Source organism: Tenrec ecaudatus, chromosome X, assembly GCF_050624435.1.
Source record: "Tenrec ecaudatus isolate mTenEca1 chromosome X, mTenEca1.hap1, whole genome shotgun sequence".
NCBI classification, from domain to species: Eukaryota; Metazoa; Chordata; class Mammalia; order Afrosoricida; family Tenrecidae; genus Tenrec; species Tenrec ecaudatus.
The window spans coordinates 87,105,758-87,166,705 of NC_134548.1; the positions used below are offsets into that span (position 1 = coordinate 87,105,758).

Consider the following 60,948-nt stretch of genomic DNA (forward strand, 5'->3'; position numbering starts at 1 on the left):
ATGTTCATGAGAGATAAATGGTCTATAGATTTTTTACTGGTATGCTTACCTGTTTTTGTTATCAAAGTGATCCTTGCTTCATAGAATAAGTTTGAGGGTATTCTACATTTTTCCTGTGTTCTGGACCAGTTTGAGGGTTGGTGTCCATTTTTCTTTGAATGTCTGGCGCAATTAGTCAATTAAGTCATCTGAGACAGGACTTGCTTCTCTTAGGAGCAAATGACTTGATCAATTATTTCTTTTGTGATCAATTTGTTGATATTTTATGGCCCAGTCTGTGCTTAAGTAGTGTGGTGGTTACATAATCTGGCGTTAGCATATTTAGAATTCTTATATGACATTGAGATTTTTGCCTTTCATAAAAGTGACAAGTCTATTATTCAAGTTTCAGTTCAGTTAATTTACTCATGAAAAACAAGTCTGAGTCCATATATTAGGAGCCCTGGTGGTGTTGTGATTACCACTTAGGGTAACCTGCAACCAGCAAGGTCAGCAACTGGAATCACCAGCCATTCCAAAAGAAAGAGACTAGGCTTTCTACTCCCATAAAGAGTTACCATCTCAGAAACCCAGGGGGGCAGTTCTACTCTGTCCTACAGGGTCACCATGCATTGGCATTGACTCAATGGCAGTGAAAGTTTTATACTCTAAGAAAAATGTATGGATTACATATAAATAAAGCAAACAATCAAGTTTCCTTCAATAGATTCAGGCAAGTTAATCGTTCCTTTTTGTTATCTATTAGACTGTTGATAACAGTACCATTACATCAAATTATAAATTTAATTCATTGCCATTGAGTCAATTCAACTCATACAGCGCAAGGTAGAACTATCTCTGTGGGTTTCCTAGGCTATCAATCTTTATAGGAGCAGCACACCTCATCTTTCTCCGATGGAGCACCTGGCGATTTCAAACTGCTGACCTCGAGAATAGCTGAAGAACTCAGAACCCACTCTATCCCCACCAGCTTTCCTCAAATCTGATTACAGTTACCCATACAAGGTAGGCTTACTGGAAACCATGCAATGGAGGCTTCTAATCGAATCAAACTCACTGTCCTCAAGTGTATTCTGACTCATCACCTGCATTCCTAACAGGGAAGAAAAACACTTTTACAATCATCACAAATCCTTCCAAACCTCCTGGGAAAAGTGCTATCACTTTATCCCATCTTTTCTCATATGTTGAACATTTTATAATTTAGTGAGCATTTCCATATAGTTTTATCTATCCAACAGATTTCAATCACTTGGTATGACTCTTTCTAATCACATGTTCTTGAATAGTTACAATTAGGGGTAAAATTTTATTTTCTGACTCCAAGTTCATTGTTTCTTTATGATGCTGTTTAAGAAATATATAAGGACCCTGGTGGTATAGATGTTACATGTTGGGCTGTTAAAGGGAAGGTCAGCAGTTCAAAGCCACCAGCCTCTCCATGGGAGGAAGGCTGGGGTTTCTATTCTCATAAGGAGTTAAAGTCTCAGAAACTCACAGGGGTAGTTCTATCCTGTCCTATACAGGGCCACCATGAGTCAGCATCAACTTGATGGCAATGAGTTTGCCTTAAAAAATGTCATACACATACATAGGTTATGCTTTAAATTGTAGTCATAATGGGCATTTTAGTCATTCTGTCTCTGCAAGGAATGACCTACCTGCACCTCTTAAATATTTTTACTTGGCTTACTTTGGCCAGTCCAGCAATATATTAATATTTTCTCAGCGTGACATTTGTAATTTAATCCTTGCACCCAAATGTTATAGGTTACAAAATAATGAAATGAAAAAAAATCTTTAGCATGAGCTACCAAACTATCACTATTACCTGCATTTTGCCAAGGTTCATTCACATGGAAGAGGCCAATGCCAACTCCTAAAAGTTGGAGGAAACCGCACAGATCTTGTGACGGCATTTCCATTGAGAAAACAATTTAATCCCTCTCAGATTCAAGTCCGACCTCTATTTTCATGAATAAAGGTGCAACTATCAATTTTGTAATATTAGGAACAATAATATGACCCTCTTCACGTGTTAAATCAGATTAGTAACCGTTTATGAACAAAGGAACTTAGTTTGGAAAGCAGCATGTTAAGTACCTTACTTCCATTCAGAAAAACTGCAGTTCAACAATTTACCTTCGTGTTGCACTTAAAACCTACACTTTTGCCTCACCAACCCCCCTCCCCACCCCTGCGCCTGAGGCAAAAGTCTCCCCATGAGCCCTAATTCTAGGGCGGCAGCGGCTACCTAAACACTGCTGTCGACAAAACTGCAACAGTGCCAGTGGCTGCATCCCACAACAGGACCAAATACGTCAGCACCAGGCGCCTCCAAAGCCCCGGTCCGTGCCCCTCACCCGTCCCCTGGCCCTAACAGCACCTTTTTTGAAGGGAACAGATAGTCTCCACATTCGACATGTTCCCACAACTTCTCTGGTTGTCTGGGGAGGCGACAGCCAGGGGCAGTGGCACTCGGAGTTCCACACAGGTCCCAGACAGAGGACCAGTGCCGCGCGTTCGTTTGAAAGCACTCTTCCACCTCGACCACTCCCCGCGCCCGCCCTGCGTGGGGACCTTTTGGCGTCTCCGGGGCGGGGCTTAGAGGGGCTTGGGGCGGGGCTTGGGGCGGAGCCAAAATGGCCGCTTGAGGAGAGGTAGTTGCGCTGGAGTCGCTGGGGGGCGGTCGTGGGCTGAAGGCAAAAGATTACGCCCCTCCCCCCCCCCCCCCGCGACATTCTCAGGCACCTTGTGGAACCTCAGCCGCTCAGCAGAGTTCGTCATCCAGCTAGCTGTTCTAGTTCTTTCTTTTGTCGCCCTCTGAACTCTTAAGCTTCCGTCCACCTCTTCCTCAGATGTTTGCACTACTATCTTTGACCGCTCATCTCTGTTCTCAGAGTTTAAATCTTATCGGCAGGAGGAGAAAGGTATAGGGCTTGTGAAGTATTTTGTTATTACTAACACATAAAATTAAAATCTAAGAGGCTCTGGTAATTTTGAATTGGGAGACTCACTTGAGGTTTTGACAATAATCACGACCTTTAACATTTGGGGCTAAACTAAAACTTGAAGAGGTAAAGTTGCTTCGAAATATATATACTTATTGTATTATTATAATTTGTGCGAGATCTGGTTTAAGAAACAAAAAATGTAAAATCTTAACTATAACGGTGGGGAGGGAGGTTATCGAAAGAGTAAAGAGTTGGCATTTTGTAAGTGACTTAAGTTTTCCGGGTACACTAGATGTCGATCCTTAATGGAAGCAAATTAGTTTTTGTGCTGGTATAGCTTTTCAAAACTTGAAAATTCCAGTGAGTTGCTAAGATATATTTCTTTGGAAAACAATGAGCTATCATAATTGTATTTTCTTACTGAGGTATTCCTGAAGTTTGGGTTTACACTGGCTTCATCTTCAAATTTTCAATGTGGAGGGGTGGGGATAATGAGTATGTAATTAAATAAGCAATCTTTAGGACTGTTTCTTATTTAACAAAAAATCGTTCTAAAAGTTCTGGTTTTAACCTTTTTTGAGTTGTTGATTGGTAGGTTTCAGACTTTATAAGCCTTAATTGTTTGAATACAGGGACCCTGGTGGTTTAGCGGTTAAAGCGCTCGGCGTCAACCTCAAAGGAGGGGTGGCTGGAGTTAACAGGAGATAGATGTGGCTGGCAGGCAGCTTCCATAACGATTTACAATCCTGGCCACCCTTGTGAGGTAGTTTTACACTGTCTTAGAGAGCCGCTAAGGGACTCCTGGTGGCGTAGTGGTTATGCTTTGAACTGCTAACCACCAAGGGCTTAAAAAGTAGAAAGCCCAGGTTTTCTACGCTGGTAAAGAGTTACAGCTGAAAATAATAACCTGCAACTTATCAAGGATTTATGAGGAAGGATGGGTGGGGGAAGGAGGGGGAAGAAATGGGGAGCTGAGATCAAGGGCTCAAGTAGGAAGAAAATGCTTTGAAAATGATGATGGCAGCATATGTGCAAATGTGCTCGACACAATGGATGAATGTGTGGATTGTGATAAGAGATGTAAGAGCCCCCAATAAAATGATTTAATTTAAAAAAGAGTTACAGGCACTGAACAGAGGGTCCTATAGGGTCTCTGAGTCAGAATTGACAGAATTGGCAGTGAGTTTGGTTGCTATGATTTGGAATCAGCTCTGGTGCAATGGGTGGGTAATGCTTGAATAAGAGGTTCTGAGGAGGTGCAATCTGGGAAACAGGCCCATAGATGTCATTGTAAAAAAATTTTTCCTTGCTTTATATATGTTTGAGATTAAATATTTATAGAGATAGATAAAATTTAACAAAATTTAGCAGATTTCATTGTGATGTTCATGGTTTTATCACTTAACATACGGGATACACAGCTATATTTCACTATTTAAAACCTTTTTGTTTTGTGTATAATTGTAAAAATATTTAAGATGGCCTCAGTAATAATTTTCCTAAATGCTTAATATTTGCTAGTAAGCTCTTAAAATAAATCCATATATAAACCTGCACTGAAACTTAAAATTTTGTTTTATATAAATATTAAGTCCTTAGAGTTATGCTTACCTAACCTATAAGCTTTTTTTGCAGTATTTTAAAGTGTTTTGAATATTGTAGAACATCTTATTAGAGGGATCCCTAATACCTTTCAGTAGTTTAATACTATAATCTAAAAATATGAACTCCAGTTGGGGAGTTCATCATTGATGATTTTGATGATACCATCGAGTTGCTGATGGCAAATCCGTAACTTATATCCCTGATTTACAAACCACTTAAAAGATTAAGAAATTGTTTTTACTTCTATGAGTTTTGAACCATTTTTTATTCTGAAAATTGCTCATATTTTTTCATGCATCTTATTTCTGAAAGATAAATTTAGAAATATTTTCTTGATTTTAGGCCCAGTACTCAACAATAAAGTATATGTATATTCAGTTATACCTGCTGCTTTTAAATACAAAAATTGTAATCTATTAACATCATATACTTCCGTAATTACAGAAAACACAGAAAGTAAATATTTAATAAGACTTTCATTGCTTTTTTAAAATATTGAATATCTACAAAATAATATTTATAAAATATGTGTACAGAGTAAAGAAAAGCAATACAGCAAACACCTCTGACCTGTGACTCAGTTTAAGGTTAAAAAAAAAAGATAATTTCCTCTATGGTCCTTTGTATACCCCTTCTCGATTAGATTTCTTTCCAGCATGGTTTAGAAACAACCATTGTCTTAATGTGTGTATCTTTCTGTGTTCTGTAAATAATCTTGTGTTAGTATTTACATCTATAAACCATATCTACTTTTGTTTTTCATGTTTTTTAACTTGTTATGAATGAAATTATACTTATCTTCAGTGACTGGATTTTGTAATTCATCATACTGTACTTCATCTATGCTATTGCCTGTGGCCATGCTTTATTTATTTTCATTGCTGTATTCTACTGTACAAATATATCATAATTTTTCATCTTTTCTCCTGACAACTTGGTTTACTTTCATGTTCATATAGCCACCAAGAATATATTAGTGTTATATTAACACATTTATTGTCATCAATTTATTTTATATCTGTATATATGTCAAGATGAAATCTGAACATGCTCATTATATCACAGTAATGATTAGCATTAGCCATTTTAATATCAAATGCAATCATTAAAAATATAGTGTGATTTTCTTTGCTTGGGCATAATAATTTATTCAGTGTTTATTATACTTATATAATATATATATCATATTGGGGTTTTTTTTCTTGGCTTTGTTTTTACCTCAGATTTAAAAGTATCTTCTACCCTGTTTCATCCAATTAGGCAATTAACTTTTTCTCTTTTCATTCTTATAACATCACTATAATGATACAAATGATAGGTGTAGGATCTACCTAATTAACTAGTTAACTCTAAATATGAAGCTTTAATTGGCACAACAGCAGTTGCATATTAATAAACTCAACTAGAGTAAATTTCACCTATGAATACCTAGAAGTATTTGCTTGAAAGTATCTGTAAAATTTTGACTGGAGTAATTGAGATGTAAGGAATCAATACATCATCTAAAGTTAACTTAGGAACTGTCAACTATGTTAAAATTTGACATGAGCAAAGGTAACATGGTACATTTTCATAATTACTCCAGTATTTCAAGTTAATTGTACGTTTTCAAAATTTGTACAATCCAGTATGTTATAAAGCATAAACATTTTAGTTATAAAAGTAAAATACTTGACGTTTATAATCTAAATTGGTTCATTTAAGAATTTTCATTTTGATTGCTTTGTAATAACATTTTTCTGATCTTTTAGCAATTTTTTCAAGGTTATTAGAAAATTAATTGGTAGATTATAGTTCAATTTTCATTGAAGTAGTGAAAAGGGTTTACATTGGAAATACTGTTGGAACAGTACTATATCATATTTCTCAAACTTTGGTGGATTTTTTAAAAACTACTGCTGGCTGGGCCTCATCTCTAGAATCTGATAAGTTTGATGTGTAATAGAAGTGAACATTTTAATGTTGTAGAGGACTATAAACTTTATTGCACAAAATAGCTTAGTGTTTATTTAATACTTTTATATTTTTAGGTAACCTAGGAAGGCAAAATCATCCTCTTTTTACCAGTGAAAAACCAAAGCTCAATAGGCTATGATTTTCTCACGCAAGATATGAGCAATTGAAATGAGCTATAGGAGTTATCAATCTAGGTCTCCTTGATTATTAATCTAGCATTTTTGAAAATATAAGGCTGGTTGACCACAATTAAGTACACCTCTGCTGTTTGTTTGAAGTAATCACAATTAAGAACACTTCTGCTGTTTGTTTTCAATAGCTTAGGTGCCCATTTAGTATAAATGAAATGAGGAACTAAGAGATGCCAAAGAGTTTTCTGTTGACAATAGGATGCATTCCTTCCCTAGTCAGGCAAAGATCACTTTGTTCCTTGCGTTGTTCTCTTAGTTTAGATTTTATTTGTAAAGTAGTGTAGCTTTGACTGTTTCAAATAGCACAATAAAGGGATTAGCGCTGCAGAAGAGAGAGCACATTTTTAACTACAGCAAATAGAGATAGAATGGGGAATAAAACTGTATTTAAAGAGGAATGAGTTTGAGCAGCTACCATAAGTGTCCTAAACATTTATCCTATTTATAATTAGGAAATGAAAAAGGAGCAAAAGGGACAAATTCAGAGGCTAAATCTAGGACTTAGAAAAAAGTGAAAATTTTGCACATTTATTATTTATATACGGGATAATTCTGATATCCATCCTTGTTTTAAAAAGGAAATAGTAATTAAAACAACAGTTATCTAGAACCTTTTGGTTTTAACAACACTTGAGTCTTTAAAGTTACCTTTACTGGGAAATCTCTTCAAAACTTGATATGTTTTCTTTCCATCAGCTGAATTGATTGATTGTTAAAGGTGGCATGATGGGAAAAATTAATGCACTCACCAGTATTATAGTTTTCCACTTTGAGAGAATTCCAGATTAGTTTTGGTAGTTGTTTGATTCAGAGAGTCTTAAGACAAGAATAAGTGTAGAGAAAAACATGTGTAATATTTTTGTTTCTTATCTCTGTTATTTCACTCTCTAGGCACTGTTTGAAGAAAACTGTTAAAGGCACGAGAAAACAAAACCAAACCCAGAAATAACAACCTTTTATCAAAAGGGAAGCTGAAGGCAAGTTAAAATTTATTTATAAACTTATATTTTTAGTTTTAATTCTAATTAGAAAGCCGATATAGTTCCAAGAAGCATTCTATAGCTATGCCTATGCACTGTCCAGCATTATTGCACATATTCTCTACATTCTTGCTTGCTTCAATAGGTGACCGCTCCATGCTCAAGCCAAACTTGTTATTTGTGTCAGTGGACCCGAACCCCGTCACCAGCAATTGTACTCTCTTCATTCCCATCTACTGTTCACATTCTGTTGTACCATTCCGACTTGCAACATGTTATGATTTCTGTCATCAAAATGGAGGAAGATAAAAAAGCCCTCTCATGGCTCTGATTTCCCATTTTAGTTATCACCCTACTATCTAATTTTTGTTTGCTTGCTTTTGTTTTTATTAAAAGCTTTATTGGGACATAATCTAAACGTCATACAATTCCAATAGTTCATTGTATTAGGAAGAGTTGTACAGTCATTACCACGATCAGTTTGAAAAGATTTTCTTCTTTCTTATACTCCTTGTTATTAGCTCCCCATTTCCCCCCAAGGCTCCTGTTATACCTCCAATGAGCAATTAATTCAGTTACTGTCTCTGTAGATTCAGCCATCCTGGATTTCATATAGTAAAAAAAAGTGTTGAAAAGGCTAACAATAACAAAATAAAACTGATACAACCTTAGCTGAAAAGTAAACAGAAAATATTAAAAACTAAAATAACTCTAAAATGGATCAAAAGGGAGATCAAATCATAAGGCGTTAAATATTACCCTAACTACATCTTCCATAATCCACTTTCCAGTGCACTCTATATGATAATAAGGTTATTCATATTCCCTGGTCTATGTTCAGAGGGATTCACCTGAGGCTCAATCCATTTGAATTCTCCCATAACATCATCATCATAATTATTATTAAACTGATAAAACTTGTCATTGGGTCAAAAGAGGGATCAAATCTGATGTTACATTTAACCTGGCTATATCTACCTTAATCACCTCCACAATACTCTGTCAGATAATAAGGCTATTCACATCCCTAGGACTCTGGTCAGAAGAACATCACTGGAAGCTTAATCTATGTGTGAATCCTGCAAATGGATTTTGGGTTTCCACTGTCAGCCATAGCCCACTGAAAATAAGGTGCTCAAAATTTAAACTCTAATACCTTTATCTACTTTGGATTGGGTTATATTATTTACAGCCCTTGATCACACAGGCTGATATGCTTCTTCCACGTGAACTTAGTTGAAATCTCACTAAGTTAGCTGCTTGTTTGAAAACAAGCATCTATGATCCCGGATGCTATTTTTTCTGATAGTCGGGCATGATGCGGTTTCTTCACCACATTTTGTGGCAGCAGTGATCTTGTCATGAGGACATGTATCAGCAAGGACCAAACCAAAGAACTATTTATTTTTACATTGGAGCTACAATTAAGTGTGAGCCCAAAATCCACTCATATATCTGGTTTATATTTATCTTTTATTCACCCTAGAGGAATCAATTAAATTTATTTTAGAGAACATTATTCCTCAGCCCCCTGGAACACTATTGTTGCTATTGACAGTATCAATATGGATGCTCATATCCAGTTTACACTTGTATTTTTCAACTGTGTTTTAAATTCTTTTCCACTGGCCAAATTATTGATGCTGTGTCAAGCATCTTTGCACATACGCTGCCATCATAGTTTTCAAAGCATTCTCTTTCCACTTGAGCCTCTAATATCAGATCCCCCTTTCTTCACCCTCCCTCCCCCCCCCACCATCCCCCACGAATCCTTGATAAGTTACAAATTACTATTTCCATATCTTACATTGACCTCCGTCACCCCTCACCCACTTTTCCATTATCCGTTCCCCTGGAAGAGGGTTATATGTTGATCCTGTGATCAATTCCCCCTTTTTCCCCCCACACCCCCCTTATCCTCCTGGTATCACTACTGTCCTTGTTGGCCCTGTGGAGTTTATCTATCCTGGATTCCCTGTGTTGCAGGTTCTTATCTGTAGCACTGTGCATGCTCTGATCTAATCTGATCTGTAAGGTAGAATTGAGGTCATGATCGTGGGGTGAAGGAAGCACCAAAGAACTAGAGGAAAGTTGTATGTTTCATTGGTGCTATACTGCACCCTGACTGGCTCATCTCTGCCATGTGACCCCCCTCTGTGAGGGGATTTCTAATTTCCTACAGATTGGCACTGGGTCTCTACTCCATGCCCCCCCACCATTCACATTGGGAATGATTTTGTTCTGGGTCTTAGATGCCTGATACCTGATCCCATCAACACCTCATGATCACACAGGCTGGTGTGCTTCTACCATGTGAGGTTTGTTGCTTCTTAGCTAGATGGCCTCTTGTTTACCTTCAAGTCTTTAAGCCCCCAGACACTATATACTTTGACAGCCAGGCACCATCAGCTTTCTTCACCACATTTGGTTTTGCACCCATTTTGTCTTCAAGAGATCATGTCAGGAAGGTGAGCCTCACAGAATGCCGGATAATTAGAACAAAGTGTTCTTGTGTTGAGGGAGTACTTCAGTCAAGGCTCAATGTGAGGGCGATCTGGCTGCGACATCTATCACCCCATTGATCGCCAGGGTTGGTTCGGCTGTTCTGGCTGGCTAAGTGCCCCCTTCCTCCCTCAACGCTCCATGTGCATCCCTCCCAAAGCTGCGTGCTCGGTTGAAGAGGACGACCCTCTCCGATAGAAGGAGAACTGTCCTTCCATCAAGGGTGTATGAGTAGCTGCACTACCCTGCTAGAACCTCAAGACAAGTCTGTTTTTGTCTGTGAGTTTCAGGTGCAGTAGTATTGTTAGATGTGGATTAATTGCTGTCATTTCATAGTATTTGTGTTTGGCACTTCTTCGTGTGTGTGTGTGTGTGTGTGTGTGTGTATGTGATAGGGGACGCTATTTGTGACTTTGTTCCCCATCTAGAGTTGTGTTGTTTTAGATGATGTTTAATGTATTGGTTTCTGTGTGCTGTTGCATACTGTGATTGTCTTGGATTTGTGTGTTCCTATTGTTGATTTTCTTATCCTAGAGATCTGGTGAATTAACTTTTATTTTTAAGAGAGCTATTAAAATATTAGAGTCCCTGGGTGGTTCAGATTTTTAATTGCTTGACTTCTAGCAGAAAAGTTGGCAGTGTGAACTCAAACAGAGACCCCTCAGAATAGAGGTCTGGGAATCTGGTTTCAAAAGGTTGTGACCTTAAAAGCCATATAGAGCAGTTCCACACTACGCATGTGAGGTTTCCAAGAGTCAGAATGGACTCAACAGCAATTATAAACAAGAAAATTAACATACTATAAAAGATTACTAACCTCATGAAGACCTGAAGCATACAGAAGGAAAACACTGCCTGGTGTCATGCCATCATTAGAATTGTTTGAGGATTGAACTAATGTGATCCACAGAATTTTCATTGGCTGATTTTTGTCCGTAGATTTTCAAACCTCCTTTCCTAGTCCTTCTGGAAGTTTTGCTAATACCTGTTCAACCCCACAGTACCCTTCAAGTATTCACTGGCAGAAGAATGGTGGCTGCACAAAAGCTATGTGGGCTTGGCTTTGAACTTGAGTTTCCTTCTAGAACAGTGGTTCTCAACCTGTGGGTCACGAACCCTTTGGGGGTCGAACAAGCCTTTCACAGGGGTTGACCGATTGATAACAGTAGCAAAACTACAGTTATGAAGTAGCACCAAAAATAATTTTATGTTTGGGGGTGACCACAACATGAGAAACTGGGTTAAAGGGTCATGGCATTAGGAAGGTTGAGAACCACTCGCCTAGAAGGTGAGGATTCTAGCACTGAATCACAAATACCCACATACCAAGACTACTGTTTTGTAACTCTGTATTCCATTTTCCTGGCCACAGAACTTACACGCGTAGTTCCTAGTAGAGGTTTTATTTTCATTATTTTCTTAACGCCTCTTCACGCTAAACTGGATTCTAATGCCAGCTTTCTGTCAAAATCATTACTACATTTTTTGGGTACTTTATCTGGGACCAAGCTAGAGCTGAATCTAGTGTACTTTGCTTATTTCTCAAGTCCTTTATATATTAGTATATATACTCCATGATTTTAAAATATTGTTTTCAATAGAGCTACACTGTTATCCATATTTATTACATCTAGATCAGTGTTACTAAATGTGAACAATAGACATTTTAGAGAGAATAATTTTGTTGTTGAGGGCTGTCCTGTGTATTGTAGGATGTTTCGCAACATCTTTGGCTCTCTATTCCTTAGATATTTGTACCAAAGCTCTCCAAGTTGTAACAACCAAATATGTTTTCAAACCTTGCTAGTTGTTCTCTGGAGGAAACACATCATCTGAAAGAAAATTACTGCTTTCTATAGAAAGTATTTTCTAAACAGTGTCTAATTTTAAACAGAAATAACAGTGAAATCAATAAAAGCATCCTTAAGGCTACTCTTTTTCAGGATTACCAATAACAAAGCAATGAATAACATCCCTTGTTTCTTAAAAACTTTACCAAAGTTAGCAAATTAGGACCCAGAAAGGGGATTTTAAATTAACTATAAAATGTTTTACTTTGGAAGCAGTGGAAAGAGCTGGGAATTTAGAATCATTCATAATTGTATTTAATAATTGAATACCTTAAACAAACTCTTTAATCACTTTGGGTCACCTACTTCACTTGCAAAATCAAGGATAATAATATCTATTTCATAGGTTTATTATAAGAACTAAATTAAATGAACATGTAATAATAAAATACCTAGAGTAAAGATGCTAAGAAATGATAGCTAAGTAAAGGCCTCTGCAGCCAAAAGCCTTCAACAGAAACATGGCATCATCAGGAATGGTATGTAAAGCAAAACAAAATGTGAAACAAAATCAAACAGGGTACATTAGTATTTGGAAAAAGTGAGGCATTTCTTTCATTATTTATCAAGATAGAATTAATGGCCAGAGACAAGCGAGAAAAAGACTGTTTAAACAAGGGTCGTAAGGACTTGGATCAGAATAGACTGTTTAATATTCTTCTTTGTGGAAAGAAAGGATAAAAGTTAATTTAATCAAAATTTATGAAATTATAAGCTTTGGTGTAGAGTAAATAAAATATGGATTTGTTCCTACAATTGTGAACAACTAAGAGAAGATGATTTTTACTTCTGTGTCACAGCATATTTATTGCTTGAAATACATAATTTTCTTTTTAAATACGTTTGATAGTATATTATCCAAATATTTTCATTTTTGTGGTTTTCATAAAACACTACTTTGTGAGATTAAAATATAGAAAAATAAAGCATAATATATTAACTGTGGGAATTTGCAAACATTGCCATTATGGCATCACTGCTCTTATAGTTTCTGGCTTATAGTGATCTTGTAATGCAAAGTAGAACTAGCCCTGTGGGTTTCTAAGACTGTAAATCTTTATGGGAGTATAAAGCTTTATCTTTCCCTCAAGACGGACCTGGTGAGGTCAAACGGATAACCTTCAGTTAGCCCAGTGTGTAACCCACTACACATATTTTTAAAATAATAAAAGTTGAAAATTTAATGAACCAACCTCATGAACTTGATGTTCTTTCTCTCTCCTAGAGACAATTACTTTGTGAATTTCTGTGTATCCTTTTTTACACATAAGTATTTATTCATAAATGCTATGAATTATTTGCCTATTTTTTGCTCAGCAAACATCTTCTAAAACAGAATATGGAGCTAGATAGACTACTGAATGTGGTAGAAAATGCCTTTTATTTGCACCCAATTTGCAGAAGGCTATGGAGAACAGTGGGAGCCCCGAATCCATTTTCTGATTAAGCCTCTGACAGATCCCCTTTAGCCACAGGCAAGGGACTTGAACAGCCTTGCTATTAGATAGACATTATTATAAACTTTATTATGGTGAATCCAAACATGGTATAATATGATACTTGTTCAATTGACCTCCCCCTTGATCCAACCTGAATTTGCTGTAAGCTCAAGTATTTCACTTTTGCCATGACAGAAATATCTTCTCTGGCTTTTAAAATATTGATAGTGGTCTTTTCTTTCTTACTCTATATTTGTATTTTGTCTTTATATTATTAATATTATTATTATAATTTTCTCCATGCCATTTTGTTTGGGTTTTGGTTTCTCAGTTTTTGAAGCACAGAAGAGTGGATGCATATAGTCAATAACTAATGCAATGGTTTACTGGGGATGTGGACGATGGTTGGAGGTTGTGAAGGGTGAGGGGATTTGGGGAGCAAACAGTAAATGAGGGAGAGGGGAAGGAGCATCACAACTAATTGTGATTATGTACATACAACTCCTTTTAAAATCTTTTTAATTATGAAAGTGTACTATATATGACTACCATATCAAGAAAAATACTAAAAATAAAAAGAAGAAAGAAACCAAACTTGACCAGTGGTTACCATGGGTGAAGGAGAGCAAGTCTTTGCTTAGGGGTCATTGAGTTTATGTTAATGGTGGTGGAATAATTTGGAAAAGGATATCAGTAATAGTTGTACAACATGAAATATATAGTCAATGTCACTGAATTATACATGTAGAAGTTGTATAATTAGACATTATTTTGTGTATGTTTTGCCACAATTAGAAAAAATAATTACATGAATAGCAATGAGTATGCGGAGGAAGAAAATGCTCTAGAGTTGACTGTGGTTGTAATTGTACAACTCTTCCTGATAAGTTTGAATTATTGGATTGTACGACATATGGATGAAGTGCTAATAAAACTGTTAAGTGGCTTTTATTGTACTATTATTCAGTCAGAAGGATGGATTATCTATAGTGCAAGATTAGTATATCAGACACAACAAGTCCACAAATTGTAATAGCTAATTTTATTTGTATGGACAAATTCTGGAAAATTTGTTATATACTTTCATCCTTCTGACCTTCACAATTTTAAAGACCATTTTTAGTCAGTTGAAGTATACTGCAAGTTGACATTTCTACATATGTAAATCTTTTCTAAGACTAATACTGGGTAAGACAAGATGATATGAAGAAAATATACAGGTATGCAGTACTTAACATCTACGATATATTCTGTAAAATAGGAAATTATTTTATTTGGGCATTGTGAAATGCTGTACTAAAATCTTATGGGAGTCCACTTCTGGTCATCTTCACCACTGCTTCCATTGCAGCAGCTGTTACTGTAGCTACTGGCAGTGGCCAAAGGTATAGTTGTTGGCAGTGGCACAAGCTGAGAGGACAGTGGCATGGAGAGATCAAGAAAAAGCTAATGAGAAAGTAGACCTGCTGTTCTACCTGCCTGAACAGCACGAGCAACTTGGACCCATTGTAGCCCCTGCTACTTTACTTACCTGTCCTGACAAAGCCCAAGTGCCTATGCCCAAAGCCATCCCTTTGCCTCACCTGCCTGTATTCTAATTGTGGGCCAGTGCTGCAAGATTCTAGATTTAGGATCTTTAAATCCATTAGGTGAAAATAATAAACAAATATAGAGCTACTTTTTCCTTTAAAAAAACAACGGTCATTACACTCAACTAAATGGATGCTTAGTAACACCTGCTTGTACTTATGTATTGTTTGATCCACCGTAAAACTAGAATCAAATAGATATTTAACTAGATGGATTCTGGGAAGAATGAAATGAATTCATTGGGAAAAGGAGAACTATGGAAAGCCAAGCTCATGGGTTTCCTTGACCCAAGTATAGCAGCTTTACTCAAATGGTATTTATCGGATTTCATAATAAATTTCCATTTATGTGATTAGTTTGACCAGAGCATAGCTGAAATTTTGTATTCACCCAAGAAAGGTTTACATTTTTATTTCACAAATGATTCCGGACTTTGTTTATCTCAGTTTCCTGGAAACAAAGCAGTGAGTGTCTATGGTAACTGAATTCTATTAACCAGTGTCTAAGTCCCCTCATAAGTTGAAGTGTAACCACACTATGAAATGACCCTCAACTGCATGATAATAACCTACTTCCTCTTGTTTCAGATTTAATCATTTGGAAAATAATATTTTAATACTTCAGACCCATCTCTTACTGAATTTCAATAACTGAAGGTAAGATACAAAGTTGGAGAGTCACAAATTTCTCAATTGAGGGGGAATAAAAGGTGTTATTTGACTTTGTTAAGACCATACACAAAGTTGTTGTGAATTAAAACTTTCATTTTTTATTTGAACCTTCAGCCTGGTTTGTGAGCAAGGTAGAAAGGAACACTTTGAAACTTTCCTTTGGTAATTACATTAATAAATAAAATATAATTTTAATAACCAGTTTGACTTTGAAGAAGAGATAGTAACATGATTATGAACCTACATATATTTGGCAAGAATATTATCTATTATTGTGTAACTTTTTCTTATTTTTAATCTAGTAGTACTTCTCTAATTCAGGTCCTCTATCCTGTTTTTGATTATTAGTTTTTCTTCATTTTTTCTTTTACAAATTTCCACAGTCATCAAAATTACAACACTTCTGAATACTTTTAATATCATTCTTGACCTAGAAAACTCAACCTATTTTCTGTATTTTAGAGTCAGCATAGAGTCTATTGGAAATTTTAAAATTCAATATAATTAAGCTAATACTAAATTAATAGACTTTTATTATACAGAGAGTTATGCCAGAAGTTGCATGAGTTAATTAATCCTCTGACATCATACATTTTGTGATATTTACTAGAAGTGTATCAATTCTGACAAGTGTAATCTAGAAAGTTGGTGTCAAACATTCAGAGTGGTCCCCAAACTGAGTTATGCCCTAGAATAACTTTGGTAAGTATATAAAATGTTAATTTGCATATATATCTACCATACCTCTTCAATTAGTTTATAAACTTTTATTAAGACTGTGCCATTTTCCCCTTAGGTTTTTATCCCTGAAACCAATAGAATTTCTTTAAAATAATTGAAAAGTTTTAAATGCTATTGAGGTTTTATTTTTACTTCTCAAAATTAGGTATATTTTTTTCATTTAGAGAGTTGACTTCATAACTCATTATTTCTGTGATTTGGAAAAATATGAAAATAATTGAAGAATAAGAGATTTAAATCAAATTTATTTTATAAAAGAAGATAAAATCTTAGTTTACTTTTAACAACTAAAGTATAACTATTAAAAATCCCCTTTCTTTCTAAGTGAATATTTTTAAAGTTGAAAATCTCCTCTAATACAGATAGTGTCATTATGTATTTTTCCTTAAGTGAGCATACCTAAAGTTAAAAATGACGTCTTCCAAGACCAGATGAGTGAGACTGAGAAAGTTTATCCATAAGGAGCAGAAATCATTAAAACCCTATTATACTACCTATAATTAGGTCATCAACTTTTTAAAGTTTGTGCATTATGTATTATAAAAACAATTATGTCACAATGAGACCTGTTACTAAAGAATTTAATGGTCAGAAAGATAATGAGACGATGTAAAAATTGTAGATAAAATTTAGATTGTTATTCCCTTTAATAAATATTTAATTAATTATTAGAATTCAAATGGATGGATGATCAACTATGACATAGCTCTAAGAGAAACATACAGCAAGATCCAATTCAGGCATTTGACCCAAAAGAAATGTCATTTTGGATTAAGTTCAACAGGAAGACTATTTTGGTAGTTTGAATAATTTATTTTAGAAAATTGATAATATTGATTTTTGTTTAAGTTGTATGTGATTTAAACCGCAGTTTTAGTGTAAACAAAAATAATTTTGGATTTGGTCTAAACTAGAACCAAAGTTTCAATAAATTGTGACTTTTATTTTTAAAATACAACAGAATTCAGCTCAGGTTCTTGGTGGAAAAAAAGGTTACTAAAAGGAAAATTTCGATGGTAGATGATATGAGAGAAGAATGACATGCATGCCTTTAGTCTGTTTAGGAAAGATACAGATCAGTAGCTCAGATTTTCTGGATCTTAGAAGACTCAAGGTACAAATTATTTCACTGTAAACTTTACATATGGAGACAAAATTGAAACTAATATTTAAGATAGTTTCAGATATAGCCTCAGAATACTCAAACTCACTGCCATCAAGTCAATACCCTCTGTGGGTTTCTGAGACTGTAACTACCGGAGTAGAAACCCAGTCTTTTCTCCCGCAGAGCTGCTTATGGTTTCACCTGCCGACTTTGTGGATTGCTGCCCAGTGCTTAGCCTCTACACCACCAGGGCTCCTACTTGGCTGACCTTAAGTCAGTGTAGAAGAAAATGAGAGAAAATCAAAGCTGTTATGGATGTTAATAAGTTTATTCCAAATTCTTTTACTTTTAAGAGGAAACTGAAGGGAACACAATGGCGTCGGATTTATTATAGAAGAAACTATTTGAATAGTGGGTAGTGCAAATGATAAATTCAGACAGAACATATATTTTTATTAAAGAGGCTGGAGCCCTGGTAGCGTAGTGGTTATGCATTGGGCTGCGCTTTCAAGGGAGAAGGGTAGGGTATTCTAGTCTCTCAATAGTTACAGTCGGAACCTCAGAAAGTAGACGGTCACTATGAGTCACTATCGACTTGATGACAATTAATTCTGGAATTCTATTTTATATTTTTTTTATATTTTGTATTTTTATGCTTACTTTTTTTATATAGAGGTTTCAGAAGAATTAGTCACTGTGATCTTTGTTTTGTGACCTCCTCACCCAATCTTAGTTATCTAGTGCTGAAATAACATAAACACGTGGCTTTGCTGTTATTAAGTGCCCTCCAATCATTTCCAACTCAGTGACTCTATGTATAACAGAATAAAACACCACCTGTTCCTGAGCCATCCTGTGTAGAACAAAATTAGAGGAAATCCGAGTTGTTAAGATCAGATGCCTGAGACTGTTGTTGTAACAGTGATAGAGTGATAGGGTGTCAACTGGACCCCACCAGCTGCTCCATGAGTGTTTTTTATTATTCCTATAAACATAACCAAATTAATCCACAAGGGCAGTTCTACCCTGTCCTATAGGGTCACTATAATTTGGCACTGATTTTGAGTAGGTGGCTTTAAAAATGGAAATTTATTTTCTCCGAAGGCTAGAAGTCCAGATTCAAAGTAGTTTGTTGGTTCTAAGGGATGGCTTTGCTCTCTCTGTCAGCTATGGATGAAAGTACTTATCTCTTCTGTTCCCCAGTGATCTTCATGTGTGTTGGCATATATCTTTCCCCATCTCTGCATGCTTAATCAGCTCCTTTTGCACCTTGAATTAGATTGAATAAAAACATATCCAATACTAATATTGCTTCATTAACATAACAAAAACTTATTCCTCAGTGGGATTAAAATCACATGTGTCAAACCCACTGTCATCAACTTGCTGTAGATTCATAGCAACCCAATAGCTTTACAGGAGGAAACAGATTCATCTTTCTCCTGTGGAGTGCTTGGAGGTTTTGAACTGCTGGCCTTCTGATTAAGAGCCCAACACCTAGCCCACAGTGACACCAGGGCTCCTTAACTACATGTATAGAAGATAGGATTTAGGTGCCATTGCGTCGGTTTTGTTCCATAGCAACCCTGTATATACTAAACCCAAACATTGCCAGATCCTTTGCCATTCTCACAATTACCCTATTTGAATCCGTGGTTGCAACCATTATGCCAATTCCCCATGTTGAAGGTCTCTTCTTTTTGCGAACCCTCTGTTTTGCCAGGCATGATGTTCTTTTCCAGTGTCTGGTTTTTCCTGATAACATGTCCTAAGTATGTGAGGTGGTTTTCCCATCCTCACGTCTCCGGAGCATTGTGACGGTACTTCTTCCAAAACACATTTGTTTGCTCTTCTAATAGTACATGGCATTTTCAGTATTTTTTGCAACACCATTCTAAAGACCCATCGATTCTTCTGTGGTGTTCTTAAAGTTGCACATTTATACACGATTGAAAATACCATCATTTGTGTCAGCTAAATATTTGTCCTCAAAGTGACATCTTTGCTCTTTAACACTTTAAAGAACTCTTTTGTTTTAGATTTGTTCAATACTATACATCATTTGATTTTTTTTGACAGCTGATTCAATGACCATGGAACAAAGTAAAATGAAATCTTTGACAACACCCATCTTCTCCTTTCTTGATATATCATAATGTTTGCTACTAGTTTAATTCATAAGTAGTTCTACTAGGATATACCTTCTTGTGTTGTTAGCTGCTGTCCTTTCAATTCCACTATATCATAACCTTAAATGTGGCATGAATTAACTGTTTATTTAATAGGCATTTAATTTTCTATATACCTGAATAGCATATGATTTGCATAGTATTTACCCCATTAAAATGGGATAATGATTTCTAGGTATGTATTCTTACTGTGTAGTGCTAGCTTAGGGTCTGATGAGAAATTAGCCTTCTTTACATCATTGAAAAGTGTTCTGGTTTGATAAGTTTAGGATTCAGGTTAACTACTAAAGTTGTTGAGTTTTATTGAAACGTGTCTGCCTATTTCTTTAGCCATTTAATGTGTGGTTACTCTGAGTTTTTAAGCACATCTGTGGAATTATCTCTCTTCATTTTGTGCTGTGTTTTCTCAGGTTGAAATTATTTTTGGATGAAACTATTATTCAGTTTATGTTTGTTATGGAATTACATAAAATTTTATAGGATTGGCGGCTGCCTCCGGCCCCTCCCGCCGCCGCCGCCGCCGCCGCCACCGCCGCCACCGCCGCCACTGCCAGGCCGGTCCGCCGCCCTCGCCCGTGCCGGCCGCATGGCGCTCTGGGGTTCTTAAAAAAATTTTTTTATAGGATTATGTGACCATGAAAATTAAGTCTTTATGATATGTATTTAGAATTTCTTTTTATTATTATTAAGAGATCATTTTATTGGGGGCTCTTACAGCAATCCATACATCAATTGTATCAAGCATACTTTTATATATGTTGCCATCATCTTTTTCTAAACATTTACTTTCCCTTGAGCTTGTAGTATCAGCTCTTTTTTCCTTCCCTCCCTCCCCACCCTAGTGACCCCTTGATAAAGTATAAATTATTATTATTTTCATATCTTACACTGACCACTGTCTCCCTTCTCCCATGGTTTCTGTCGTTTTTCCCCCCTGGTGGTGGTGGTGGTTATGTGTCGATCATTGCAATCAGTTCCCTTCTCCTCTCCTCTCCCCACCTTTCTCTTACCCTCCTGGTATCACTACTCCCATTCCTGTTCCTGGATTTCGTGTGTCATGAGCTCTTATCTCTTAGGTGTACCTATGTACATGCTCCAGTCTATACCACAGTGAAAGGGAGGACTGGAGTCATGATAGTGGGGGGGCGAGGAAGCCTCAAGGAACCAGATGAATAGTGTGTGCTTATTCAGTGCTATACTGCGCCCTGGTTGCCTTTGAACCTTCTGTGAGGGCATGCCCCATTGTCTACAGATGGGTTTGGGGTCTCTGCTCAAACCCACCCTTGTTCTCAACAATGTATATATTTTTCGTTTCTTTTGAGTCTTCTGATGCCTGTTACCTGATCCCATTACATCTCATGATCACCCAGGCTGGTGTACTTCTTCCATGTGAGCTTCTTGCTTCTCAGGTAGATGGCTGCTTGTTTATCTTCAAGTCTTTAAGACTCCAGACATTATATTTGTTTGATAGCCAGGTACCATCTGCTTTCTTCACCACATTTGCTTCTGAACCCATTTGTCTTCATTGATTGTGCTGGGAGGGTTGAGCATCACATAATGCTAGGTTGTTAGAACAAAGTGCTCTTGCATTGCCAATTATAATACTGGTATTCTGGGCATTTTACAAGCTTAGAAAATTATTGTTAATGAAAAATTCTGAAATATCATGAGTTTTGATATACAATTACTGACTTTATAATATACTAATTGTATACTTTCCTAGTATATGACATTAAATTAGAAAACATTGACTAGAAAGACCATGAATCCTGTTACAGTAACATTCTTAATATAAACTGGGTCATGGTAGTAATTTTCTAAAAATATACTCATGTTAGCACATAATTTATAAATGTTTTTCCTTTAGTGCTATAAATTTTACAACATTAACATTTGTTTCTAAACTTTTCTACCTCTGGCGACTTAGAAAAGAATATAACTTTACATTTTTGTTACAAAAATAATTTAGGAACTCAAAATAAGTTTTATTTGATGAATCATATATTTTAGTGTTCATTCATTCGTTGAACATACTACAAGGTTGACCATACAATTCTTTTTGAAACATTCTCCTCTTTCAGTTTCTTTTTTTTTCATTTTTTAAAACATTTTATTAGGGACTCATACAACTCTTATCATAATCCATACATACATCAATTGTATAAAGCACACATGTACATGCTTTGCCCTAATCATTTTCAAAGCATTTGCTCTCCACTTAAACCCTTTGCATCAAGTCCTCTTTTTTCCCCTCCCTCCCCATTCCCCCCTCCCTCATGAGCCCTTGATAATTTATAAATTATTATTTTGTCATATCTTGCCCTATCCAGCATCTACCTTCACCCCCTTTTCTGTTGTCCGTCCCCCAGGGAGGAGGTCACATGTAGATCCTTGTAATCGGTTCCCTCTTTCCAACCCACTCACCCTCTACCCTCCCAGTATCGCCCCTCATAGCCCTGGTCCTGAAGGTATCACCCACCCTGGATTCTATGATAGCATAATTTTGCTTTACTTCTATTTGCTCATTTATTTGTCTCTTTTGTTAGCTTCATCTTGTTCTTTTGCCCTCTGAATTTGGAATAGCTAAATCTTCCATGTGACTCCTCTTCTCCCTCTACATTCTCTTCCATTATCAGTTCTTCAATTCCCTTTACTATCAAAAGATATAGCATCTGGGGTCTTAAAGGCTTGCAGGTAAACAAACAGCCATCTAGCTTAGAAGCAACAAAGCCCACATGGAAGAAGGACACCAGCCTGTGTGACCATGAGCTGTCAAAGGGATCAGGTATCAAGCATCAAAGAATAAAAAATCATATCATTGTAAATAAGGGTGTGTGCAGAGTGAAGACCCAAAGCCCATCTGTAGGCAACTGTACACCCCCTTACAGAAGGGTCTCAGGGAGGAGATGAGCCAGTCAGGGTGCAGGGTAACAACGATGAAACATACAACTTTCCTCTAGTTCTTAAATACTTCGTCCCCCGACGAGCCAGTCAGGGTGGAATGTAGCAACAATAAAACATACAACTTTCCTCTAGTTCCGAAATGCTTCCTCCCCCCACTATCATGATCCCAATTCTACCTTAAAATATGGCTAGTCCAGAAGATGTACACTAGTACAGAGAGGAACTGTACACAGGGAATTCTGGGAGGATGGTCCCTTCAGGACCAGTGATGTGAACAGCGATACTGGGAGGGTGGAGGGAAGATGGGGTAGAAAGGGGGAACCGATTACAAGGATCTACATGTCACCACCTCCCTGGGGGACGGACAACAGAAAAATGGGTGAAAGGTGATGTCAGTCAGGGCAAGATATGACAAAATAATAATTTATAAATTATCAATGGTTCATGAGGGAGAGGGGAGCGGAGAGGGATGGGAAAATGAGGAGCTGATGCCAGGGACTTAGGTAGAGAGCAAATGTTTTCAGAATGATGAGGACTATGAATGTACAAATGTGCTTTACACAATTGATGTATGTATGTATTGTGATAAGAGTTGTATGATCCCCAATAAAACGATTAAAAAATACTTGCTCCCCCAACTATAATGATCCCAATTCTGCCTTACAAATCTGGCTAGACCAGAGGATGTACATTGGTACAGATAGCAACTGGAAACACAGGGAATCCAGGGCAGATGATCCCTTCAGGACCAGAGGTGAGAGTGGTGATCCCGGGAGGGTGGAAGGAAGGTGGAGTAGAAAGGGGGAAACTGATTATAAGGAACTACATATAACCTCCTTCCTGGGGGATGGAGAACAGAAAAGTGGGTGAAGGGAGACATCAGAAAAAAATAATAATAGTTTATAAGTTATCAAGAATTCATGAGGGAGGGGGTGCGGGGAGGGATAGGGAAAATGAGGAACTGATATCAAGGGTTCAAGTAGAAAGCAAATGTGTTGAGAATGATGAGGACAATGAATGTGCAAATGTGCTTGACACAATGGATGTATGTATGGATTGTGGTAAGAGTTGTAGGAGCCCCCAATAAAATGATTTTTAAAATGATCTCTGATTAATAATCAACAACAAAAAATATATAGATCAAGCATGTTGGTACTTTGTTGGTAGAATTTTCTCTCTCTCTCTCTGAGTGAAAGTGAAAAAATTACTTGGAGGACATATCTAACGTTTCTCATGTTTCTGTTTCCACAAGTCAAAGGTCAGGCATGATTACACCCACCATCCTTCCTTTCCCTAGTCTGACACCAACTCTTCCCCCCATGACATTTTACTTTTCTGCTGGATTTCATAATCTATTCCAAGGGACACATAGAAATCACAGACAATATGCACAATTATGGTAGTTTATTAGGAAATTTATAGGTTACTGCACATCAAAATCAGTAAGGAGAGAATCATGGGTCCATCATACTGCCTTTCATCAGACAGTAGCCAACTCTCCGTCCAGTCATCAGCCACTCACTATGTGGTCCCTTAGCCTTTGCCTCTGTGGGCCAAAATATCAGGACACTATTCCACCTCACAGTGTCATAGTCTTAGCTCTGCTCCTCTGATCAATCCTGTGGTCATTTCTCCTTGATCTCCGCGCTTGGTCTTGCCCTCTTGATCTATCCCACGGTCTATGTGCTTTGACAGTTAGAGATCTCAAACTTGCTTCACTGGTGGCTTTTTCTTTATGGTCCCGGGATTTTTCTCTCTTTCTGAGACAGCTGTTATGCACAGAGGCATGACTTTGATGGAGTTGTATTTTAGCAGATCATATCCACAAGGAAACAAATGGTGGGTATTTGGTTCAAACAATTTACTGAGGTAGAGACTTAATCCCAAATTATTTCTGTTCATTAGCATAGCAGAGATTGTTATTAGTAAATGCCATCATGTTGTTGCTCAAAACTCATTTTTGTGATGGTCAATTTAAGAGAACAGTATGTGGCTGTGAATTTCCTGCTCAGGAAAAATGCCACAGATACTGTTGTGATGTTGAACATAGCTTACAAGGACAGAAATATGGGAAAAACTCAAGTGTACAAGTGATCTTCTCATTTCAAAACAGGTAAAATGTCAGTTGATGATAAACCTTGCTCTGGACATCCATCAACTTCTCAAATGGATGAACATGTCAACAAAATTTGTGCACTTGTGCTTGAAGACCAATGACCACCACTGAAGAGATGGCAAAGTTATCTATGCGGAGCTTGGTTCACCAAATTTTATTGGAAGATTTTAGAATGAAAAGGGTCGCAGTGAAATTTGTGCCTTGAGTTCTAAATGACCAAGAAAAGCAGTGTGGAGTGGAAACGTGCTTTGAAAGAACAGCTCTGAAGGGACTCAGACTTTTGTTTTCCAAGGTAGGGACAAGACATGGTGCTATTCTTATGACCCTGAAGGCTAGCATCTCTCAAGCCAGTGGAAGACTCCATCATCGCCTTGCCCCACCCCCCCCACCCCCCCACCCCCTGCCCACAAAGCTCGTCAAGTGAAATCAGAGATGAAGTTGATGGTCATCAAGTTGATGACTGTCAGCCATGCAAACAGATGAATTTGAAAAATGTTTCCAACAATTGAATCACAGATTTGACGAATGTATTAAGTGTAATGGAGAGTAATTTGAAGTGATACAGTTGTTTTGTAGATAGATAGATAGCTTTGAAAAAATTCCATTTTTAGGGACTACCCTTACGTATGTCCAAAACATGTGAGATGAAGTCTTGCCATCCTTGCCTCAAAGAAGCACTCTGGCCATACTTCTAAGACAGACTAGTTTGTCCTTTAAGCAATACATGGTACATTCAATATTCTTCTCCAACACCACATTTCAAAATGCATCAACTCTTCTTTGATCTTCCTTACCCAATATCTCCAACTTTCAAATGCATATCAGACTAATGAAAATATCATGGCTTGGGTCACCCCACTTTAGCCATCAAAATAATATTCTTGCTTTTCAATACTCCACAAAGGTCTTGTGTAGCAGATTTACCTAATGCAACATGCCCTTTGATTTCTTGACTTCTACATCCATAAGAAATGGTTGTGGATCCAGGCCAGACAAAATCCTCGACTTCAACCTTTCTTCTTTTATTATTGATCCAGTTGTGAGGATTTTTTTACATTACATTGAAATTCATAATGAATGTTACAATGATTTATCAGCAGCAGCAAATACTTCAAGTCCTCCTTGCTTTCAGCAAGCAAGGCATGCGTCATCTCCATCCCACAGGTTGTTAATAAGCCTTCCTCCAAACTTGAGGTCACATTCTTATTCATATGAGCCAGCGTCCCTGAATTTTTGCTCTACATAGAGACTGAACAATTATGGTGATAAGATACAACCCTAATTCACACCTTTCCCAATTTCAAACAGTCCAGTATTCCTTTGTTATTTTTGAACCACTGCCTCTTGATTCAAGGACACGTTCTGTTTGACAGCAGTGAAATGTTCCAGAATTCCCATTCTTATGAAAGTTACCCACAGGTTATTATGGTCCACACAGTCAAATGCCTTTGCATAGTCAATAAAAAACACCCTTCTGGTATTCTGTTCTTTGAGCTGCAATCTATCTGAAATCAGTAATTATATCTCTTGTCCACGTCCTCTTCTGAATTCAGCCTGTACTTCTGGCAGTTCCCTGTCAAGGTTCTGCTACAATCATTGTAGGATTATCTTCAGCTAAATTGTACTTGCCTGTGATATCAATGATAATGCTCTATAGTTAAAATATTCTGTTTGGTCGTCTTTCTTTGGAATGGGCACAAATATGGATCTCTACCAGTTAGTTGTACAAGTTGCTCTCTTCCAAATTCCAGACATAGATTAGTGAGTGCTTCCAAGGCTTTATCAGCTTACTGAAATATTTCAGTTCGTATCTGTAAATTCCTGAGGCCTTGTTGTTGGCTAATGGGACTATAGCCTCAAACATAGAGACAGGAATTTATAATATAATCACAAAAGGGATTAAGACTAAAAGAGCCACATTAAATTACTGTATCCCTGATATCCTGTTTCGCTTTTAAGAGTTTTATTAGCATATAATTCACCTAGTATGTAATTCAATTGTTTAAATATATTCATTAGAATTGTACAATCATCACCACAAGAAATTTTAGAATATTTTCTTCTTTCTTGTACCCATTATTATTATATCTCCGTAACCCTCCAACACCCCCACTGCCATAATCTTAATAAGCTATTAGCATAATTATTGTCTCCATAGATTACTTATCTTGGATTTCATAAAAAAAGAAAATCATATTAAAAAGCCTAACAATTACAACAAAATAAAACTCAGAACAACTTCAATTCCAAAGAAAGCAGAAGACAATGGAAACGAGAAAAAAATTTTAATGAGGACTTTGCATTACTAAATTTTATAACTGTTCTTTTTTGTCTACAGACATGTCCAATAGGAAATCAATTTTATATTCAGATCCATAATCTTTTACACACTATTTAGAAACAAACAAACAAACAAAACACCTCTGAAAATCTGGTGTTTGCATAATTAAGTTAGGTGGCAAAACTTTTGAACTTGTTTGATAGCAACACTTTAGACTGTGAGGTTCTAACTAGTGTAGTTAATTATTCCACTTAAGGAAAAAAAATATTGAGGTAGTTAGTGTATTGTGCCAACCTGGCCAATAAACACATGTGGGGTTAATTGAAGGGCGGAGGGATAAATGGCTCAGTGAGTCTCGCCTTTCTAGTTCTCGGGTCTCTTGCTCTTTGGTGGTCGGCCCAGGGTGCAGCTGCCTTACCAGTTCCTTGCTTTAGCTGGCAAGGCTCACTTCCTGCAAGACATCCCTGAGGAGAAGCCACATGGACCTAGCCTGATGAAGCCCTGGGTGCTGGAACACCCATGTGGAGACCCCTACCAACGCTGAGGTGTTTACACATTCACTGACTCAGTTTTCCTCCTGTAGTCGGCATCATTGCATCTGTTTTGTGAGATGGAGGAGGACTTTGTGGATTGGTGTTGGACATATGGGTTAATATTGGACTTGTGGGCTGGGGCAGCACTGGGTTGGGATGTTTTCTTGATGTGCACTTAATCTTTATATAAAACTCTCTCTTACAGACTTATACATGAGTTCTGTGGACTTGTTTCTCTGAAGTAACCAGACTAACACACATATGTTTCACTGCAGAAGAATTTATAATTTTTTGTACAAAGTGATATATCAGAAAATCTGAACTCCCAAAGGCATCTGCACTGCCTTCCTCAAGGGGTTCAAATCATTGAAAGTGAAGTGTAGTAGCCTTACACAGCCCCTATCTTTTTCTTCATATTTAACCAAGGAATACTAATCTCATGCTACTGGTTTCATTCTGACTCTTAGTGACCCTATAGAGCAGTGTAAAATTGTTCCATCTGGGTTCTAAGAATAAATTTGAATAGAAACAGACTGCCTAATCTTTCTCCCATGGAACAACTAGGGGGTTTGAACCACCAACCTTTCAGTAAGCAGCACTATGCTTAACCTATTGTACCACCATTTCTAGATATTTTGATAATCAGTTAAGAATCTTGGGTATACGAAGGTTAGCAGTTAAACGTGAATGTTTGTACTATATCACAATAGCTTTACCATGTTTGGAAGGATCTATTTTCTCATCTCAAATCTATTGGTTTTATCTATCTATCTATCTAGAAGCCCTGGTTATATAGTGGTTATGTGTTGTGCTGCAGTTTAAAATCACCAGCTGCACCATTGGAGAATGACTAGGCTTTTTCTACTTCCATAAAGAGTTACAGTTTTGGAAATTCAGAGGCCATTCTATTCTGTCCTATAGGGTTATTATAAGTTGACATCGACTTGATGGAAGTAAGATCTATATGCACACACACACACACATACACAAGCATCACAGTGGCTTCAAAACGTTCGTGGGAAATGGAATTAAGAAATAACAGAAATTTTCATAAAATTTTTGAACCTGCTTCATATGTAAAATTTTATTTTATTTTTTGCCGGTTATATTAAAAGGATATTGACCTTTGATTTTTTTATCATTAAATTTGTTAACCATATGTAATCTTAGAGTTTATTCCAGTGGGTATTTGTTTTTAAGGACCACTTAATCTATGTAAACAAAAAGGCATATATATATATGCCTTTTTGTTTACATAGATTAAGTATATATATGTTTGACTTGTCACTACAACACATAGCAGGCATTTACATTATAACAACATTTGACTGGTAAAGTTAGTTGAAGTGAAAATCCTAGGTAAGTGATTTTTTATTCCAATAAGCCTATTAAGAAGTAGATACTCATAGTCTTTATCTGACAAGCTCATCACTGATAGGAAATAATTTTCATTCGAGATAGGAACCACTGGTCAAGGATATATACATTATGTACTTCAAATACTGGTCTTTTATATTACTAGAAGGTTGATTTCAAAACCAATTCAAAGATATTTTTGCCTCCTTCACAACAAATTTAAAGTCCATTGTTCTGATTTCTGCCCTTCAGGATTTTCAGAGAACAATTTCTTTGCTAGTTTTCTCCAAGGAGCTCAGGGAAAGAATAAAATATTTTACCCTAAAATAAGATTTTTCACTCAATGCCCTATAATTCCTCTTTGGAAAAAAGAGATTTTTAGTATTTTAAATACACACACATAGAGTGAAAAGACACACTGCTCTGTTTAAACACACTGAGGCCCATGACTGTGGATGGGGCATACAGAAGACATTCAGATCAGTGAACAACTACTTAGTGATTTTTAAAAAAATCATTTTATTGGGGGCTCTTACAGCTCTTATGACACTCCATCCATCCATTGTGTCAAGCACATTTGTACATATGTTTCCATCATCCTTTTGAAAAAATGTATTTCTACTTTAGGTCTTGATATCAGCTCCTCATTTTTTTATTCCTTCCTCCACCCTCCCTCCCTTACTGATTTTGACTTCTGTCTTCTCATCTTATTCTCCCCAAACTCCTTTCCATCTTATATCTCACCTTTGTTTTTATCTTGTTACTAAATTGTTACCACTTTTCATGTTTATTTTTACTTGTCTCTACAACTATGATAACATCTCTTATGATATAAACTATGTATAATGAAACGTAGTATTTATCTGAATTTATTATTGACTAATAAAAATTTCTTTCAGCATTTTAAAGCTTCTTCACCACAGTTCTCGCTTCTATATAAATGACCTATTTCAAAATATGTTACTTTTTATTTTGCCTAATACCTCTTCTGTACTCTCTATCTTATCTGTCTTTCATTTTAACAGAAATGTTATCTATACTGCATTTATGATTTACTTTTTATAATTTGCTCTATATTTTTAAACCTGAATCCTGGAGAACATTTGAAGAATTTACGCATTCTTTTTAGTGGAATTGAATGACTTAATTCAAGGACTTAATAGTTGACATATTATAAGCACTAATTAATCAACTTTTGTTTATATGTCATTATTGTCTAAAGATTCTACCTCAAAATGTAGATAATTATAACTCTACATACAGATCACCAAATATAATTTCATTTCTATGAACTGAAAATATTATACCAAGATATTATGTTGGGGATAACTCTTTTTCCCCCAACAGTTTTATTGACACATAATTTGCACATCATACAGTTGAGCAGTTCAATCATTCAATCATATCAAGGGGAATTATACAATCACCACCACATCTATCTTCCAGCATACCCCTCCTCAATGGTTAAATAGCCTTCGATGAAAGTTGTGCAATCATGATCAGTTCTAGTGCCCCCTTCTTTTAAATGAATGGTTTTATATTAATTTTTGACATCCAAACTATCTTTTAAAAAGTCATAAAAGAAACTATCACATTTTTACCACTTAAGGATGTTTTTAAAAATGTTTATTGGGGGTAAAAATTAATACAAAGTATTTTTTTCCCAAAGACTCTTTTTCAAGAATTAAAACTTAATTTTAAATTCACAAATAGGCTGTTTCAATTGCTATAAAATACAAATATTTTGTTATGTTCATCTACATGTGTTCACCTGTTTGTCTGTACTATTTGTTAAAGTCTAAGTATTGTGAGGAATATATTTTTAATATTTAAGATATTCAGTATGGCATGACCTCTCTTGAATTTAGGTACTCACCATTACCTAAATTAAATCTCTCATTTGAAAATGCTCCTAACTCCAATAGCATTAATGATGCAACAATGACAGTCTTGATCTCCTGGCAACAGTATCCATTGTCCTGTGACAAATGGGTTGCAGAGAATGTAGTTGATGGGTAACAATGGAAAGGGGCATTAGTCTTCAGAGTAAGTTTGGTAGTGAACTCAACAAAGCGTGTTATGAAAAGTCAAGGTAAGAGAGGAAGTTTCCTTTTTCCTTTTAGTTTTTAACTATGAATAGACATCAAAATTTACATTTATATTTAATACAGGAATTTATTTTATTTTGATAAAATGGATATATACAGTGAATTTATTAGAAAATTAACATTACACTTGCATTAATAATTGTTCTCATGATTATAACAGAACTAAAAATGCATCACATTACTGTACTAAATAAGGCATCAGTAATAATTGTGATGTTTTGCTTTCTGAGCTCACTGGGCATAAAGGAAGAGAGATAAAATGCAACTGACATGCTTAGATAATGTCAAGTATCATGTATTCAAAATTTCAAGGAAATTATAAAACACCCTGGATTAATCAAAACATTTTACATATAAATCAATACTGTGATTTTTCAGAATTTAACTTAAAACAGTTCTAAAGAAAATTATTAAAAAGTCTGTCTAACTGTTTTACATATAAAATATATTTATTTACTACGTAACACTGTAAGAAAGTTATAGCCAGGTAACAGCACATTAATACATATATATGTACTTTTTCTATAATTCTGATGCTCCTGTCTAGATTATTTATGTTTCTATAATACACTTAGGTAATCATTTTAGTGTAGTCTCCAGGTTCCCTACAAGTAAACTCACTTTATTTTTCTGTATCAGAGTAATTGAATGCAAATTAATTTTGGAATCAATAACCCGATGAAGCCATTGAATGTTTCTAATCATAAACGTTAGTGAATTTTATTAAGGCGATTCTACTATCAACTATGGAAGATTGTTTTGTAAGTTTTTTCTTTAAAGAATGCCATCTCTTTGTGGGAAGAGACTGCAGAGGTGAGACACACACTAGAACAAGAATGTTTGTAGCTAAACTAAGAGTAGAATGTGTGGGAGTGAGAGGAACTCCACAAGATAAAGAGCATGAAGGATTATTTGTTTTACTAGCCATGCCTTATGACCATGAACTTGAGTTTGTGTTTATGTTGGAAATGGTTGAAGAAATTTAGGGACAAGGATAAGTTATTAATGGGGTGGATGCGTAAGTGATAGGGCTGACATAAAGTAGACATATTTATTTCAACATGGTTAGAAAGACAAGGGAAAGGCTGTGTGAGCATAGCAGATTACATTTGGGGCTGCTAAAGTCTGAAACCACCAGCTGCTCAGCAGGAGAAAGATGAGTACAGAGTGACAGTCTCAGAAACGCATAGGCGTTGTTTTACCCTGTCCTGCTACGTCACTATAAGTCAAATTGACTTGATGGCAGTGATAGGGAGAAAATGTAGAATTATCCCACTGGAGAAAGTTCAGCACAAAAGAAAAGGGAAATTAATAAAGAGATTCTTTTGACTCTGGATATTCTGATGCTATGGACCACCTCCAGTGGTATGAGCCTAGAAGGAAGTCTGTCTAGTGAGGGCATGGGTTTAGAAGGTTGCATTGGGGGCAGTCATTTTAGCACCATCTTGCCTGTTGACAGTAACAATTTAAAGCGCTGACAGATTTTTGCACAAGTTTGCACCTGTGCGCTTTTGTCCTTTCCTTCTTTCTTTCCTTCCTCATTCTCTCCCCCCGCCCAATTTTTAAAAAAAATACTCCTCTGGGTCTCTGTCTCTGTCTCTCTCTCTCTCTCTCTCTCTCTCTCTCTCTCTCTCTCTCTCTCTCTCTCTATCTCTCTATCTCTATCTCTATCTCTATCTCTATCTCTATCTCTATATAAAATCAATCTCTCTCTCTTTTTCCCCTAGTCCTTACCAAGCTAAGTCCTCTATGAGCCTGGCCTGACCTTAGTATCACACTTTGTCCACCAATTTTTCCTCTAGGGAACTGAAAAGAGATCAGCAGTTAATGCAATGTGTTATAAAATCTAAGAGGGTGCAGTTAAGGTAAAGGGGGACACATTTGTATGGAGATAAAATAAAAAAACAAGACTTTCTCCACAACCATTCTTTTAAGTACCAACTTTCCTGCTTTTTTGGATAAAATTCCTGAGTCACATAGTAAATGTATATGGTAGTCTACTTCAATCCCCCAAGGAATCTTTGATCCTTTGAGTGTTAACCTACATGGAAAGTAAAATATTTGGAATTATGGGAAAGGCTTTCCTTGTTATAAGTTTACAGTAAGGGTTCTAGAAAGAGATACAGCATCCAATTCAGAAAAGAGGACACTGGCTCACTAGGTAGCTTTAGCTTTCAGTGTGCCCTGGAGCTAATTGCACTTTAGGGGATTTACAGCAATGACTCCACCCAGTCCCTCCAATGAGATTTGCAGTTCCTATAACCAGTACATTCCCTAAGAATGGTAGTATTTTGGTGAGACACCAACCCTTCCCATCTGCATTGGCAGTTAAAGAAGCCTGACTTTATGGAGGCTGTTGATCCTTGTCAACTTCTACTAACCACTGTGAAGAGAAAATAATAAAGGGCAAGAGCATCACTCTCACACTTTGGTCATGGTAAGAGACAGGTGTTAAACCCAAAAAGGGAGATGATTTACTGAGAACATTACACATATTAGACAATTAAAAATAAGATACATTAACCAAAATGCAAATAAAGATGAGAACGTTTATAAGGTTGGTTAGGGTATAGAATGAGAAGAGCATTATTTCCTTGGGGTTGAACAAGTCTGAGAGAAGGCAGCCTGTTTTAGTTTCTGAGCCACCAGGCTTTGAAATTCATAGCTGTCCCTTGTTGAGAACTGTGCACTCTTTTTGTAGGTATTTAGGTACCTGGTAAATATATCTTATTTTTTCCAATACACATTTTTCCAAGACCTTTCAAATAAAAAATCATGTTTTTAGCATAGTTTCACTTATATATAGGAATTTCATGACAGTTATTTCTCTATACATATGTTATATGAAACCAGGAATTAGTGTAAATTCTCAGTAAGAACCTCGTCTAGCAAACATGGCAAATAGGGCATAGTATTTGAAAGGAGATGGGCATGAAGTGAAGAGAGTGATAGAATTAAAATAGAAAATAGATATGCCTGCATTGTTTTACATCTAAATAGAAACAGGAAACCCTTGACATTTCTTAATCTTTTGGTATAGAAAAAATGATGTTTTGCTTTTTCTATCTGCCCCTATGGGACAAACTTGAATATAATAAGCTTAATTATATTTTTGAGTACTATGTCATTTTAGTATGTAAAAGTTATTAATTACCATAATTTTCAATATGAACCTTTTAAAAAGTTAGGAAAATAATTTTTATATAAGCATCATTCTCTCTAACTTCACAATTCTCTGAATTACAGTTGTGAGTGTATGCAAATGTTTAAAATTAACTTATTGATTTCATTAGTAGAATCAGGGACAAGTGAATTTTTGCAAATGTTGTTTTGATATGAACCCTATAAAAATTACTTAGTGAATTTACCTAAATTGGAACTTTCTTAGCATCAGTAGTAATATGATTCATTCTTCAGAATCAGATTTGAAAATTACAACAGCTTAAAAGTGCACAGTCCTGGTTACCCCTCCCGAACATTTGTTTGGTAGACTCAACATCCACAATGACTCCTGACATCAACAACAAATCATGGCAAAAAAGGAAATGTCTTGTGATATAAGTATTTCTCTGGGACCACTGTCAATCATATAAATCCATATAAAAATTACATGCACACAAGAATAAAAGCTTTATATAAACACTCAAATAGTTTGATCTTACTATAATTTCTGCATGAATTCTCACACATGTTGTATTTATCTATTAAGATACGGGTACAAAAGCTCTAGTGGCATAGGGAGTGATGCATTAGGTTGCTAACCAGAAAGATACAGGCTGTTTCTTTCATAAGAAAAACGTACTCAGCTTTTAGTAGAGTAGAAGAATGAACCAAAGTCTAATTCAGAGCAAAAATGGGTTCTTTCAATATTTTAACTTCTAATAGACATTCAGAAAATAAAATAGGCATAATTACTCTGGGCTCAAGTTACTTAAGATATATAAGAAGTCATTGATGTGTGAAATAAGTACAAAATATGAGTTTCTCAAGGAAAAGTAAGTTTAAAATGTAGTCTTTCTTAATTCCATCTTTATGTAATAATAACTCTGAAAACAGATCATCACTTTTAATTAGCTTACTCTATTAACACAACTAAAGCACGAGAGCTCCCTTTGGTACAGTGATTTTTTTTTAAATTTCACTGCTCTTCGAGGAGTCTTGGTGGTACCATTGGCTAAGCATTGGGCTGCCAACCTAAAGGTTTGTGACTTGAACTTAATAGCTTCTCCTCAGGATAAAAATGAGAGAAATTCTTTCTTAAAGATTTACAACCTTAGAAACTCTGGTGTAGATGTATTCTATCCTGTAAGGTTTCTAAGAGTTGAATCGACTGAACACTGCTTTTATTCTCCCTGACGGATATCCCTATGCTTTAAGTTAGCACAACAGAAAAGGGAAAAACCCAATCTTCATCGATATTGTAAGCATTGGCTATTTGAGATATTACTTGTCACTAGAGAGGACTGCAGCTACCCATATGTTTTTGCTCTTCCTCAAAAGCCAGAGGGGGTGCCTTGAGGTGGGAGAGACCTGAGGTTTCCTGACCCAGTTAAAACATTAGCCAGTGGAGTCTATTACCTCACATGATTCAGCATCCCACCCATCAGGAAGTACTGTACCACAAAACGGCAGGAACGGCAATCAATAGAAGTACACACAAAAAAACCCTAGAGAGGGGAAAAAACAGGCACAAACAACTGGATAACACCCAGAGGAATCCTATAGGCCCGTGACTTTACCTGGAACACACCTGATGCAGATTTAAAAGAACTAAAATATGCCTTTGAAATTAAAGCTGAACCATCTTAAGGTTAAAAGAAGCTGGTGACTGCTATCCCAATGTCATGGACTTTGAATCATTGGACTTTGGTTCAAATCTCGGACTTTCAAGGTTGTCCAATAATTGGCAACGTAAGACTGACATATATGTGCTCTTTTCCTATTCCTTTGCTTTTTGAAACATGTCTTAGTTTTGCAGGCATAGTTTGCCTTAGTGAGTGAGTGTTATGAAAAATTTTGCCCTGTCTCTAACCCTCATTGTTTTCTTTTTTTTCTTTCAAATCATTCACACCCAATTCAGATGTCATACCATTCCACAGTTCAGTCATACCAAGCAGCAGTGTGCAATTGCTACCCCAATCAGTTTCAAAGCATTCCCTTCCTTCTTGTATTCCTTGATATCACCTCCTCCTTACCCACCACCCCGCTCCTGTGCTGTACCCCCCAGGAACCCTTATTCTAGTTGTTGTCTCTAGAGTTTCGTCCATCCTGGGTTTGATGGACTGAAAAAACATAGAAAATATAAAACAGGGTCAAGAAGGCTACCAACAATGACAAAATACAACAGAGATAAACCCTGTTTTTTCATTAAAAGACAGAAGATATTAAAAATCAGATCAAACAGAGCATCAAAGGGGAGATTAGATGATAAGGTTTTTTTGTATGTTTTCAGATGACAGGGTTTTAACCACATTGTTTTCTTAAGCAGTGTTCAATTTCTTAAGTTGTTAGTCTGTATAGGTGAATGTTCCATATACTTTAGTCTAATAAACTTAGATATTTATGATTTACTTTTCTCACTAGTATTTTCAGATACATAGCATTGGCTAGATAAATGATATTATCATTAAAAATACATTACAAATGTTGTCCCCTGCAGGTTGCCTGTATTATTTTTCAAGAAGATGATAATGCTGCCTCTAAAGTGGACCAGGCCAGGGATACACACACACTATACACACACACTATACACACACACACTATATACACACACTATATATACACATACTATATATACACACATACACACACACACTATGTACACACACTATACACACACTACACATACACACTATACACACTATATACACACACTATATACACACACTATATATACACACACACTATATACACACACTATACACACACTACATACACACACTATATACACACACTATATGTACACACACACTATACACACACACTATATATATACACACAAACACTATATATACACACACATATATACATACACACGTAAATTCTATTATATAACTTACATTATATGTGTATACACACATATATGCATTATACACGATATATACATATTGTATATATTGCATTTATAGTATATATAAAACAAAGGCAAATCCTATTATATATGCATCACTGAAATACTAAAAAAGATAGATAGATAGATAGATAGATAGATAGATAGATAGATAGATAGATAGATAGATAGACAATTTGAATAGGTCAAAAAGGTGATTAAAAGTACACTCACAGTGGCGACACTGAGAGGGTAGAGGGAGGGTGGGTTGGAAAGGGGGAACCGATTACAAGGATCTACATGTGACCTCCTCCCTGGGGGAAGGAGAGCAGAAAAGTGGGTGAAGGGAGATATCTGACAGGGAAAGCTATAACAAAATAATAATTTATAAATTATCAAGGGTTCATGAGGGAGTGGGGAGTGGGGAGTGGGAAGGGAGGGAAAAAATGAGCTGATGCCAGGGGTTTAGGTGGAGAGCAAATGTTTTGAGGGCAATGAATGTACAAATGTGCTTTACACAATTGATGTATGTATGGATTGTGATAAGAGTTGTATGAGCCCCTAATAAAACTATTTTTAAAAGTACACTCACAAATATATACTTCTCCATGTGTTTTAATGTGATATGTATATATATACTTGAATATGGGAGAACACATAGGGGGAAAGTTATTAAACGTCTTAGCTATAACCAAGTGCCTTGAGAGAACAAGTCACCTATCCTGGGAGGGGTTCCAGACCATAGTATTGGAGGATATAAAGTCGACTGGCAGAGGATAGTTTACAAAGACAATGTTCTAAATCTAACTTTGGCATTTACAACCTGGGGTTTTAAAAGTTTGTGAGCAGCCATCTGAGGTAGAACTACTGATGTTTCCCCATGCAGAGGAAGGAAGAATGATAAAAATGTAAAGGCATATGAAAACATTGTAGTCCAGTAAATGAACTGAACAGATAAATATCAGTTCCACAACTCTGAGACCAGAACTAGATGGACAATTTTGAAATGATCAACTCTGATGCTAACAATCACTTGGCCTTGTTTTGATACAGTAGTTTGCAACTGAAAGAAAAAATTACTTCAAAAAGCTCACTGTACTGTTAAGAATTTTTAAAATGGAAAAGTGGACCTTGTTTAAGATAATTGTTACTTTTTACCTTATTTATACCTACATGAGTATTAGTTATTCATTTTTTACAGTTCTCTATTTTCAAGTAATTATTAAGTCAAAATAATATCCATTGAGCAACGAGCTACTATGGCGAACTATACTTTTGAAGGGAAAATGATAAAAATGTGGACATCATATTTTTTGTAAACCACATAGCCAGATACAAAATAGTGGCAAGGATGGGAAAGAGCATCTTTTAAACGCTTGCCTGGCTTGTTAGTTTATAGGTATTTTAATTAATATTTCATTTTTTTCTTTCTCTCAGATTTGAATGAGTCACATATTGATATGATACTTATCTTTGGTTAATGTAATTATGAACTGTTTAATTTTAGCAGAGTGAAAACAATGTAAGACACTAATGATAGATGATTCACACTTTTGTTTCATAGACATTGTTCAGCTTTTTAGTGCCTTATATGAATGTAGTCAGAGTATTTTCCTGTATTATTTCATGCAGCATAGAATAATAAAAGTAATATGATTTGGTCATCATGATTTCTTCTTGATCATATTGTTTTTTCTAAAAATGTACTTTGTGTTTTTAAGGCATAATAGTTGGTTGTGAATAAACCCATGTTTAAATAAATACTTCATTGTCATTTAACATCATTTATTGCAGGCATTAACGTTCTCTCTTTCAAACAAATGAAGTGTATAAAATATCTAATACTTTTTCCTATTAAGCAAATAATTTCTTTCTCCTTGAACTGGTAAAATATGATACATTGTGGCCACAGTCTCTCCGTTTGTCTACATGTGGGTGTATGAATGTAACATTTGTCAAAGAACTCTATTGTTGATATTCTTGTCTTTGCCTGTTCCTGATTGGTTCTTGAATTTATCTGTGATAAAGTGAGAATTACAATTTTCACTGAGCATTCCACTGAATCATCTTATTAATTCAACTGAACAGCATCTGTGAAAGTCACCCTTGAAATGTAAGTCTTAAATGTTTTCTCACTATTTTTGAAAATGTAGTTTTAATATTAATATTAAAACAGTGGCTAAATTTCCTTTCCTTTGCCATGATCATAGGGGCTATGGGCTTTAATAGGGAGAACAATTATATTTCATGCCCATTCACAGCCCTTGTGAAATCTATCTAAGCAACGTGCTTAGACAACATCCAAGCAATGTGCTTTCTCTTATATTCCCAAATGAATTTGGTCAATTGAATAATGGAAACCACTTTTATTTTGCATTACAGGGTGGCTAAGGATAATTAAAGTCGCTGAGGAAGTGTTAACATAAAAATTAGTGAACTGCTCGGAGGTAGAGGATCAGAAAGAAAGGATTTATATGCTCTGCAAGCGGGTTCCTGTTCATTTACACATTTGGAAAATAAGAATTGCTGGTTTTGTGTTCGACTTCAGTTTAAGTGGTGAATTTTTGTAAGTTTTAATTTGAATTTATGCTGTTAGCTCCAGAAAATGTAGCTATACAGTTCATGTTCACGAAAACTTCTACTACTACTTATTAAAAACAGAAATTAAATCAGTCTGGATGCTTTGTAAGAATTCACCCACTCCACACCACCTTAACCAACATCCAAAGTTTCATTAAGCCTGGTTTTGGTTCAAAAATATTCAAATTAGGTTTCTCAACAAATATTTTTTTAAACTTCTATATATGGGAGTTTGATTTTACTATATGAGGTGTGATAGTAAAGTATCATTATGGTCAAGTTATGTTTGAAATTTTTGCCAATGGCATTATATTGATATTTCCTACTAAGGAAAAATAAACCGTAGCTATGCTAGAGATTTATAAAATTACTCTCAAATGTTAATTATCCATGTTAATGGACATGAATACTGGTATATAGATTTCAGAGCAATACAAAGTATTGGTATTTGTTTCATTGTGACATTATACTTTATGTGCACATATAAATATACATATAATTTTATATGTATGTATCAGGAGATTTATTATCAAAAATTTATTTCCTAAGGCTATTTTGTACATTTGTAATTTGCATTTTCTAAGCATATGCCAGTAGAAGTGCTTGGTGAATTGGTGCCTTAATTAGTAATGATACTTATTTCAACAAGAATATATATTACATTTTTTAAATCAGTTTATATAGTTGCAAATAAATGTAAAAGCATAGCTTGTTATTAAAGCTCTAACTTTGACAGAGGATTATATGAGAGTAGTAGTGCGACTATGGTTCTAGTTCATACATGCATAGAATTATTCCAAACAAAATGTGTTTAAAGTATTTCCGTGATAACTGCAGACAAGTTCTTTTAGGAATACACTTTTCTTAGCCGCATTAGGGTAGAGATTATATATATATATATATACTTTTGTGTGCCCTTGACAATCATTCAGGTGCAGATCCACTAGCTCAGATACCTGATCTTTTCTTTATTATATTAAGCAAAACTAAAGCTGGATAGTCACACATTGATGGTCAGTTTTCTTACTTGTTAAGAGTTTTTGAAATTAAATTCTGACCTGTTTTCTTATTTTTATATGAACTTTCTTTGATTCTGTCCACAAAATAAAATTACGTACATTCCCTTCCTTTTCTTATGTCTATGAAGAGATCCAAGGTATTAAGTAGAACTTATTTTCTCTTGGTTTGATGACATTCTGAATGTTAACAGTTAGGTAGTTATTTTAAACATGACTTTGGATTATTTTTATTAGTACTTGAAGGTCCTGGAAATATTTGTATGGAAAGACATTTGATAATTTTGACTATGTGAATATACTAACATAAATCATTTGCATTTCAAATCATAGACACTTAGAGGTGCAGATTTGCATAGGAATTGTGAAGCTGCAGTTATTAGACCATGGAATTTTTATGTTTTCACATTATTGATAAAGTCAAAGTGTATATTAAGAATCAATTTGGGGACTTTTACTATGTCATTTATGAAAAGTTTACTGTTTGAATTTCTTATATCTAAAATATTTTAAGTAAATTTTCTATCTTCTAATCTTTAAAATTAAGACAGCCAGAGTTATGAATTGCTCCTTTTCAGAATAATTTAAGCATGCCAAATTTTGTTACTTTCAAACAATTCAGTAATAATTCTTGAAGAAAATGGAAATTAGGATTTCTAGTAATTTAGTATATACTCTCTTCCTTCATATATCATCTTGCCCTTAGAACAGTCCAAAAGACACTGTAAAAATTTCTCTTGAATAAAAATCCAACAAATTTACATTCAAGTCAATTCACCTTTAAAGATTGCCTTAGATGTTGCATACCTGATCAAACTATAATGCTTTTAGTAATTGATGTGTTTAAAACCAAACAAGCAACTATTTACTCTGGTTCTATTAGGGTATAATGTAATGCTGGAACTAAAATTTCCAGATTCTGTCTGATAACTCACTCCTCAGGTAAAATAAGAATACATAAAATTATTTTAAGCTTAGTATAATTTGTATTTCTCCAATTAGGAAAGACTGCCTAGTCCCAAAAGTATACCTGTTATGAATTTTACTTTTATTGATTTATTTGCTTAGCTTAATAGAGTATTTGAGGATCCATATACCAATATATACTCCTGTATAAGCTGAGTTTTCAGCACATTTTTTAATGTAGTTTTTGTGGTAAACTTCGGTGCTTCAGCTGATATTTTGGTTAGCTGATATTCGAGTATATATGGTAATCACTGAAATTTTATCTAATTACTTAAAAGTGTAACTGTATCTAATTGAATTTATAGTATATATTATAAAGGTCTTTATTTTGTATTGTATTATGTTTAATTTTCTAGTACATCCTCATCATAAAATCTGAGCATATCCCATTACACATCTGCAGAAAGCATTTTTGAAACTTAGGAATCTATTCTTGCTCTCATGTTGGGGATAAATTTAGTAGCATCATTTTCATTTTAAGGTGATATTCATTTTATTAAAAATAGAACTTAGTTGAAGATTTACCAAGCAGATCATCAGTTTTACATTTGTTAATTCATACACAGTTTGTTTCAACTCACCCATTGCAATCCCCTCAATGTACCACCACCTATTCCACTTCCTATAGTTCTTGTTTCCATCTCTGTACTAGAGGAAAATTCTGCCCTTTGGATGTTAAATGGTTACCACAGGATTTCAGTTGCAGGCCTAAAAGGTGGCTAAGAGCCATACTCTTAGGGATCCTACCTGTATCTATCTGACCAGTAACCCTTTTTTTTTTTTCAATGATTTTGAGATTTGGTGCACATATTTGCCCACATTTTCTAGGACCTTCGAATGGGATGCTTTTTCAGAGGAGTTGTTAGTGGTAGCCAGACACTATCTATTTCTTCTGATCTTAGGGGTGTGGAGACTGATGTCTGTGTGGTCCATTACTCCACTGGGCTAGTTGTTTCCACGTGTCTTTTGATTTTCATTATACATTATATACAATGCATTATAACATTCTGCATTTCATATGATATATGATACATGTTTAATAATGTGAGACTCATCATCGTACTTTAGATGGCTGCTTCTGAGCTTTTAAGACCCTAGTTGTTATTCACACAAGTAGGATGTAGAACACTGTCTTTGTGAACTGTGCTATGCCAGTAGTCCTTGATGTCCCCATTACTATGCTCCTGATCCCCAGGCACAGTGACTCATTCCCTCAAGGAGTTTTGTCATGTCTAAGAAGTATTCATAACTTTACCTTCTGTAGGTTCTACCACATTCATGGATATTTTTGTAGTAAACATTAATGGACATTTACAAATATCCTCTTTCAAATATATAAATATATATATTTATACACACATCAAATATATATATATATTTGACAAATAAATATATATATTCATATACCCATTCTTCCTGCCTTCCTTGTTAAGCCTGTATATTAATTTGAGCATCTACTCGTAGATCACCACCACTGTAGGATTGTGTATAGAACAGTATTTGCCTCTGTTGCCTTTAACTCTGGTAAACTTCCCAATGCCTTGCTCTGCCTTCATCCTTTGTGACCAATCTCCATCTTCTTTATATTATTTTCCTCTTTTCCCACGTTAACACCTATCTACCCTCTAGCCTGTGACTTCCTCTCCAATCCTCTCCCTTCCTACACCTGGGAACCATCAAAGAATGCTTCTTTTAGTGTGAAAACCTTTTCTTGACTATTTATAGCAGTGGTCTTATACAATATTTGCCCTTTTGTGATTCACTTATTTCACTCAACATAATGTCCTCCAGGGTCATCTATGTTATGAGATGCTTCACAGATTCATCTTTTTTTTTCACTTTACATAGTATTTCATTTTGTCTGTGTGCCAAGGTTTACCTATCCTTTCTTCTACTGATGGACACTCAGATTGTTTCCATCTTTGGGCTATTATAAATTATGCTGTGATGAACATGGTTGTCAATATATCTTTTTGTGCCATGGCTTTTATTTCTTTATGACATATACCAAGAAAAGAGATTGCTGGATCATATGGCATGATCCAACTTTCTGAGGAAATGCCATACTGCTTTCTATGGTGATTGTATTGTTTTGTAGTATCGTGGGTGCTTTACTCAACCCAAATTTCTTAAAAGACACATAAAAGAGGTGATGAATTGGATACTGTCCATATTCTCAAGGAATAATAGAGGGCTTCAATAATATTCTTTAAAGTTAGAGCAGTAATATATGTGAAACTATAGTATTTGTAAAAATTCCTAATAATTTTGTATTAAAGATGCTATGTATTATTTTTAAAATACTATGGCATTCCATTCATTGAATATGTCTCCTTTTATGTGTCTTTCAGTAACATGTATTCTAATTTCTCCCATCCCCAACCTAGACTCTTGAATTTAATCAATGAAATCTTTTGCTTGAATGCACTCAAGATGTTTGCCTTTCTTTTGCTCTGCCATATGACCTCTGGGTAAGAGAGGGTGGAGGAACATATTGATAGGATTATATGATTGAGGTGTAAGTAATAACATGGTTGTGATCATAAAAATCATAATTGTAGATGATGTAAATGAAAGGGGGAATAGTTAATTCTTAATTCTATGAAAGAGACAATGGCTAGAAGAGTCATAGGGTGGCCTATGGTGAAGTGAAATTATTTCCTATGGCTTGTCTATCTGTAAGTATTTGTAGCTCATACCAAATGATTGTGAGACCATACAAATAAGGTGCAGAGAATTCTATTGCAGGAAGCTTTGTCACTCTGAGTATAAGAGCTATCTCAGAGGCAGGAACACAGGGGATCCTGAAACAACCAAGAAAGAAGAACCACCAGAGGATTGTGTATGAGATCCTTGTCTGAAGATGTGGAGGCAGAAGAGGCACCAGAGGCCACAGTTCAAAGATCATGAGGAAGAGCTGAGAAAAAGCATCACCACTGAGGCAGAGTAGTGAACTTCCAGGCCCGTGGACCTAGGCACGATAGTCCAAGGGACCATGTGGCTGAGAGCCTGAGGACCAGAAATATGTGACTGTGAAGAGGTGCTTCAAAGAGGCACTGCCATGGCCAAAAACTGCATCCTCAATGCTTTCTGCTCCTTACTTTTGGTACCTTGTTAACTTCTTTAGTATACCAGCATAATCTCGGGTATCATATGTGAATTCTGTGTGACCACTGCAATGGATTAGCAAACCCATCAGATAAGTAGAGTGCCACGGAGGAACTGTTGGTGTCAATCTAGGGTAGAGAAGAATGGAGGTTGGGGGCATGTCTGAACTCTGCCTTGGAAAAGTCTGCCTTGGGCTAGTATGGAGTTCAGTTCGCCGTCTCCTTTGTGTAGCCAGAGAAGATCAGATACCGCCTTCATGCCATTTTCTCATAGGGACTATCTGGGATCATAATAATTGCAACGATTACCAAACCCTCATTGTCATGTGAGGAGATCTTGATTCATAGTGGCCCTTGTGGGTTCCCGAGACTATACACCTTTATAGGAGGAGAAAGCCTCATTTTTCTCTTGCTCCTGCAGAGCAGCTAGTAGGTTCAAACCACCAATCTGGTGGTTAGTAGCTCAATGCATAAGTGCCTGTCTTAGTCATTTTTTTCCCTATATATATACTAAAATTATGGTATTTGCTTGATGGTATTAATTTTGTTCATGAAATAGTCATGATGCATTTATTGTAGTTAGCGATCCTGAATTTAAAGTGAAAATAGATAGCATGTTTACATGTGTTCTTATAATCACAGTCAACGGCTTGATTGTGAATAGGAAACATGAGGAAAACTGAAGTTAACTAGATTCTTAGTTTGCCTCAGTTTTCCACTCCTGTAACGAGTCTCAGAAACCCACAGGGGCAGTTATATCCTGCCCTGTAAGGTAACCATGAATCAGAATTGACTCCATGTCAGTGAGTTTGGTGGGTGCTTTGTTGGTGGTGGTTTATTTTATCAACTCAGTACTCTTGGGAGACAAGCCTGATTTTTTTATCTGAAGAATATTCCAATTGGAATATTGAACATCTGCATCCTTGAGCGAAGTCTGGTCTAGAGCAGGTCATCCATAAAAAGCCATTATGTATTTATGGCTCATTTCATTCAACTTAGCCCTAGACATCCAAGCTAGGTCTAATGAGGAGTAGTAGAAAGTTTAGGAGTTCACACACACACACACACACACACACACACACACCTCCCTGCACTTCAGATCATCTGGCCCCTTCACTCACTTTCATTAGTCCTACCCTTCAGAAGCTAGGTCATGCCCATAGGCGTGGGGTCCACACAACTGTTTAAACTTTAGACCAGCCAGCCCTTCCTCCTCTTTCTCATATCTGTAGCTTCTGTGAGCCAGGTTTACAATGGAACATACTCAGATTCAACTGTTTCTTTATTGCTGCATTTCCCCCCATTCCACTCAACAGTAGACTTTTCCAGCCTGGGTTCACCCAAAGGGAAACTGCTCAGAGATTTAAAAGGCAAACAGTCATCCCCCCGCCACATGCACACACACACACACACACACACACGTCTTCCCTTCAAAGGTAATTCTGTTCTTTCAGCAGTTAGGTGTGGGTCTTCATGTCTTTTAAAATACAAATATCCTAATATTTAAGGTTCTAAGTGGGCTCAGCTTTTCTACGTAAGGCCATTTACTCTGTCTTGGTTTGAAACAAAAACGCTTATTTCTTCCAGTAAATTCCTAACTCCATTTTTAGCAAATGCAATCAATTATAGGTAAAAGCATGTTTACGCACTATCTGATCATAATACCCAGTATTCATTTATATTGCACATGCATGTCTATTTTATAATACTTTGTAGGAAATACCAATATCCATAGTAAGTCAGCTAAAGATGTAACCCTAAACACACAATCCTTTCTAAAACAACACTGAAATTCAGTTTTCTCTTCTGCCCCTCAGACTATCCTCTCCATTTGTATATGGCCTTGAGCTCTGGCAGGGTGTCTCCAGCACTCCCTGGCCATCTAGCTAATTTAACCAGCTTGCCTTTTGCCCTGTTTCACTGCAGAAGCAGTTTTTCTTCCTTTGGCTACAGTTTAACATTGATTACAGTCATTTCAATCATTAGAGCAACCAACATAATCATCTAAAAGTCAAAAGTTTCATTTGCCCTACTACATCTTTCTTTCTCTTATAAAACTTCATGCTACCATGAGTCTAGAGTAATTTTTAACAAATCCCACTCCTGGCTCCAATTGAGAAAATTGCCTGGGGCCCATGTGTGCTTGCCTATGGCTACACACAAAAGAGGATTATCCAACTCCATGCCAGCCTAAGGTAGATTGTCACAAGGAAGAGGTCAGACATTCCTCCATTCACCATCCTTCTTTACCCAATCCGGACTCAAACCATACCTCCTCAGGTACTCTGTATCTCTGCTGGCTTCAATAATCTTTTGTAAGGGCCACACCGAGCTCATAGGCAATACTCAAACTTATGGGGGCTTTTTAGGTAATTTAACAAGTCACCACAAATCAGGATCCGAAACATTAAGGACACAATCTTTTGTTTACAGCAGTGCTTCTTTGCAGCTACATTTCTCTGGTCCTCTGGCTCTTAGTTACATGTATCCTTGATCTCTGGTGCCTAGTTCCATGGACCTGGGCACCCACCACACTGCTTTCAGTCTCAGTGCTGTTCCTCTGTTCTGCCTCATGGTTTCAGAGCTGTGGCCTCTGGTGCCTCTGCTGTATCAACTGCCTCCACCCTTTCAGACAGGGCGATCTCATACACACTCCATTGTTAGTTCTTTATTGGTGCTCCAAGGATTCTGATTTCCTGTTTCTGAGATGGCTCTCTTATACACAGAAGTGTGGCAAAGCTGACCATTTACCAAGTTAATGTCCTCTGCATCTTATTTGCATGTCTCATTCAATCATTTGTTGGAAACTTCAAATATGTATGGATAGATGAGCCCTAAGTAAGTAATTTCATTTTACCACATCAGGAAAATACCTGTTTGCATACATCAGCGGATTTAACAGTTTTGATATAACTATTGATTTTCTTTCATGTCTAGACTTAGACATAATTAGATCCATTGATAACTTACTTCCTAGTATTAGTTTGATTCGTGCTAAGGGAATGTATATTTTCAGCTATTTAAAATGCTTTATGTATGTACTTTTAAAGATATTAACATTTCTTCTCAATATTTGTTTGATTTCTAGTTCATCTACTGACATAAAAATGTCTGAAATAAGATTCAGCTCTCTCACCTGGGATCAAGTTATAACACTAGATCAAGTGCTAGATGAAGTAATTCCAATTCATGGAAAAGGACACTTTCCCACTATGGAGGTAAAACCAAAAGATATCATTCACATTGTGAAAGACCAACTCATAGAGAAAGAGATTATCATTAAAGATACTCGACTGAATGGTTCCACAGCAAGTTACATACTTGCGAGCCATAATGGAATCAACTATAAGGATTTGGACATTATTTTTGGAGTCGAACTGCCAAGTGATCGAGAATTTCAGGTTATTAAAGATACAGTTCTAAGTTGTCTACTGGACTTCTTACCAAAAGGCGTTAAAAAGGACAAGATCACCACGACGATCATGAAAGAGGCCTATGTGCAGAAGATGGTCAAAGTTTGCAATAAGCATGATCGTTGGAGTCTCATCTCTCTTTCAAACAACACTGGGAAGAATATAGAACTGAAATTTGTGAATTCACTCAGACGACAATTTGAATTTAGTGTTGATTCCTTTCAAATTGTTCTTGATTCCATGCTCAACTTCTACATTGACAAAAATGCTTGTCTTAGCCAAGGATCCTATCCTGTTGTGGTAGCTGAAAGCATGTACGGAGACTTCCAGGAAGCAATGACACACTTGCAATACAAACTGATATCTACCAGAAAACCTGAAGAGATTAGAGGTGGTGGCCTTCTCAAGTACAGCAACTTGCTGGTTCGTGACTTCAAGCCAGCTTCTCAGAGAGAAATCAAGACTCTGGAGCGTTACATGTGTTCTAGATTCTTCATTGATTTTCCTGATGTAAGAGAACAACAAAAGAAAATCGAATCATACCTCCGCAATCATTTCATAGGTGAGGAAAAGAGCAAGTATGAATACCTTATGACCTTGCGTGGAGTTGTGGATGAAAGCACTGTTTGCCTCATGGGTCATGAAAGAAGGCAGACTCTTAACATGATCACTGTTATGGCTTTAAAAGTACTTGGAGAACTGAATATCCTACCTAATACAGATCATGTAACTTGCTATTATCAGCCTGCACCCTACTGTCCTGCTCGGGGAAATAACCCTAGTTATTATGTAAGTTCTGGACCACCACCTGTCTTCTTCCATCCACAGCACCCACTACACTTTCGTGTGCCAAATGGTATGCTTTAAAACACATACGCAGATACACAACAGGAACTTGCTTTTAATCCAATGCCTCTTAAAGCAAGTTTTTATGTACTCTAGATCTACTTTTATTTCATGGCTGTAATCCATCATTTATAGCTTAAACATTAAATATAATAGCATTTCTAAAATCAGCTATTTAAAAGATTTTAAAATGTTATTTATTAATAACTACTTTCAAAGTTATGGACCACTTAAAATTATTATCAAAAATTAATGACTATTTGCAATTACTTTGAAATTGCTGCAACAAGTACAATATGGAAGTCTAAATCTTTTATTAAAATATAAAATGGACTCATTTTCAAATACAGAGGTACATTGAAGATATATGCTAACAATATTCAAATACCTTTATTACCTTACCCAGTTTTTATGGTAACACCATCAGTGAATTTTCAATAATTAAAATATATATATCTAATTTCAAAGAGAACAGATTCAGAAAATATTAAAACCCTGGATTTTGCCAACACTTATTTTGTTTCCCAATTGAATTCAGTACAAAATCCTACTATGATTTGAAGAAACACTGAAAGTAAATAGTTCTGGAAAATACTGGACATTAATAATTCCTCATCTGTCAAATAAGACATGTAGTATAATTTGTGGATTGAAAAACAGTACCATCGAGCTGTACAATCATTTCGGTGACTTATACAGATCTATATCTGTGACTAGTTATATCGATTTCTCTATTTCTTTTCATTAACTGAAAAGAATGAAAATGACTAACTCGGAATATGAACGCTTTCTATCGTCAACTGTTCAAAAGAATTCTACGTAGCGAGCATGAAAAAGCAGGCCAGAATTTTCAACCTGGTTGATTACCTTTTTTGACCAATATCTTAATATGTCTGGAAATATAGTGAAATATGTTAATTTTCATTAAATGAAAATTTTTTTACCTTTGCCTTTACCAAATGTCATTTTCGAACATCACAGTCAAGTGTCTCATGTGAGTTTGTGAATAACACTGAAATTTGTTCAGATATTGCATACTAAATAGCTACTCAGCACAGAAAATACACTGTTAACGCGTCTACCAGAGCAACTGAAAAGTATTTTCTTACCATGATGAAAAAATAACCCTTGACCAATATTATCTGGGAAGAAAGAAGGGAAGTTGTTCTGAATGAATGTATTTAAGACCACCAGGAAACTTGTACATATTTTCTTGCTTCAGATGGTGTTTCCATCTCCATTTTCATTGACCATCACAAGTTGTTCCATCACAACATGATCTGACAGTCATGTTCTGAAAGCTTGTTACTTAACCATCTGTGTTTAACGTATGTTCTCTATCTTCTAATATTGAACATAAGACATGTACAAAATATGCTATTTTAAAATAATATTTGTGAAATATTTTGTACTACAGTACTAGCGACCATCCGTATATTTTTAAAGATACATAGCTATATAGATCACAGAACCTTGAGGCTTTAAACATTGTATGGGTTTACCCCTTCCTTGAGACAAATATAGCATCTCTAAATGTAATTTTCAAGAGAAAATGTAGTAATCTATATGTATATTGTGTTGCTTAAAATTACTGATTTCTCTTTTTGCCTTAGTAGCGTAGTGTGTCAAGCACAGGGTGGCTAAATCTAAGGTCAACAGTTTGAAAGCACCAGCTGCTGTGTGGGTGAGAGGTGAAGTTTCTTGCTCCTGTAAAAAGAGTTCTAGCCTTGGAAACGCCCAGTGGCAGTGCGGCTCTGTCCCAGAGGGCCGCTCTGAGTCAGGAGAGATTCAGTGACAGCCAGTTTGTTTGGTTTTGTTTTCACCTTTTAAACATTGTGCACTGTAGTTTCTCAAGAGAAAGAGCAGCAGCTTGAGCTCCTCACAATTTCCTTACACGGGCTTACAGTGGAAAGTGATGGAGTGTAGAACAATGTCAAATCCACGCCTAGTGTTTGACGGTGATTACAAGTCTCCTGTCATACATTCTAGACCAAGGATAACAGTTGAACCATTCTCTAAAATTCAAATTAGTAATTCCCTTGTCATCATAAATAGACTTTATCTAGTCGCACTTGGTCCTTGGGCTCAATGAGAGAACACAGGCGGGAGGATTGAATTCTTGTTTTATCGCAGGTGCAACACTGGAGAGATCAGTGAGGGAGACCGGTCTCCATTAAAAAGATAGAAAATGGTATGAGTGTGAATAGTAATAACTTGGTCAGCAATTTAATATTTATTATATGAAGACAATTTAAAACTTTTCTATATAAAATGTGATTTCAATCCTAAAAGGAAAAATAATGACTATATTGTTATATTCATAACTTGAAATATTGAAGTTTTCAAAATTAGTGTATTTGTAGCAGTCACTTCCAAAGTGATATAAAAAACAAAAACTGTTATGAGATAGACACTGACATTTTAAATCCCTATTTTAAAAGTTTTAAAAATAGTCATTCCCTCAATAAATAAATAAGTTTATCCAAGCTTATACTAGAGGGTGTTTGAATAAAGAATATTTAAATTAATTTTATTTTAGCTTCAATGTGAACTCCTTGAACAAAAGAATTTCTACCTAAAGTACTTTCATTATATTTTTAGTAGTTTCGTAGAGTAACTTTGGGACACTGTTGATTAAATGCCTTCAAAAATATATGGTTTTTATAATTAAATATTGTCTTTCCCTTTTATCTCCTTCCTTAAGATTTATTATCAGGTGAAATGTTTTCAGATAGTATCAGTAGATTTAAACTTATGATAGTGTTTATAGTTGCAATTGACTGTAAAAAGTACCCAAATCTATCTTTAAAATGAAAGCCATTTTTAATGGTAAATAATATATGCCTATGTACCAAAGTAGAAACCATGCCAGGGTGGTTGTCTGATTGAAAAATGTAGATGAGTTCATTTAATATGTTACAAATAGATATTTATATGAAATTCTTTACTTGTTTATCAGTCAAGGAGAATACCACTGCAGATGGAATATGCAAATCCTGGGGGCATGCAGTTTATTTGCCTAAAGAACACGTTTTAATTCCTCCTGCCTTCCCTGAACCTTTTCCTCATTTACTAAAATGAACATGTCATTTCCACAGTGATAAAAAGCCAGAAGGAAAAAAGCACTGGAGCAATTGATGACTCTTTACATTCCCAAAATAGAAAATGCTACCCTTCTAAGTTTAGTACCTAGTAAGGGGAAAGTCTGGAAGTGGCATAATCATTTAAAGTCAGATTAAGATAGTAAATGTTTCTATTGTTAAAAATAAATTTTCTTTCTATGTTGTAAAACTTCAATTTTAGGATCTCTGATTTTTCAAGATTTCTCTTAAGTTATACTGACAACATTTAATTTAGAAATCTAGAGATACGCGTTCACTTTTCAGATCCTAAAGAAATGTAGAAATCTAAAGAATTACATTTTGGTTTATATTCTTCTTTATGAATCATAATTTATAACATTCAAATTTTAAAAAGCCACATCCCAAAGCATACAAGCAACAGTTTGAATGAAATCCTATAGAATTAATGTAACATTAAAATATAATATCATGACATCAGCTAAATCCACATGGAAGAAGCACATCAACATCCATGATCCAAGAATTATAAATTATATAATGCAAATCTGAAGAGGGATTAGTATCAGAATTTAACATTGGAAAATCTGGTTTGCGGAAGGCTATGGGTGACAGTGAAGCCCAAAATACATTTGCAGGATCCACACGGAATAAATGCCCAGTGATTTCCCACTAAGCATAAATTGAGGGATGGGAATAAACTTGTTACCAGACAGAGAGGACTGGAGAGATGACTGTATTCAAATTATTAACCTGACTTGAATGGTTAAAACCTTGTCACTTGATCTTCATCCTGATATACTTTGGGCTTCATCTGGTTTTTAATATTTTCTGGGTTTATTTCATATTGGGGTTTATCTCTGTTGTATTTTGTCATTAAGAGTAAAATTCTTGAATGTTTGCTATCAATTTTTCTGTGATTTTTTGGTATATGAAGCCCAAGATTGATGAACCTTTAGAAACAACAACTAGAATAAGTTCCTGGAGGGTAGGGGGTGGGGGGTGGGGATAAGGGAGAGCTGATATCAAAGAGGTCAGAGGAAAGAAAATGGTTTGAAAATGACTTCGTTAGCAATTGTACAATAACACTTGATGTGATTGGACTGTGGAATGGTATGATGTCTGGATTAGCTCCTAATAAAATGGTTTGGAAAGAAAAATGTTTCCAGTTCTCAGTGTATATTATCCTCCTTTGCCAAGAAGAGTTTGCCCTGAGGATTAGTCTTTTATTCCAATTTTCTATTTCTTAATGAAAAATCACATAGAGCTGACAGCAGTATTCAGTAGGGTGTTTAGTAACATTCACTTTAAGCTGGTTATAAAATTAATAATTTTTCTTTTATTATATATTATTTATTGCTAAAGAAGCTTAATCAAATGGAAATTTAGGAAGGATTTAAAGGACCTTTTTGTATTACTATTTTGCTCAGTCTCCAAAAAATTAGTGGCATATCATGCTTGACAGGATTATGGGACAAATGCCAGTCAATTACCTGACAAGGTTTATGGCATCTCAATCAGGTTTACTGATGATACATAGAAAATCAGCAAGTAAAATCATAAAAAATATTGTAAGTCTTAATTGGGAGGGGATGTAGAATAAATTCCTACTAAGGATATATTTACTTGTCTATTAGTAAATATATTAATTTTAAAACATTGTTAGATATCTTTCTTCACATATTATAATGGAATATGACATTTATTAGAGAGCAAATTTTCATATATGTTCTGTATTTTATTCAAAAAGCCTAAATGTTTCCAAGGATGGCTAGAAATAATCCCTGAATTGTCCACACCTCAATCCATATTGTATGATATTGTCCAATAGTTTTTGTCACCACCTTGCAATTTAAATAATGTCATTCTGTTTTGTTAAAACAAATCTCATTTATTTCTGGAAAATGTTTTATATCCCTAGATTGCTACTAGATTTAATTGAAAGGCGAATTTTTCTTTGACAGCCTATGATTAATTGTCTAATCTCCCTGTTCATGTTGTTATTTGAAAAGCATGAGCAACCCAGAAAACGCTTTCTTTAAATACATTAAAGGAAGGTCTTTACTTCAAAACCAGTAACTAAGGCAATTAATTACTCAAGTAAGGTAGACCCGAAGCACTACATTATAAACATGGAAAGGGCTGCCTAAATTAATTTGATATATGTCAACCCAACCAAATTTACCTATTGGATTTGGAGGGGTGAAAAAACCTCAACAAAATAATTTCACTAGCTGTAAGATAATTTATCTGATACAGAATAACTTTAAATAAGAAGAAACTCTGACTTCAAAACTAAAAAACATGGATCCATGGAATGCATCTTAAAGGCGCATTTCATGTTTAAATTAATTCAAATAAATTTGGTTAGCATTGAAGAAAATGCCAGAAAAAAAGCAATTATAGTTCCTGAGTGGGAAATTAAATGGAATCATCTAAACATAAATGACACTCCCTGCTGTCAAGTCAATGCTGACGGTGGGTTAACTGTATGCGGTGGATGGGAAGCCCAGTCTTCCTCCTGCGGAGCGCTTGTGGATAGACCTGCGGGCCACGAGAACCAATATGTAACCACTAAAATCCAGGAAAATCACTGACATGATCCTCGACATAAATAAGACATTTAAAAAGAAAACAATTCATTTTTAGGAAAAAAGTGAATTTAAATAGCGCTTACAGAAGGAGCTTTTTCGTTTTATAGTAACATCACCAATTTAAGATTGTTAAATTAAAAAGTTGAGATATTCTTAAGGATTTGTCATTTTTATAAATGAAAATATTTAGGAGCATTGGTGGAACATTTAAGAAATGATTGACAAGTCCAAAGTTAACCAAAACATGTAGCTTTGCTATAATGTTAATTATATGTTAAACCTGAATAGTTCTTTTACCATTTTATTGTAAATATTGTTGTGAAATTTTTATGTGCTATTTTGGGAACATTTACAGTTGACAGATATGGTTATATGAACAGAACAGGGTCCCTTAAAGTAAACACTATTTTTCAAAAGAGATTATACTCAGGATAATTGTACTATTATTTATCTAAGGGCTCATACTATTTCATTTATTAGTACCTTGCATGTGTATACTCTGTTGTGAAAGCATTGTAGAGACTTATTATATTAAAAGAGTTATGAAATGAAGTCGCTGGAACATACAGCAGTGTGCTAATTACAAAATGGATAAAGGTCTTATTACAAATACCAAAAAGTTAATTCTTATCATGTGTTCCAAATATTGCTTAGAATGATTCCCTAAAGTTTAAACAAAGATATTATTAATTTTATAAGGTGATATATCCACACAGGCTGGGAAGGGATTGACCTTGACTATTATATAGATTTTGAACTATTAATTTCATCATCTATAATAGAGTAGCCCATAAATAACCTTACCTGCATAGTCTATAGTCATATACGTAGTTGTTATTTTTTCATTTCCCAAATTTAATTTGATTTTACATTGGTAAAGCTTATTAATCTTTTCCTCCCACTCAAATAAATTAGCACTACATCAATTAGTAGTATAACTGATGGTGAAAGTTTATTAAATGATGGAATCATTCAAGGAAAAGGAATAAAATGATATGGCATTGTATTCAATCCACTTCCCACTACACATACACACCCACACACAAATGAACACACCATATTTAGCTGGTTCAGGTCTTTGTATCTACTCAGATCTGTGTGTGCTGACTACATATCCAATTATAATAACAATAGGCGTGATAATACTCCATGGAGTGAAAAACTAAAGCTGGCATTTACTGGAAGAATAGAGAACGACGTTAAAAGTAATATGGAAGACAGCATAGAGCACTTAAGTTTTTCATTAAGTTTTACAGCTTTAGCAGTAGCCTACCACCTCTGAGGAGACTAACTACATGATGTGAAATAGAATATATCAGTAAATACTCTTATACTACAGTAAGATATTTTGTGCATGCATTGTCCCCTGATGACTAAGCCTTAAGTAGAATAGATGATGACGACGAAAAAGCACACCTTGAAGGTTTTGTTTCGCTGCAGCCATCATTGCTTGTATAAATAGTGTCCACTCCTTTAAGAATTTAATCTCTGCAAGTCGATGATTCATGTTTGGCGGTTTATAAGCAGCCTACACTTGTATAATCTCCTTTTCTCAACCGTGTTTTCTTTCCCTTTGAAATGACAATCCAATATTTTTTACTTCCTCTGAGAATGAACTTGATCAATATCTCAAACTACATAACACATACTGTGTGCTATGAGGCACTGGATTTTGTCAAATCAGTGCCAACAGAGCAAGACAGACAATATGCAACACTTTTAACAACCTGCTAACCTCCTAGTGTTCTCTTGGGGAAGTAACTAGAGCATCTTTTATTTTTTAGGGGACACTAATGCATTCTGATAGTTTGAATTTGGATCGCTCCTATAAGGAAAATTAAGGACGTTATTGACGTTACTAAGAAAACTGATGAGCGGTCAATTGCTAGTCTCTTTGAAGCACAGAACCCTTAGCTTGCGGTCTAAATTTTTAAGAGATGAAATAACACAATCCAAAGCCTTTCAGGTATGTTTGCTACTCTCGCATCTGAAAATGACCATTCTTCTGGGGGGAAACCCCAAACTGACAAAGCCAAGGCTGTTGCCACAGAGTCAATGCTGACTCCTGGTAAGCCCATTGAGTGACAGAGCAGAGCTGCCCCTTGGGGTGTCCTGGCCGCGTCTTCATGGCAGCAGATGGCCAGGCCATTCTTCTGCGGCACCCGAGAGGCACCTTGGCGAACTGCGCAGGAGGGGCTGTGGTAGGAGGTCATTGCCAAAGGCATGGTTCTCCTCCACCCCGATACAGCTGCAGGGGCACTAGTCGTTCCGGCCGTCGCACTGGACAGTGAAGCGGCTAGCGTCGCAGGCTGCCGGCGCACAGTAGGCTCGCGGGGCCGCCGCCGCAGCCCAGGCAGTCTTTCAACCTCGCGCCGCCGCGCCGCCGCCGGAGCCCCGCCCGCCGCCCGCTGGCGCCACCTGCCGCCTTAGTGCACCTCAACTGGGTTTTAAGTTCTTTACCATTGGCGAAATTAATGACGCTATCATCAGAATCGCCAAATTAATGCCGCTATCACCAGCATACTCCGATAAACAGTTACAGTATTGGAAACTCTCAGGACAGTTCTGCCCTCCCCTGTAAGGTCGCAGTGAGTCGGCATCGACTCGATGGCAGTGAGTAAGGTCAACAATGACTTTATGCTGCAGGGAGCTAATTCCTAATGCGCCCTAACGCCAAAGGACAAGGATGCTTCTAAGGCTACACACACGCATATATAAACCATACATACATGAATTAAGTTGGGGCTCTCTCTCAATTCTAGCCCCAATCTAAGAACGATTCTATTTTCTGTGGCTATAAGTATTTGTTCTTTTTGGGGAACAGTTTTAATATTGGCACTTCATCAACAGATCATACAATTCAATACTTCACCCGTATCAAGAAGAGTTGTACAACCTTAACTACAATCAATTTTAGAGCATCTCCCCCGCACACTCATGGCCATTTATGTAATGTAGTTCTTGTGACATGGCCCTGCTTGATACTTGTCCTCATGAAGATAGGAGGGCTATAGCAACGTGCGGTGCAGAAACTAGATGGTACCCAGTTATCTGGAACAATAGTGCCTGGTCAGACTTTGGGCCACTACTCAAGGCCTCCCTAAACACAAGAACACTATCTTCTAAAAACCTGGCACTCTTTTGTTTTCTTTTTAAGTTTTATTGTGAATCTACAAAGCACATCATCCGGTTTACATTCAATAATCCTTATACATTTTGCTTCACGTCACTGATCACAATCCCCTCAATGTAACATCACTTGTCCCACCCACTTCCTGGGTTTTTCATTTCTATTCATCCTTCTTTTTCTAACCCTTCTGAACCTTGGCCTTGGATAAATGCTCCCTTTTTGATCCCAAGTGGTTGATTATTCTAAGGGGTGTGTACCTCACTAGTGTTATTGTTCTGCCCTGTAGATCTGGATGTCGATTGGCTGAAAATGGAGCCAAAGAGTTAAGTTCCAGACCCCCAAAGAGTGAGTAAGGGCCATAGCTTGGGGGTTTCACCAGTATCTGTCAGACCAGTAAGTCCGGTCGCTTGGGATTTTTGTTCCCACTCCTTCTCCCACTCAATCCAGGACCTTTTGAGGGAGCCCTGGTGGTGCAGTGGTGACACCCCAGCAGTGAGCTACATGGTGGGCAGTTCAAAACCACCAGGAGCTCCATAGGGGAAAGACTGGGCTTTCTATTCTGGTAAACAGTTACAGTCTCTGAAAGCCCCAGGGCGCACTATGAGTCAGAATTGGCTCGTGACAGTGAGTGAGTATCCAGGACTTTCTAACGCAACCCCTTTCAGAGCAGTTGGTGGTGGGAACTGGGCATCATTTGGTTCTTCTAGTCTCAGGGTCCTGGAAACATGCTCTTGTGGTCCCATTGTCTATTGGGCTGATCATTTTCTTATATCTTTGATTTTCATAGCTTTTCTTTCCTCTCTAATAGTTGCACCTTAGCTAGCAGCTCATTAGCTTTTAAGACCCCAGTAGCTATTCATCAAAGCAGGATATTGAACACTGTCTTTCTGTTATTATGACAATTTACCTTGGTGTTCCCTAAGACACTCATTTAATATGTGACTGGTGCCTAATGGGCATTGTGAAGCCACCTTTAAAAAAAGGCTTGTTAACTTCAATCTTTTCTGTTTATCATCGTGTTACTGATTGGTCCAGTTTTAAGGATGTTTTTTATTTTCTCTATGTTAAAGTATAATCCGTACTGAAGGCTGTATGTAGCGTTTGGTCTTCATCATTGATTACCTGAAATCCTCTTCCCTTTCAGCAAGGAGTTGTCATCTGCATAATGAACATTTTTAGTGAGTCTTCCTCCAATACCGTTGCCTCCTCCTCCTTCATATAGTACAGCTTCATGAATTATTTGCTCAGCATATAGATGGTATAGTTTACAAGGACACAACCCTGACACACACCTTGCTTGATAAGTTACTACTAAAGTAACTGCTTCATTTTTACTTTAAAAATGTAGCTACTAGAAGATTCTTAACTATAAGACAACTTCAGTATTATTTTTATCCCCTTTTTCAGTCACTCAGACCAACATTTTGGTCTGAGGGGTAAGGACTATGGAAGGTTCTAAGGCAACAATCTTCACTGCACTTTGTGAATTAATGGATTTAAGTTCAGAAGTTTCTATAAAAAGGAATATGAGGTAGTGAATGAAGGGGGAAGTGCAGAGTGGAGACCCAAAGCCCAAGTGTTGGCCAATGGAGATCCCCTCATAGAGGGGTTTAGGAGAGGAGACGGGTCAGTCAGGGTGCGATGTAGTACCTACGAAGAACACAGCTTTCCCCCAGATCCTGGATGCTTCCTCCCCCCAACTACCATGATCCGAATTCTACCTTGCAGGACTGGATAGGGCAGAGGTTGTACACTGGTACATATGAGGGCTGGAGGCACAGGGAATCCAGGGTGGACGATACCTTCAGGACCAGGGGTGTGAGGGGCGATGCTGGGAGAGTGAGTGGGTTGGAAAGGGGGAAATGATTACAAGGATCCACATGTGACCTCCTCCCTGGGAGATGGACGGCAGAGAAGGGGGGGAAGGGAGACTCCGGATAGGGCAAGATATGACAAAATAACAATCTGTGGATTATCAAGGCCTCATGAGGGAGGGGGGCGGGGAGGGAGGGGGAAAAAAGAGGACCTGATGCAAAGGGCTTAAGTGGAGAACAAATGCTCTGAAAATGATTAGGGCGGGCCAGAGACTGTGTGGCTTCCGCGGTCCCTGGGCGTGTGCTCGCTGTGCGCGGGGCCTTCCTTCATCTTTCCCCGTTGGAACTGGGCCAGCGAGGATGGCAGCATGGTCATCTCTAAGCTCCAAGTGCTCTCGGTCCAGGCTTCTGGCGCGGCAGGCCTGAAGCGCCCAAGGGAAAGAGTGGCGGTCGGGAGAAAAAAGTCATCCATCCGTATAGTAGAAAAGCCGCTCAGGCCACCAGGCAGTCCACAAACAAGAGCAAAAGGAAAGAATGAAGAGTGAGAAAGCCGTGCGTCTCAACATTATTGGGGGAAAATTACAGTGGTTTCAAAATCATCTTGATGTCAAAAAAGTCAAATATTCAAAGAAAGACGGTCGAGCATTGATTGAAAGTTAGTTAATTCGATTCAGCTGTGAGTTGGACAGATTGAGTTACATAACAGCGTCAAAGACAGGCACGGCCGGCGACACGTTTCCCTGGAGATGGTTATCAAGCAGACGATGGAGCGCTAGCGACAGCAATATGAGGGCTATGGCCTTGAGATTCCCGACATTGTAGATGCAGCTAATCTGAAAACACTTAGGGAATGGGATTTTGATCTGAAGAAATTGCCCAACATTAAGATGAGGAAAATCTGTAAAAATGATGCAATTCCCAAGAAATGCAAGAAGAAAAACTGTACAGGCGTAGAAGAGTCTTAGAGGAATTGGAGCTAAAAGATGAATCCAGCAGCTCTGACAAGGAAATGACTCCGTGACCTAGTGGACTGTCCTTGAGCTGGGAAGACACTGAGAGCATCAAGCTACACTTGTTGATGGCGGTAAATGCATGCATCATTCTCTTATGTGACCGGCGTTCTATTTGCAGTTTTCAAACAGGTAGAATTGTTACTTAACATTGTAAGGAAAAAGGAAGGTTGCTTTATAGTTTGTATTAATTTGTTAAAATATAGTGACCAAAAAACCCTTTTAACCTGAATTTGGGGGGGCAGGAGTTGATTTGAATGAAGACAGAAACC

At 36.4% G+C, this 60,948-nt stretch overlaps 1 protein-coding gene and 1 pseudogene across 1 annotated transcript; both read left to right on the plus strand.

The window, feature by feature from the left end:
• The first annotated feature begins 47,896 nt into the window (after positions 1–47,896).
• On the plus strand, positions 47,897–49,069 carry TENT5D (terminal nucleotidyltransferase 5D). The gene has a single exon (XM_075539333.1). It carries the CDS (start codon positions 47,897–47,899, stop codon positions 49,067–49,069), a length of 1,173 nt encoding a protein of 390 aa, XP_075395448.1.
• Positions 49,070–57,329: 8,260 nt separating this feature from the next.
• LOC142433498 (translation machinery-associated protein 16 pseudogene) lies at positions 57,330–60,687 on the plus strand (annotated as a pseudogene).
• Positions 60,688–60,948: the final 261 nt, after the last annotated feature.

What these genes read in the sequence shown, in the direction of transcription:
- TENT5D (XM_075539333.1), top strand. Translation starts at nt 47,897, where the DNA reads ATGTCTGAAATAAGATTCAGCTCTCTCACCTGGGATCAAGTTATAACA.